Below are 72089 nucleotides of genomic sequence, written 5' to 3'. Positions count from 1 at the left end.
AAACCGATGCCTCTTGGTCATCAATCTCACTAATACGCTCCTCAAGCCTTGCCTCCATAAGGGTGGTCATAGCTCTTTCCGACTCTTGCTCAGATTGGAGGATGCGTATGGTGTTCTCTAGGGCCGCAGCCCTCGCCGAAGCCGCGGACCAAGCACTCTCAATGCTCTCTAACCCGGCAACCTTGTTCTCCAGCCCAGTCAATTTCCCCATCCATTTCGGGCTCAACACCTCGACCTTGATCAAGTTCTGATCCATCTTCGACTGCATTGACCTCAGTTTCTCCTGCAGATGCTTGCACTCTGCGGTGACCCCCTCGCCAAACTCGAGCTCCTCGTCCTTTATTCAAAGTTGCTCCTTAAGCACACTCTTACTGCGGATAGCCTGCATTAATTCCTGGTCCCTTTTCTCCAACTCCTCACTAAGAGCCCAACTGCCAGGGTTTACTTTCAGCAGCTCATGCATCTCGCGACACTTGTTGCGGTAGCGACGATATTTCTCCAACATTTTCAAGAAAATCTTAGCCCGAATGTTAGCCCTGCGAATGCTCTCCACTTCTACCATATACGTCTGAAAAATGAAAAGACGGGTTAGAATCCTATCATCAAAAGAAACGAGGGAAAAACGAAAGTAAGCGTAACATACCCTTAAGCCCATAGCGGCCACTTCGTCCATCAGGTCAGCATCCGGAACGATTCGAAGGGCCGCATTCTCAGTTGCGTAGCATAGCATGTTGAACTGCGGCACTAGATCCTCCGTGTCCCCCAAGAGATTGAGAGCTGAAGAGATCTCAAGAATACGGGCCGAGCCTCCCGCACGAACCACCGAGTGAGTGAGGCCCTCCTTAAACATCCTGACATCATTAGGGTCGAGGTCCGATTCAGATTCGTAATCGTTGACCACCATGCCTTTTCCTCTATCAACAACTGAAGAGGAAACGCAACCAACTGCGGAGGACGAGGGTACGTCTAAAACTACAACGGTGACCCCTGAAATCTGACCTTCTGCCACGATAGGTTGCTGATCACCGACAATGGTGGGAATCTCTGATTGAGCCGAGGCAACAACTAGTACCGTCCCTACACGGGGAGCCGCAACAACCCCTCTCCAGATCCCCTGAGAGGGGAGTCATCTAGATGAATCACTGTTGGGGGCACTGTCTCGAACTCCACTTGCCGTCTTTTTGATGGCCCATCTTCTTCCCCAGTAGGAGGAGATTCACCCGTCGGGCGAACAATACGGGTCAGAACTTCGGCATGAGAAGCGTCCCTCTCAGGAGTAACCACGGCCACAGACTCAACTGAAGCAGCCCTCGACGAAGGTCGGGTGGTGGGTACCGCGATAGGGCGAGCAGATGAGGCTGGCTGCCGAAACTCTAACGGAGGAGCCTTCATTTTCCGCACCCTCCCTGACACCGACGAACAACACATGAGGAACTAAATACAAAAAGGGAAAAGAGACAAACGACGAACAGAAACAACATCTTACCAGAAAGAGGCCTGCGCCCGTACTTGTCATAAAAAGCCGCCCACGTGCGGTTTTCCGTCGTATGAGGGAGAATAGAGCTCACCTACTCACGAATTTTTTCGACAGGTGGAGGGGGAAATTTCTCAGCTGCAAAAACACAACAGGGTTTAGTACTGTAACGGAAAATGGTCGGATATATCCCCTACTAAAAACATGACACTTACGTGTAAAGTTTCATTTCTCAGGGAACCCCGTTGGATCCGCCACAATGTATTCAGTCCGCACATAGAAATAATTCTCATAAAAACGATGGTTAGTCCTGTCGTCTATTTTCACCACCAGACTCTTCAACCCCCGAGGACGCATGTGAAGCATCGTACCGCGCATAAGATGAGGGGCGGAGATATTGAGCAGGTGGTCCAAGGTGATCTCACAACCGGCGAGTTTCGCAAACTTAAGCAATATAAGGAACAACTTGTACATGTATGGCGAAAGCTAGGTGGGGCATACCTCGTAAAAACGGAAGAAGTCTACCACCAAGAGAGGAAGAGGAAGTGTGTATCCAATGAGGAAGGGGTAGGCGTAAAATACACAATACCCAGGACGGTCAAAATGGACTATGTCATCTCCTACTGCAGGTCACATGTCGACGTAGCCGGGGATCCCCCACCCGGTTTTCAACTCTGCAATGTCTTCTTCCCTTATAACAAAAGGGATAGGTTCCGGCTCAGCCCCTGTGCGACTGATGAAGTCGGTCTGTAAGCACGTGATTTTTGCCCTATGAGAACTACTCCCAAAAATTCAAAATAAAATAGTTTTGTATTGTTTGTGATTTATTTGTATTTTGTCTGTGCATGTTTATTTCTACTTTAATTAAGAAAAATACAAAAATATGTGTGGCATGTGCATTTAGGATTTAATTTTACAATTTAGGAATTAATTAAACAATCAAGTTTGTTTTACAAAATGGAAAAATCATAAAAATATGTACTTTGCATTTTCAACATTCAATGTCCAAATTGTGTGATTTTATCTTTATTGATGTTTAATTTCACGTGATAATTATTATTAAGATCTAATATTTTAGGTTAATTGTCGATTTTATGATTTAATTTAGGATTTTGGTTGTAATTTAGGAATTAAAAAGGAAATAAGTAGAAAAGAACAAAAATAGAAAAAGAAATCGGAATTGGGCCCAAATTGATTTAAATCCCCAAGGCCCAAATCCTTACAGCCCAATTCGAACACCCCAATACCCGGCTTTTACCCCACCATCAGCTCAATCGAAACGACAACGTTTCAGGATCAACAAATCCCAACCGTTGAATTGTTTTGATACAACGCCTCAACACAATCCCCACAACCCGACCCATTTGTCTTCGGATCGACCCAGTACCCCAACGAAACCAAACGACATCATTTCCTATAAGGGAATTGATCCAAGCCATTGATCTCACTTGATCGAATGGCTTGGATCCAATCCCCACGTATGTATATAAGGGATCCAAATCGTGCCCCCCCCCAAACCAAACCCCCTCGCCCCATCGTCTCTCTCAGACCCTTCAGAGACGCCCCCCAAACCCTAGCCACCCTCGTTCCCTTCGCCTGAAAACCCGGCGGCGCCGGCTCCAATGGCCGTGAAAGTAACACCCCTGAACCTTCTGACCACCCTCGTTACGAATCCGTTAATCGTTTGCCTCGAATCAACCTCTAGCTTCTCGAATCTTCAATCGAAGATTCGAGCAAAACCTAAACCTACCCCAACCAGTCCCAAGTTCACACCCCAACTCCACCTGACCTCCCTCGTCCCAAATCCCATGTTAGTCTTTCTCAAATCAAGCCGGAACTGGACGAATCCTAAATCGACTGCACGAGCCCTAGAAGAACAAAACCTAGGAATCGATCCAAAAGATTTGAGGTCTTAACCGACTTTCGTCAAGTGTTCTCAGTCGAGAACACTCGATTAAGGTCCGTTTTGGCTTCAAAGTCTCAAGACAAAGTTAAAACTGAAACGGATGGGGTTTGGTCTGGAAGTTTCGAGGTATTTCCTTTTGTTTTCCTTTTCCTTCTGTTGCTTGTTTTATTTTGACTGAGTAGTTCGTCATTTTCGTCAAGTAGTTCTTCCTACTCTTTCGGACCCTTTTCTGGGTCCAGTGTCCTTTTGTTGATTAAACATGTGTTATAAATAGTTTCGTCGATTAATCCGTTCATGTCTGTAGTTTAGTAGTTCTCGTCAAGTTGTTTGGTGTCATTTGTTTTGTTTTCAGCCTTAGGGTTCCATTCAGTATATCCTCAGGGTCCCTACATTTTGTGTTTAAGGCTGATTTAGAACTATGAATATTGGTTCGAATTGCTTCATTTCATGAGATGTTTGGTTCCCTTTTCTTTGTTGTTCATCATTTTGCACATGAGTTCAGTTTGTTTGTCGATTCAGTACGTTTACAGTGATCATTCATTTTGCCTAAGTTTGATTTAGGATTGTGAATCCATTTTGCCTAAGTTTGATCATTCAGTTAGTTAATCCCATGTACATGTGCATCTTAGCAGTTTTGCATCAGTCTGCTATTTGATCTAATCTGAGTTCTAAGTTCGAACTGCTTGGTGAATTGAATTAAATTGGTTATAGCTGCTGTAGTTTGCTGATTAATTAAGAATCAGTTTAGTTATCTGATTAAGGAGATTGGTTATAGCTGATGAGGTAAAAGGGATTGGGTAGGACAGTAATTTCAGGGACTTTAGGAGGGTATTTTGGGATTGAAAAGGTTTGAAAGTGGTTTAAGTTGAATGGTCTGACAGTAGGGTACTAAAGTACCATTAAACTAATGAATTGTTTAAGTGCTAATGGAGAACAAAACATAATGGTAGGGGAAGGTTTAAAGGAAATGGATTAAGAAATAGGTGCTCATACCTGTTTGAATTTAAATAAGGAAAGGACAAGGGATAATGGGAAAAAGACATACTCTAGTGGAATTATAAGAGATCATGGGCAGAATTAGTTTAAGAATTCTGCCTGAGTGCTTTTGAGAGGGGGGGGGCAAGGTCAGTATTGGATATAAATAGGGGTTTGGACAGAATTAGGAGGGGATCCTTTTAGTCTGGTCTGGCTTTTCTTTTGGGCAGACCTTAGAAGAGAAAAGCAATCTGAAAAGAGGGAGTTTTTGAGAGTTCTTTGAGGAGGCAGTCTCAGACAGCATTTTAAAAGCTAAGACATTCAGTTTTTCTTTTAGAATTCTGGGGAGTTTAAGAACAAAAAACCAGAAAATATAGGGTTTCATTGCATTCATAGGTGTAAGTTGAATTCTGGACAGTGATTCTCATTACTGCAGTGGTTCAGTAGCCTACTGATTGAGTTTTTTTTGGTTTAATCCAAACTCTATTGAGTCTGCTCGTTTTGATATTTGTTGTTGCTATTGGTTTTGCAACGTGTTCTGAGCTGTGGTCGAGTTGATTCTGGGTAAACATTAGTCTTGAACTATGAGGGTTGCTGTTTGAATTCCTGGTTATTGCTGTTGTTGTTTGCTACTGCTCTGCTGATCCTCCTCTTCTTCTTCTATTGTCTATTACCAGGTACACTTTCGAATCATACTGTGAGGTAGCTGTGAGATGTAAAAGTGAAAAAAAATGCTCGAGTAGTGGAGTACTTAGGGCATCTGTAATTTAGTAGATAAATGATAAGTTGTAGAGTCTATCTTTATAACTCAATGAAGAATGCGGACTGTGGAGTTTGTATCTGATAAGGACTGTATTGGACAATTAATTTGCCTTTCTTAGTTGTAAATTTAGTAGTTTAATACCAATTTCAGTAGCATAGAATTAAAAAATCAAACTTCCAAGTTAATTGTGCTTTTCCCGAATAGTTAAGCATGCCCATTATTGTCAAACTGTTTAGTTAAAAAGTGGAATAAGATGAAGATAGCATGAGTTTGTTCTATTGAACCTGCCTGTTTAAACTTGTCAGTTTCACTAGCTATGAAGGTTTTAATATTGTCAACAGTAGGTGGATAATAATTGTTGGCAGCCCATTTGCTCAAAAGGTTGAAATATTGGGTTTGGCTTCATCATGTAAAGCAATTGGCAATAGCCTGTGTATGTTAAATCAGACTCGAATCCGCTTCTGTAAGTCGAACGCTGAACTTGGCCCGAATAACACATGAAATCTGGTCGTAGGAAACGGGCTCGCTCACAAGACCATCCTTAAAAATCATACAATAGAGCTAAGTAACAATTGGTTGGGACCTTCATTTTGTGTTTAGAGACGAACTTAATAGAAAAAATGTAGTCACTTTAGGATCGTCCTTTTAAAATAAATGAGATGAGCCTCGACAAACAAAAATATACAAGCTACGGGGCCCTCTATACGTGTTGGTAAAATTACTTAGACTTCGGGATGGGCCGTTTAGCAAAATTTCACGGCCTTACCCAAAATAATGATACGCTAGTCGTTTTAGGTGCACCTTTAATAATTTACTTTCTTAAACTCGGGTGCACATTTATGTGACCCAAATCCAAATCTCAACAGAGTTGAAATGTGTCAATAACCATGGGTGCATTGATGTGACGTGGTTCGAGATGTATTTTTACGACGTTGCAATTCTCGTTAAAAATAATAATAATAAAAGCGGTAAACAGTTAAAATTTGCATATAGGTTCAACATGTATTAAAATCAGATAAATAAGCCGAATATGACTGTTGAGCGACCGTGCTAGAACCACGGAACTCGGGAATGCCTAACACCTTCTCTCGGGTTAACAGAATTCCTTACTCGGATTTCTGGTTCGCGGATTGTAATACAGAGTCAATCTTTTCCTCGATTCGGGATTCAACCGGTGACTTGGGACACCATTAATCTCCCAAGTGGCGACTCTGAATCTTTAAATAAATCCCGTTTCGATTGTCTTTTGATTGGAAAAAAACTCCTTTACGCCCCTGCGGGCGCAGGAAAAAAGGAGGTGTGACAGCTCTGGTGACTCTACTGGGGATGAGGACCCAGAATCTCTGGTTCAGGGTTCAAGAATTCGAGCTTAGATAAATCGTTATATTTGTTTTTTTGTGATTGTTTTACATGCTTGGGCCTAATGTGCTAAATGATACTTTTACCGCTTTGATATTATCTAAACTGTATATAAACTGTGCCGAAACCCTTCTCTTCTTACCTCCAGGGATGTGCTTACTGGTTGAGACTCCCTATTCTGTTAGTGTCATACCCTGAAATAAGAAAGAGGTCGGACAAGTTACAAAGCCGGATGATCTCGCAGGTCCCCGGTACGTTACCCCCTCCTCGACTCGAGTTGTCCGCTCGGGTACACATTCTATAACAAATACCTAGGCTTTGAACCTAGAATAACGTGATTTCATGCCGGATCCCTAGTAAGAACGATTATTTGCATCATGTTGCATTTGACTTAGGAGACTCAACACAGGGGTTGAGTCCGTTTAGGACTAGCAACCTGAAATGAAAAAGACCATCCTGATGCATCTTATTTGTTTTCCGCGCATTTATTTGTTTCGGGCCTGCGTGTTGATCGGTTTCTGAATATCAGGTAAATTGAAAAAAAGAGAAATAACAGTATAGAGAGTTAACTACCAAGTTTTAGAAAACCAACGCTCGAACGCTGCCGAAATAAATATTTTTATAGTTTGTTTCACTCAAAAGGGTCTTGTTTTCAAAAATAGTTTATTTGCCCGAACTACGCCGGTTTGATTCTCACCGGGTGTGAGATACGTAGGCAACCCTCATCGGGTCCAACCTCCCCTTTTGCAAAAATAGCCAAAAAATGTCAAATTTTAATTGTCAACATAAATAAGTCGGGTGATGCCGTTTTTGGCAAGAATAGTCGAATGTTCCCGAAAGGGACGCCGGAAGGCTGACTTTGCATAAATGGCCACTTTTAGTCATTTTTGAATTTTTGACCGGTTGACTTACCCAGCCTTAAAATCTTCGTTCCCGAAGTGCTGAAAAGCCGTGTTCGGAACCGAATCTTCCTTTTAATCTGTGAAAAATTAAAAATAGTCAATTTGTTGAGTCAAATAAATTTTATTTTCTTAATCACCTTAATAAATGTGTAGGATGAGCATGATGCAAAACGAACTTTTTTCAATAATGACTAAAATCTCTTTCGAGTTGCGGCTATGGTGGGATAATTTAGGTGGTAAAGGGCAAGATGAGATCAAGAAATATCTAAAAGGTCTTACGGGTTTATTGGAAATCCAGCCTCAGGGGGATATTATAAGAGCTTTGGTCACCTGCTGGGACCCAGCACACAATATCTTCCACTTCCCCGATTTTGAACTCACCCCGACATTGGAGGAAATAGCCGCGTACATCGAAAATACTGAAGTTCCGATAAGGCAAAAATTCCTGGTTGCTCCAAGAGCTGTCACCGCGCATCGGTTTTGAGATTCATTAAAGATACCCAGGACGGTCCATAACCCAAATTTGGCCGCAGGTTTTTGTAATCTGCGCTTCATATACGACAGATACGGTCAGGACGGAGGATTCAACAATCCGGGTAACAAGTTATGCAACAAAAGTAACCGTCAGAAATGGGAAGAGCATAGACGAGTGGCTTTCATGATAACCTTTTTGGGCCTTTTGGTGTTTCCAAGGAAAGACGGAAACATTGATTTGAAAATAGCCGGGGTCGTTAGTACCTTGCTCACTCAAGATGAGAGCACTCTTGCACCTATGATAGTATCTGATATCTTCCGAGCTCTCACAGCCTGCAAAGCCAGAGGGAACTTTTTCGAGGGGTGTAACTTGTTGCTACAAATATGGATGACTGAGCATCTCTGCCACCGTTCCCAGCTCTTGAGTTATGGTTCCTCAAAGAAAACTTGCATAAAAGAGTTCTACACAAGAATCAAAGGGGTCAGTCTGCCCGAAGGAGTTATGGTGTGGACATCATTCTTTTGGACCCTCACTGCTAGTCAAATACAGTGGACGCTAGGATGGTTGCCCGTTGATGAAGTCATATATATGCCGACAGCTAAAACTTTCTATTGATGGGGCTCAAGAGCATTCAGCCCTACGCGCCATATCGGGTTTTGAGACAACTCGGGAGATGCCAAACAGTTCCACAGGAGGAAGATAGTGCTCAAGTAATTGAGATTAGCCCTGACGGACAGTTTCCTGAAGCAAGAGTCCGTCAGATTTGGAGTGAATGCCAATATTTAAAAGCAGATACTTGCGTACAGGATCGGGCCAAAGGCGAAGTGGCGCCAGGATACCTTGCTTGGTACAGGAGAGAACTTGAGCACGAAAGGCCGGCTAAAAACCCCCATCTCCAGGAGTTCGTCAAGGCGTCGCAAGAACCGTGGGATTGGTTGGCTAAAGAACACAAGTACAGGGCTACAATAGGCAAGTTGGAGAAGCAAATTATGGATTTGAAATTTGAGAAAGATTTGCATATCACTGCAGATAAGGGAGAAAGGAGAAAACTAGCTCAGGAAAACGAGGTCCTCAAAACTCAAATCCAGGAAATGAAAATAGCTGCCAGAAGCCAGGAGAGAAGCCATGCTGATAAAAGGCTCATAAACGGTCTAAAGAAGAAAGTCCTCGAGTATCAAGAAGACCTGGAAAAATCTAAAGCTGGTCTAGCGAGAATCCAGGTGAAATGGATAAAGAAGGCAGAAGAGCAAGTACGGTTTACGCAACAAATGAAGAGGGACTACGAAGGGAACATCACTATATTGAGAGAAACAATATCCACTCTCAAAGAGCAGATCTTCAGACAAGCCCGAGATGCCAGAACAAATAGGAAGCGCTACTATGATCTGATGGACCAAATGGAGAAACAGATAAATGAGTTTCAGCATCGACTCTTTTACAACGCTCAAGTGCTGGGGATGCGGAATCAACAAATAGAGCGATTGCTTATGGAAAGGGACATAATCAAGGGGAGAATCGACGATATCGGGCACTACATCACCATAAAGTGCCTAGCTTGTGAGGATATGTCCCGTACCACCTTCTTTGCTTCAATAATGATTTATGTCCACAAGATCATGGAAGATTTGAAAGATCTGCAAAGGGGCCTTGCACCAAAGCCCGCGGCGAGGCCGAATGACGCCCCGCGGGCGCCAAAATTCAAAACTTTGAGACATTCATAGTTTGAGTATGTATTTCCCTTGCCTTTAGAGTCTATTGTCCGTTGGAGTTTGTATTTCCCTTTTTGCATAAAGTCTGTAGTCTGTATCAAGCCTGTCGGTTTCCTTTCAAAAATGTTTTGCCTTGTAATAAAACATTTTGCTAATGAAGATTGAAAAATCCAAAAATGGTGTCTTTATTTTTTCGCACTTGTGGGCAGAACTACGCACAGTCTGATTCATGCGGGGACATGATACGTAGGCAATCTCTATAGGATTCGACCACCACTAAAAAGAAAGAAGGGAAAAAGAAAAAATAAATAAAGAAGGATAGAATCAAGGAAGCTTAAAAAAGGGGCACAATTATGAGAGGCCAGAATGACGCACGCAACCGAAGCAAATGCATGATAGAAATGGTTAATTGCCTAGGTGCATGGCATCCCAACGTGTAATTGTATATGTTTTAAACTCTAAAAACTAACAAGTTTGTTGATTTCCAGAGAATTCAAGCAGTTAGTTTATTTAGAGGATACTGACACATTATCATTACCAAACCAGATCAAAGGGACCAATACCAGAAATCATGTCTATCCCAGATGTCGACACTAGTATTGAGGTAGATGAGTTGGACGTCTATAAAATGAAAGAGGAGATGCTCAAGCTTAAGAAACAGATGGCCGAAATGTACCAAGCCTGGTCCAAGGGGCAATCATCGCCGTCTTACCCAGCCAACCCGGCTCTTACCCCACCATTAGCTCAGTCTCAGGATCATCCCGCCACCGATCTAGGTTTTCCCATTTATCAACACTACCATGGCACTACTTCTCATAAGCCACAAGCTCCACCACCAAAATCAATTCCATATCCTCCTCCACCAACCACCCCTGTCTTTGTGGCATCTCCACTAACTACACTCCATAAATCCTCGAGTGAACCTGTGTTCCAAGCGCAGGACAACCAGTATAATCCCCCGGAGCTTACTTTCAAAGCGCCTGAAGCCTATCCACATGATCCACATTCTGACCTACCGGGGAAAGCAGAAAAACCGGCTAGAAATCCGGAACAGGAAGAGATGTTTAGAAAAATGAAAAGCATAGAGCAATCCTTCAGGGATATGAGAGGGCTAGGAGGTCAGGTAAGCGTGGCTTACAAAGATCTGTGTTTATTCCCAAATGTACAACTACCGGCAGGGTTCAAAATGCGCAAGTTCGACTTGTACAACGAACACGGTGATCCGGTGGCTCATCTGAGAGGTTTTTGTAGCAAGATGAGGGGAGCGGGCGGAAGAGATGAATTACTTATGGCGTTTTTCAGCCAAAGCTTAAGTGGATCGGCGTTAGAATGGTACACCAGACAAGATCATAGCAGGTGGTACACATGGGACGATTTGGCCCAAGCATTCGCTTGTCACTTTTAATATAATCTTGAGATCATTCCGGACCGACTGTCCCTGACCAAACTGGAAAAGAAGCACAGTGAAAGCTTCAGAGAATATGGTTTCCGGTGGAGGGAGCAAGCAGCAAGGGTAGATCCCCCAATGAAAGAAAGCGAGATGGTCGATTACTTTTTGCAGGCTCTGGAGCCAACTTACTTTGGTCATTTGGTGTCCGCAATTGGCAAGTCTTTTAATGAGGTTGTAAAAATGGGAGGCATGGTCGAGGAGGGGCTTAAGTCCAACAAAATCATGAGCTATTCAGCGATCAAGGCAACCACTCAGGCCATCCAAAACGGCACTGGGGGTGTACTTTGGAAGAAGAAGAAAGAAGATGTCACGACTGTTGAGTCCGGAGCCTGGTTCGGATCTAGAGGCCTGTCACCCTACTATAGCCAACCACGACCGTACCACCAAAATTATCCCCATACTCCATATAGCCTTCCACAACATTACTACCCACCGCTAAATCCCTATTTTTTCGTCCATCATGCACAAACCTATACCCAAACTCTGGCACACGCGCCATGGCTTGCGCCGGCTCCACAAAACACATATCCACCCCAAGGGCCCATAGAAATCCCCCCGGGATAGATTTTTGACCAAACCCAGCCCTCAAGAATGAGAGGTCACAAAAGCAAAAGACTTTCACTCCATTGGGGGAGTCATATACCAGTCTTTTTCACAGATTGAGGCAGTTGGGCATATTGAATCCAATTGAGCCTAAAATGCCAAACCCGCCCCTAGAAATCTTGACCACTCGGTGAGTTGCGAGTACTGTTCAGGGGTCCCTAGGCATGATACAGAGAAATATTGGAAGCTGAAGACAGCTGTGCAAGAGCTTATCGATACTCATCGGATCGAGGTTCAAGCCCCAGAAGCACCAAATATTAACTAGAATCCACTGCCAGCTCACCACGAGACACACATGATTGAGTTGATACACAAAGAGGGGGAACCCAGGAAGCCCTCATAGATGATAATGATGATCCGTTCCAGCGAAACCAGCTCAAAGTAAAAAGTAACTAGTGGGAAATTAGTGGTCCAGTTGAGAGGGGTAGATGATAAGCCAGCTGTGGTAGCCGAGAGAGGGTCGTCGAGGCCTGTTGCAGTGAAACCCGAGAAAGCTAAAGTGGTAGTGCCAGGGGTTGCAAGTAAACCTGTTGTGGTCGTGAAGGGTGCTCGCACATAGCCTGTCATTATAAAACCGGTAACTCAGCTTCCAGTGATCAACAACAAGGTTGTTCCTTGGAATTATGAACGGGTGACAGTGATTTACAAAGGGAAAGAAGTCAAAGGAGAAGTGTGTGAAGCCCAAGGTCTAACTCGTTCGGGAAGGTGTTTTGCTCCCGCAGAGTTAAGAAGGGCCAATCCAGTAGCGACAAAGAATCTAGTTACCGAGGAAGAGGCGAAAGACTTTTTAAAGAAAATGAAGGCGCAAGATTACTCCATTATGGAATAGCTGAGGAAGACCCCGGCACAGATCTCATTGTTACCCTTGTTGATCCATTCAGATGAGCACCGCCAGGTATTGATGAAAATTCTGAACGAAGTCCATGTTCCGGATAAGGTCTCTGTGAACCATCTGGAGAAAATAGCAAACAAGATTTTCGAGGTCAACAGGGCCACTTTTTCAGACGATGAGTTGCCCGCGGAGGGTACAGAACATAATAGAGCCCTCTATTTGACCGTGAAGTGTGAAGATTCGGTAGTCACTCGAGTACTGATTGATAATGGGTCTAGTGCCAATATCTGTCCTTTGACCACGTTGAACAAACTAAAGGTCGATGGTGACAGAATTCACAAGAACAACATCTATGTTCGAGGGTTTGATGGAGGTGGTACAGACACAGTGGGTGACATCATACTTGAATTAACAATTGGTCCGGTCGAGTTCACCATGGAGTTTCAAGTGTTGGACGTGGCAGTGTCATATAATCTTCTGTTGGGGCGACCCTGGATCCACGCCGCCAAAGCAGTACCTTCTACACTACATCAGATGGTCAAATTCGAATGGGATAGGCAAGAGATTGTAGTGCATGGGGAAGACAATACAAGCGTCGTAAGTGATGCCCTCGTACCCTTCATAGAGACTGACGATGACAAGGGGCCGTGGGTTTACCAGGTTTTCGATACGGTTTCAGTGGACAAAGTTCCCGAGGGTGAAAGTATCCCACTTCCCAAAATAGCAGCTGCAACTGTCATGGTAGCCTCGGAGATGTTGAAAAACGGGTTTGTGCCAGGCAAAGGTTTAGGGGCTGATCTTCAGGGTATTGTTCAACCGGTTTCTTTGCCCAAAAATCTGGATACCTTTGGGCTAGGGTTCAAGCCTACAGCGGCGGATGTGAGACGAGCCCGCAAGTTAAAGAAAAGAGTCTGGGTCCTTCCCAAGCCAATCCCGCGCCGGTCCCGATCTTTTGTTAGGCCGAGCATCAAAAAGCAATTGTTGTCCAAGGTTACAGGGCCATTGATTGGTGTAGACGGAGACTTAGATGAAGGCTTTGAAAGATTATTCACCGAAGTCAACATGGTAGAAGTTGGGGAGGGGTCCAGCAAGGCGGATGTGCAGTTTGTGGGGCCTAAGGCAAAAATCAACAATTGGATGGCTACTCCTTTAACCATTCGGAGGGAGTCTTGGTAGTTGGCTCGGATTTTCCTTCCTGTTTTCTGGATTATTCCAGGGTTGTAGTCCAGAGTTCTTTTATTTTTGTTGAGTTCATCAAAGTGTGAATCCTTGTTATCCCGTAATTCAATAAAATAAAAAAGTTTCTTCTTCATTCCTTATTTTATTTTAATTTTGTTTTCTTCTTTTATTTTCCTGTACAGTTCTCTTTATACTGGTCTTAATGACATGGCGTGCATAAGGAATCCTCATCCCAGTCTTAAAAATCAATCTGACTCCGAAATAATAGTTCAAGAAGTAGATTGTGATTACGAATCAGAATATGATGATGCGGATGAAGCCTTCGAAGAAATTAGTAAGGAGTTAATTCACTTCGAAGAAAAACCCAAATCCAATTTGAATGACACAGAAGCCGTTAATTTAGGGGACACATACAACGTCCGAGAGACTAAAATAAGTGTCCACCTCGAGCCAAAAATCTGGGAGGAGTTAATCAAAGCACTCATTGAGTACAAAGATGTTTTTGCGTGGTCATATGATGACATGCCAGGTTTAAGCACTGATTTAATGGTCCACAAATTGCCCACTAATCCAGCGTTCCCACCCGTCAAGCAAAAGTTGAGGAAATTCAAAACTGATATGAGTGTGAAGATTAAAGAAGAAGTTACCAAGCAGTTGGATGTAAAGTTTATTCGGGTCACTCGATATCCTGTCTAGTTGGCTAATGTCGTGCATGTACCGAAGAAGGACGGCAAAATCAGAGTATGCGTCGATTACCGCAATCTCAACAAAGCAAGTTCGAAGGATAACTTCCCACTACCCAATATCCACATTTTGATCGATAATTGTACCAAGCGTGAGATCAGATCTTTTGTGGATTATTATGCCGGGTATCATCAGATTTTAATGGATGAAGAAGATGCAGAAAAGACGGCATTCATCACACCCTGGGGAACTTATTGCTATCGGGTAATGCCATTTGACTTGAAGAATGCTGGGGCAACTTATATGAGGGCCATGACTACTGTGTTTCATGATATGATACACAAGGAGATTGAGGTATATGTAGATGATGTGATCATAGAATCAAAGCATCAGGCCGACCACGTCAGGGATTTGAGGAAATTCTTCTAGAGGCTTTGCAGGTACAACCTCAAGCTTAACCCCGCCAAGTGTGCATTTGGTGTTCCATCCGGAAAGCTGTTAGGATTCATAGTCAGTCGGCGAGGCATATAGTTGGACCCATCAAAGATCAAAGCCATACAATATTTGCCCCCTCCGAAGAACAAGACTGAAGTGATGAGTCTGTTAGAAAGGCTGAACTACATCAGCAGGTTTATTGCTCAGCTCACGACAACTTGTGAGCCTATTTTCAAGTTGTTGAGGAAGGACGCTGCGATCAAGTGGACTGATGAGTGTCAAGAAGCGTTTGATAAGATAAAAGGTTACTTGACAAACTCACCTGTGTTGGTTCCGCCAGAGCCAGGGAGACCTTTGATTCTTTACTTAACAGTCTTGGAAAATTTATTTGGTTGTGTACTGGGGCAGCATGACGTCACCGGCAGGAAGGAACAAGCCATATATTATCTTAGCAAAAAGTTCACAGCTTATGAGGTTAAGTACACTCACCTAGAAATGACATGTTGCGCCCTAACTTGGGTGGCACAGAAATTGAAACATTATCTATCATCCTACACTACTTACCTCATTTCACGCTTGGATCCATTGAAGTATATCTTTCAAAAGCCTATGCCGACAGGAAGACTTGCAAAATGGCAGATTTTGCTCACAGAGATTGACATAATCTATGTGACTCGGACTGCGATGAAAGCCCAAGCATTGGCCGATCATTTGGCCGAGAACCCGGTCGATGAAGAGTATGAGCCACTGAGGACTTATTTTCCTGATGAAGAGGTGATGCATATTGATGAACTAGAACAGGCCGAAAAACCAAGCTGGAAACTTTTCTTTGATGGGGCTGCTAACATGAAAGGAGTCGGAATAAGAGCTGTGCTTATTTCCGAAACAGGGCATCACTATCCTGTTACGACTCAGCTTCATTTTTATTGTACCAACAATATGGCTGAGTACGAAGCATGCATTTTGGGTTTGAGGTTAGCTGCGAACGTGGATGTCCAGGAAGTCTTGGTCTTGGGAGACTCAAACCTTCTGGTACATCAAATTCAAGGAGAATGGGAAACGCGAGATCTGAAGCTCATACCATACCGACAATGCTTACATGATCTTTGTCAATGGTTTAGATCAGTGGAGTTCAGGCATATTCCAAGGGTCCATAATGAGGTCGACGATACTTTGGCTACCCTAGCATCAATGCTGCACCACTCAGACAAAGCTTATGTCGATCCTTTGCATATTCAAGTCCGAGATCAACATGCTTATTGTTACATGATTGAAGAAGAACTGGATGGCGAACCATGGTTCCACGATATCAAGGAATACATTAGAATGGGGATATACCCAGTGCAAGCCATTGGGGATCAAAAGAGAACAATTCGACGGTTGGTAAGTGGATTTTTCTTGAGTGGAGGAGTTATGTATAAGAGAACACCAGACCTGGGATTGTTAAGATGCATAGATGCTAGACAGGCTATGGTTGTCATGTCCGAAGTACATTCAGGAGTCTGCGGACCACATATGAGCGGATATGTGCTGGCGAAGAAAATTCTCCGAGCAGGTTATTATTGGCTCACCATGGAGCGAGATTGTATTGGTTTTGTGCGCAAATGTCATCAGTGCCAGATACATGGAGATTTGATTCATTCTCCGCCATCGGAATTACACCCAATGTCAGCGCCATGGCCCTTCGTCGCTTGGGGCATGGATATCATTGGACCAATTGGGCCGACAACATCAAACGGGCATAGGTTCATTTTGGTAGCCATTGATTATTTCACCAAATGGGTTGAGGCCAAAACTTTCAAGTCTGTGACCAAGAAAGCGGTGGTCGATTTTGTTCACTCACATATCATCTGTTGATTTGGAATCCCGAAGGTGATCATCACGGATAACGGTGCTAATCTTAACAGCAATTTGATGAAAGAGGTATGTCAACAGTTTAAGATTACACACCGCAATTCCACCCCATATCGTCCCAAGGCAAATGGAGCAGTTGAGGCAGCCAATAAAAACATAAAGAAGATACTTCGAAAAATGGTAGAAAGTTCTAGGCAATGGCATGAAAAATTACCATTTGCGTTGCTAGGTTATCGCATTACTGTCCGTACTTCAGTAGGGGCAACTCCTTATTTGTTGGTATATGGAACTGAAGCCGTTATACCTACGGAAGTTGAAATCCCGTCCCTTCGGATTGTCGCTGAAGCTGAGATTGATGATGATGAGTGGGTCAAAACTCGTCTGGAGCAGTTGAATTTGATTGATGAAAAAAGATTGGCATCTGTGTGTCATAGTCAGTTATATCAAAAGAGAATGGCAAGAGCGTACAACAAAAAAATGCGTCTCCGGAAGTTTGAAGTGGGCCAGCAGGTGCTGAAACACATCCTTCCACATCAGGCTGAGGCAAAAGGCAAGTTTGCCCCGAATTGGCAAGGGCCATTCATTGTAACCAGAGTGTTGTCCAATGATGCTTTATGTTTAACAGATATCGAAGGAAAATGCATCGACATGGCTATCAATTCTGACGCAGTTAAGAGATATTATGTATGATTTCTTTTAATTGTAATTATTGTTTGTTTGCATTTGGCGTGGTATCGGAGAATGAAATGATAGAGGCAATTTGTTCTTCCATCCAAACACTTCAACCTTTGCTTCCCCTTTTGATCCTTATTTATTCTTTCATACCCCCCGTTTGGAATCAGTAATGAAAATGAAAAAAGGGAGAAAAGAAAAATAATGAAATAATAAAGACAAAAGAAAAGTCACAAAAAAAAACAAAGGAATTGGGAACTACGTTTGACCTGATTCCTCAAAAAGGATACGTAGGAGCCTCACGGCTCGGTCATAGTGTAATAAGAATCAAAAATCCCCGAGCAAGAAAAACTGGGGCAAAAGTTGTGTTTATAATTTTGGGAAAGAAAGTTGATTCCAAGAGTTGTAATGTTTTACCCATCAAAATTATTTTAAATTTTTCTTTAGCCATACACCAGAAACCCATATTGAGGTCCAAAAGACCTCCCGATCAGTATCCGAGAAGTGCCAAGTCGGGCAAATGGAAGTCTGGAATAACACTCTGGTCCCCAGCAGAAAAGAAATGAAATGAGAGAATCCCCAACAGAAAGGAAATGAAATGAGAGAATCTTATCAGTAACACCCCAATCCCCAGCTGAAAAGAAATAAAATGAGAGAGTCTTATTGGTGAAAACTTTCACAGGCACCATAGGGCGACGGAAGTTGAGAGAAATAAAATGAGAGAATCTTATCGGTGAAAACCTTCACATGCACCATAAGGCAACGGGAGTTGAGAGAAATAAGAGAGCCTTATTAGTGAAAACCCCTCGAAGGGTACTATAAGGCGACAAGGAATTGAAAGTGGACAAACGAGGTAAGGTTGACTGAAATGATCCGTCGAGGCATCAAGCAGAACAAAGATGTTGATTCGGCAAAAGAATTGGGTTGCAAAGTAAGACCATCAGAAAGATTGAGTGATATAATAGACTGGGTTGATTAAGCCGAAATTCACGACATGATCATGGAGATCGGTAACACCATTCAGATAAGCCCTTTTCCTTTTTTCTCTTCAAACAATTCTTTAGGAAGATTTTTCTTTTTATCTTTTGAAGTCATCATCTTTCATTTCTTTTGGTTAAAGATATGTATAGTAGTTTGTTTTTAAGAAGTATTTTCAAAGCCAACTACCATTCGCCAACATGGGACAAGGTAAATGGGGATAAGACATGCCAAAGATAATGTGACGGGACAAGAAAGACGTCATTATAGGACTAAATGACGGATTGTTCTAAGATGTCGTGGAAAGTATGGAGTAAAAGTGAAAAAACAACGATCGAGAAGTGGGTGGATACAGAAGCATCAAGAAGGACGAAAGTTATCAGCCAAGTTTCAAGATGGTCGAACAACACAGAGCATGGAAAAAGGAAAAAGGAAAACCATCCCCAGCAGGAACGTCCCCCACGTTTTCAACTAACAAATTTTTCTTTGATTTGAAGCAGGGACAGGAAATGTTATTGATGACGGAAAGATGTGCCACAAGAAAGATTGTCCAACTGGGGCAGAAAATTTTCTTTCATTTCGAAAATTTTCTGGAAGTCTAATACAAGTTTGGTAAAAAGCGGTATCCCCAGCAGTTTTCGGGAGAAGGCAAAACAAGTTTCAAAGAAAGCAATTTTAGGAGGAGAATAACATATTTTTGAATGAAACACCGGTGTTATCCCCAGCAGTCTTCAAAGGAATGAAACACCAGTTTTGAGGGAAGCAGTTCTGAAAGAAGATGATTCAAGAAGGAAAATGGTTCAGGAGGTAGGAAGGAACAACGACGATAGAACGCATTTTTAAGAAGTTGTTGAAGTCAGGAGCCCGCCTGGAGAATGGAGGTGTTATATTTTTAAGAAGTTATTGAAGTCAGGAGCCCGCCTGGAGAATGGAGGTGTTATATTTTTATAGTCAAAGTCAGGAGCCCGCCTGGAGAATAGAGGCGTTATATTTTTAAGAAGTTATTGAAGTCAGGAGCCCGCCTAGAGAATGGAGGTGTTATATTTTTATAGTCGAAGTCAGGAGCCCGCCTGGAGAATGGAGGTGTTATATTTTTATAGTCGAAGTCAGGAGCCCGCTTGGAGAATAGAGGTGTTATATTTTTAAGAAGTTATTGAAGTCAGGAGCCCGCCTGGAGAATGGAGGTGTTATATTTTTAATTTACAGTTGAAGTCAGGAGCCCGCCTGGAGAATGGAGGTGTTATATTAGTTGAAGTCAGGAGCCCGCCTGGAGAATGGAGGTGTTATATTAGTTGAAGTCAGGAGCCCGCCTGGAGAATGGAGGTGTTACATTTTAAGTTGTGTTGAAGTCAGGAGCCCGCCTGGAGAATGGAGGTGTTATATTAGTTGAAGTCAGGAGCCCGCCTGGAGAATGGAGGTGTTACATTTTAAGTTGTGTTGAAGTCAAGAGCCCGCCTGGATCACAGAGGTGTTACATTTTTAAGAAGTTATTGAAGTCAGGATCCCGCCTGGAGAATGGAGGTGTTATATTTTTATAGTCAAAGTCAGGAGCCCGCCTGGAGAATAGAGGCGTTATATTTTTAAGAAGTTATTGAAGTCAGGAGCCCGCCTAGAGAATGGAGGTGTTATATTTTTATAGTCGAAGTCAGGAGCCCGCCTGGAGAATGGAGGTGTTATATTTTTATAGTCGAAGTCAGGAGCCCGCTTGGAGAATAGAGGTGTTATATTTTTAAGAAGTTATTGAAGTCAGGAGCCCGCCTGGAGAATGGAGGTGTTATATTTTTAATTTACAGTTGAAGTCAGGAGCCCGCCTGGAGAATGGAGGTGTTATATTAGTTGAAGTCAGGAGCCCGCCTGGAGAATGGAGGTGTTATATTAGTTGAAGTCAGGAGCCCGCCTGGAGAATGGAGGTGTTACATTTTAAGTTGTGTTGAAGTCAGGAGCCCGCCTGGAGAATGGAGGTGTTATATTAGTTGAAGTCAGGAGCCCGCCTGGAGAATGGAGGTGTTACATTTTAAGTTGTGTTGAAGTCAAGAGCCCGCCTGGATCACAGAGGTGTTACATTTTTAAGAAGTTATTGAAGTCAGGATCCCGCCTGGAGAATGGAGGTGTTATATTAGTTGAAGTCAGGAGCCCGCCTGGAGAACGGAGGTGTTACATTTTTAAGAAGTTATTGAAGTCAGGAGCCCCCCTGTAGAACGGAATGGCATTATCTTTTAAGTAGTTGTTGAAGTCAGTAAAGCAGAGAGATACAACAAAAATCCCCAGCATAAATTCAAGTTCAGAAATCAGAAGGAGGGCAACAGTGTTCAGGAGAAGGCAGTTCAAGCTTCGAAGGAAAAAATAATGCGAAGCCCACATAAGGAATTAACTAGTTTGAGTTTAGCAATCAAGAGAGGGTACAAGTCAAGTCGGAAGTAAAGAAACATCAGGGGAAACACAAGGCAACATGAGCAAGTTTGAAGATCTAGATAAGATTTTGTAATTTCTAGTTTAGTCTAGCTTCTTGTTTTCTTTTAACATGGTGTAATAAGGAGGTCAGTAAGTAGATAGCAGCAGCAGCAACAACAGTACCAGTAAATCCACAGCTCCATGGTAGTCCCAGCTACCAAAACTTCCCGAACTACATTGACCTGATTCCCTTTTAGCCAGGGATATGTAGGAAACCTTTGAAGCAAAGGTTCGGTCAAATCTTTCAAAAAAAATGCTTCACACGGAGTAGCCTAACGGGCAAAGATCGCTCATATCCGCTCACTTTATCTTTGCACGGAAACTCTTCGTGTTGTCGGACAAAGAGGGGCAGCTGTGAGCACGTGATTTTTGCCCTATGAGAACTACTCCCAAAAATTCAAAATAAAATGGTTTTGTGCTGTTTGTGATTTATTTGTATTTTGTCTGTGCATGTTTATTTCTACTTTAATTAAGAAAAATACAAAAATATGTGTGGCATGTGCATTTAGGATTTAATTTTACAATTTAGGAATTAATTAAACAATCAAGTTTGTTTTACAAAATGGAAAAATCACAAAAATATGTACTTTGCATTTTTAGCATTCAAATTGTGTGATTTTATCTTTATTGATGTTTAATTTCGTGTGATAATTATTATTAAGAGCTAATATTTTAGGTTAATTGTCGATTTTATGATTTAATTTAGGATTTTGGTTGTAATTTAGGAATTAAAAAGGAAATAAGTAGAAAAGAACAAAAATAGAAAAAGAAATCGGAAGTGGGCCCAAATTGATTTAAATCCCCAAGGCCCAAATCCTTACAGCCCAATTCGAACACCCCAATACACGGCTTTTACCCCACCATCAACTCAATCGAAACGGCAACGTTTCAGGATCAACAAATCCTAATCGTTGAATCGTTTTGATCCAACGCCTCAGCACAATCCCTACAACCCGACCCATTTGTCTCCGGATCGACCCAGTCCCTCAATGAAACCAAATGACATCGTTTCCTATAAGGGGATTGATCCAAGCCATTGATCTCACTTGGTCAAACGGCTTGGATCCAATCCCCACGTATGTATATAAGGGATCCAAATCGTGCCCCACCTCCCAAACCAAACCCCCCCTCGCCCCATCGTCTCTCTCAGACCCTTTAGAGACGCCCCCCCAAACCCTAGCCGCCCTCGTTCCCTTTGCCTGAAAACCCGGCGGTGCCGGCTCCAATGGCCGTGAAAGTAACACCCCTGAACCTTCTGACTACCCTCGTTACGAATCAATTAACCATTTGCCTCGAATCAACCTCTAGCTTCTCGAATCTTCAATTGAAGATTCGAGCAAAACCTAAACCTACCCCAACCAGTCCCAAGTTCACACCCCAACTCCACCTGACCTCCATCGTCCCAAATCCCATGTTAGTCTTGCTCAAATCAAGCCGGAACTAGACGAATCCTAAATCGACTGCACGAGCCCTAGAAGAACAAAACCTAGGAATCTATCCAAAAGATTTGAGGTCTTAACCGACTTTAGTCAAGTGTTCTTAGTCGAGAACACTCGATTAAGGTCCGTTTTGGCTTCAAAGTCTCAAGACGAAGTTCAAACTGAAACGGATGGGGTTTGGTCTGGAAGTTTCGAGGTATTTACTTTTGTTTTCCTTTTCCTTATGTTGTTTGTTTTATTTTGACTGAGTAGTTCGTCAGTTTCGTCAAGTAGTTCTTCCTACTCTTTCGGACCCTTTTCTGGGTCCAGTGTCCTTTTGTTGATTAAACATGTGTTATAAACAGTTTCGTCGATTAATCCGTTCATGTATGTAGTTTAGTAGTTCTCGTCAAGTTGTTTGGTGTCGTTTGTTTTGTTTTCAGCCTTAGCGTTCCATTCAGTATATCCTCAGGGTCCCTACATTTTGTGTTTAAGGCTGATTTAGAACTATGAATATTGGTTCGAATTGCTTCATTTCATGAGATGTTTGGTTCCCTTTTCTTTGTTGTTCATCATTTTGCACATGAGTTCCGTTTGTTTGTCGATTCAGTACGTTTACAGTGATCATTCATTTTGCCTAAGTTTGATTTAGAATTGTGAATGCAGTTAGTTAATCCCATGTACATATGCATCTTAGCAGCTTTGCATCAGTCTGCTATTTGATCTAATCTGAGTTCTAAGTTCGAACTGCTAGGTGAATTGAATTAAATTGGTTATAGCTGCTGTAGTTTGCTGATTAATTAGGAATCAGTTTAGTTATCTGATTAAGGAGATTGGTTATATGTGATGAGGTAAAAGGTATTGGGTAGGACAGTAATTTCAGGGACTTTAGGAGGGTATTTTGGGATTGAAAAGGTTTGAAAATGGTTTAAGTTGAATGGTCTGACAGTAGGGTACTAAAGTACCATTAAACTAATGAATTATTTAAGTGCTATTGGGGAACAAAACATAATGGTAGGGGAAGGTTTAAAGGAAATGGATTAAGAAATAGGTGCTCATACCTGTTTGAATTTAAATAAGGAAATGACAAGGGATAATGGGAAAAAGACATACTCTAGTGGAATTAAAAGAGATCATGGGCAGAATTAGTTTAAGAATTCTGCCTGAGTGCTTTTGAGAGGGGGGCAAGGTCAGTGTTGGATATAAATAGGGGTCTGGACAGAATTAGGAGGGGATCCTTTTAGTCTGGTCTGGCTTTTCTTTTGGGCAGACCTTAGAAGAGAAAAGCAACCTGAAAAGAGGGAGTTTTTGATAGTTCTTTGAGGAGGCAGTCTGAGATAGAATTTTAAAAGCTAATACATTCAGTTTTTCTTTTAGAATTCTGGGGAGTTTAAGAACAGAAAACCAGAAAATATAGGGTTTCATTGCATTCATAGGTGTAAGTTAAATTCTGGACAATGATTCTCATTACTGCAGTGGTTCAGTAGCCTACTGATTGAGTTTTTTTTTTGGTTTAATCTAAACTCTATTGAGTCTGCTCGTTTTGATATTTGCTGTTGCTATTGGTTTTGCAACGTGTTCTGAGCTGTGGTCGAGTTGATTCTGGATAAACATTGGTCTTGAACTATGAGGGTTGCTGTTTGAATTCCTGGTTATTGCTGTTGTTGTTTGCTACTGCTCTGCTGATCCTCCTCTTCTTATTCTATTGTCTATTACCAGGTACACTTTCGAATCACACTATGAGGTAGCTGTGAGATGTAAAAGTGAAAAGAAAATGCTCGAGTAGTGGAGTACTTAGTGCATCTGTAATTTAGTAGATAAATGATAAGTTGTAGAGTCTATCTTTATAACTCAATGAAGAATGCGGACTGTGGAGTTTGTATCTGATAAGGACTGTATTGGACAATTAATTTGCCTTTCTTAGTTGTAAATTTAGTAGTTTAATACCAATTTCAGTAGCATAGAATTAAAAAATCAAACTTCCAAGTTAATTGTGCTTTTCCCGAATAGTTAAGCATGCCCATTATTGTCAAACTGTTTAGTTAAAAAGTGGAATAAGATGAAGATAGCATGAGTTTGTTCTATTGAACCTGCCTGTTTAAACTTGTTAGTTTCACTAGCTATGAAGGTTTTAATATTATCAACAGTAGGTAGATAATGATTGTTGGCAGCCCATTTGCTCAAAAGGTTGAAATATTGGGTTTGGCTTCATCATGTAAAGCAATTGGCAATATCCTGTGTATGTTAAATCAGACTCGAATCTGCTTCTGTGAGTCGAACGCTGAACTTGGCCCGAATAACGCATGAAATCTGGTCGTAGGAAACGGGCTCGCTCACAAGACCATCCTTAAAAATCATACCATAGAGCTAAGTAACAATTGGTTGGGACCTTCATTTTGTGTTTAGAGACGAACTTAATAGAAAAAATGTAGTCACTTTAGGATCATCCTTTTAAAATAAATGAGACAAGCCTCGACAAACAAAAATACACAAGCTACGGGACCCTCTATACGTGTTGGTAAAATTACTTAGACTTCGGGATGGGCCGTTTAACAAAATTTCACGGCCTTACCCAAAATAATGATACGCTAGTCGCTTTAGGCGCTCCTTTAATAATTTACTTTCTTAAACTCGGGTGCACATTTATGTGACCCAAATCCAAATCTCAACAGAGTTGAAATGTGTCAATAATCACGGGTGCATTGATGTGACGTGATTCGAGATGTATTTTTACAACGTTACAATTCTCGTTAAAAATAATAATAATAAAAGCGGTAAACAGTTAAAATTTGCACATAGGTTCAACATGTATTAAAATCAGATAAATAAGCCGAATATGACAGTTGAGCGACCGTGCTAGAACCACGGAACTCGGGAATGCCTAACACCTTCTCCCGGGTTAACAAAATTCCTTACTCGGATTTCTGGTTCGCGGACTGTAATACAGAGTCAATCCTTTCCTCGATTCGGGATTCAACCGGTGATTTGGGACACCATTAATCTCCCAAGTGGCGACTCTGAATCTTTAAATAAATCCCGTTTCGATTGTCCTTTGATTGGAAAAAAACTCCTTTACGCCTCTGCAGGTCGCATGTCGACGTAGCCGGGGATCCCCCACCCGGTTTTCAACTCTGCAATGTCTTCTTCCCTCATAACAAAAGGGATATGTTCCGGTTCAGCCCCTGCGCGACTGCTGAAGTCGGTCAATTCTCTCCCAGGGCGAGGCAAAATCTCGACTATCGATGGGACCTCCTCGTCTTCCACCGCATCCACCCCTCCAGTGGCTTGAGCAACATTTTTCGGTGCCGGAATTGTGGCAGGGAGATCGGTGCGAGAGGATCACTGGCCATTTTTCCCAGATGAGGCGGCAAAAAGATAACGGAAAGAAAGGATGAAAATTTTCAGTTAACTAAGGGCAAATGAAAACTTGAAGTATTAGAAAGGAAGTCTATCAGTAGAATTCTTCCGAGTAAAAGGCAAAGAAGTGTGTCAATCGAATGATAAGTTCTTTCTATTTATAAGAGACATAAATCCCCAAAGCACGAAACCCAAAAGTCGCTAATCGAACTTGATAGGGCACGAAACATTTCAGTTCCCTAGGAATGTGCGTCATAATGGCCGTAACCACAAAATAACGCTTTGATGCCAAATGACGTTTCGGTTCCGAAACAGCCGCAACGGTTCACGGGTATCGAAAGAACGCCGCCACCTCGCCTATAACCCAAGTAATGTAACTAAGGAACGAGAAGTCAGATTTCGCTCGATTTCGTAACAATCATGATCCGTCCGCCGGGCCCGATAGAGGGCGACCCCGACAGACGGAGGGACTAACTGTATTGGTCAAAATCTGATCGTCACGGCCGAGCTGACCAATGTCCCGCCTAAGAGACCGGGCGGTAAAAGATAACATAACCCACTCTACATCCCATTCTCGACACCCGTCGAGTCAGAAGGAGCAATGTCTAAAAGAATGGCCAAGGCACACTAGATGTGAGAGAGCGTCGAACCAAGTAAATGACAAGGGTGCCTTGACTATATATAGTAGGGGAAAACCTTCGATTAAGAGGGTCTGCTCCCCCTTCTCTCTCCCAAGCTCTCTTCTTGTAATCTTTATGGGAAAGAAGTAATCTACAGAAAAACATGTAAAGCTATCTCCTCCATCGATTGATGGGAGGCACAATGTTGAATTTCAATAAGATCGACTTTATTTATTTCATCTTATGTATTATCTACGCTATTAGCTCTTTGATATAGAATTTATTATGTATGACTAAAATTTACCCCTTCATTTTCTTTGATTGATTTATTCAAAAAGGTTCCGATATCTTTTGAGTCAAACAACTTAAAGTTGGTAAATTGGCATATTAATATTCCTCATTCTCACTTTTCTCACACTTCATATGCGTTTCTATATATATATATATATAAATGTGGGAAATAAGAAAGTGACGTGGAAGTTCTCATAGTCCAGGATTTGTATTTCTCTTTTCTCTCAGATTTTTGGCTATTTTCCTTGATTTTGGGATTTTTTCTCCTCCTTATAAGTAATTATTGATTATTCTTCCGTTTCAATATCCCCACGTTCCTTTCCCCAGTAAACACTATTACTTCAAATGTATTACTGCATCAAATGTAACGTAAAGTTTATTTCCTATTATAAACCCATGTTCGTTCTCCATTAATATGCATTACTTCAATCTAACTTTGTGGGTGAATATATATAATCGTTTTTTTCTTTGTGTTTTATGGCTCAATTCTTAAAGATCTGAATGTCCTTTCACGTCGAAGCACCGATGATATAAATTCTCTCTCTTTTTTTGACACTTCAAAAATATTAAGTTTTATATGATATTAATGTTCTAAATGTTCCATCTATTTTCCTTTTTCGCTTAGAACTTTACAATTTTTTTTAGCTTCAATTTGTTTTCTTTTACACACATTGTCATCTCTGATTAATAAAGCTAAGGAGGGAGGTCTTGTACAATTGAGACCTATGTTTTTTTTTGAAATGCCATCAATCAGTACATCGTCAGGTTTTTACAATCAAATTTAAGAATTTTGTGAGGCTCTTCTAATTTTCTTAAATTTTTGTAGCATTTTTTATACTAATATCTTTCCTCATTATTGCAATTTGTCTCTATTCTTAAATATTCCTTGTGAGTTCTGTTTCTTCTTCCACGTGTATATATATATATATATATATATATATATATATATATATATATACACACACATACACACACTTCTGGCATTGCAATGGACTTTCCATAACAAATATAAGTCATGATTGCAAGGTTGATAGAAGAAGCCACTCAGTCAAGCTACATTTCTAATTCGTCAATGCGTTTATAAAGTGATTATCACGTGAACCTCTAATAACTTACGGGCAGATATAAGGACAATAACATGATCAACTACAATACTCTATGCTAGGACTGGGAAATGAGGACGTGAAAATCACGGTGGAAGATGACATTTTAAGGATATGTAAGAGCATAAGGAAAAGTAGAAGAGGAAAAATGAGATGATGAGTTCTGACAAGCAACCAGTTAAAAATCTACTATAAAAATATTATGCTTCCTGTAAAAGCCAATATTGAAATAAAAAACAAGGTTAAAGACATCAAGTAAACTTAACCCTTCAAGGTTCAAATGTCATCCATGATCAACAATGTAATAATTCTAAAATTATGAGACTTTTATTTTTCATTTCAGATGAAAATAAACTTGTATCTTTGTTTTTGTTCTTGCTTTTGGTCTTCATCAAGAGGATTAATGTAATTCTTTAATTTTATCATCCAATAGAAGGAAAAAAATATAAAATAAATTCACATATTTAATATATGTTATATTTAAAGAATCATGTATTAAAACCACGTATATACATATATCTATAATTAAAAAAATTCCTTTAAAGTTATTTTTCCTTTTCCCTTTTTAAAGAAAATCTTATAGTAATTCATCTAAGCTCTAATTCAATGAAAAATATTTTTATTTGCGGTGTTGCCTAGATATAAAATTATTTTGTATGAAAATACATAGAAAAATTATCCCATCTATCTCGATTATATTATTAAAATATTATTTCAACTTCACTAATGTATTTTATAACCGCGAGAAGCGCGGGCCACTATACTAGTTTATTTAATAAATAAAAAAGGAAAACAAAATTAGAATTGAGTAAGGAATGTCATGGCCCGTGTCAACTAAAGGCCTACCGCGGCACTGTAGTGTCTTGCAATTTGAGGAGGCTGAAGGGCGCTTCTTCATTACACATCATTTACCTCATTTCGTCGGTTGACGGATTCCTACCGTTACACTTTTTTTATTTCTTTGTTTGGGTCGCCTTAAATGTCACTTACTACACTTTTAACAAAAACACGGATTGGATAGAGCATTGTCCTTGTTTCTGTCTTTGGAATCTTTGTGCCCTGGGAAGACGGAGGAATTAGAATGGAGAAGAAGAAAGAGGTGATCCGTTTGGAGCGCGAGTCTGTTATTCCAGTCCTCAAACCCAGGCTCATCATGGCCCTCGCCGACCTTATAGGTAAAAATTGGATGCTCCCAAACAACTGGTTACTCTTTCTCTACTCACTTGTTCCCTCTCTATTTTGTGTTGTTTGAAACAATTTCTCTCCTCTAATTTAATGGGATAATATCTCTGATATTTTCAGTTTCAGTTACTTCTGTGGAAAAACCAACCAAATTTGACTAGCACAACTCTGCTATAAACCGAGGAGACTTTTAAAGCAAACAATAGAACTTCCTATACTAGACCATAGAATATGGCAGTGTAAGGAAACAATGCTTCTTTCTCCAAGAGGAGATCTTTGAAGCAAATAATATAACTTTCTACGCTAGACTCTATATGGAACGGCAGTCTACTTTTTTGTCTTTCTTCTGAATGTCAAGCAATTATTGCGTGCCATGGATTTAAACCTAAAATGTTACTAACTTTTACACGATCTCATAGTTTTGGTGACGTCTGAGTTTTAGCTTTTTTTCGTGTAAACAGCAACCCCCTTAATGGTAGTTAAAGTTTTTAATTTTGCAAAATTTAATGCTGTTTAGTGAGTCACTCTAATTGTATTGTGACAAAGCAGATAATTTGACCTTGATTATTTTCCCAGATTAATTAGATTAACTGTTGTGTGAATTAGATTATTTTCCCAGATTAAATTAGATTATTTTCCAAGGTTTACCATGTGACTTATTTCTTTCATCATTAAATACTTTCTTAGAGTAAGTCACTTCACTCAATATAGAAGTTCACAATCTCTTGAATTTAAGAAATTAGATGCTTAATAGAGATTTCATTTTTGCAACTCCATCTCGATTCATAACTAGTTGGAGGGAGTTGGTCATGTGAATTCTCATTATCATTCTGCCCCATTGGCTTGTTTCATTCCACTACTCAATAAATTGTCTCTTAGGACAAATAAGGGTTTCTCTATAACCGGGAATTGTCTAAATCTTACACTTCTCCTTACGCGGTCACTCGAGCATATAGACTCTAACCGAAATAGAAAGGCTTCCATCTTTTCATCAAGTCCTCATGGATTTCAAGAAATTGTAAGCTTATGAAATGACTTCCCTCTATGTAACTTTTTGGATAGATAAGTAACAGTATTACTCACAGTAAAAACAACGCAGTAAATTGGTGCTGGACATTTCAAAAGGAGGGGAGACCCCAGTTCAAAAGGAGGGGGGGGGGGACCCTGTACACCTTCCATGTGAATTTTACGGAGACATTTGATGGTCATGGATCAAAATCCCCAAAATGTTTCAAAACCCTTCCTTCACTGATAAGCTTTGACGTGTTATATGTTTAGAATTTTTAACAGAAACAAGTTTTTCCTTCTGGATATAAATGTCTGCTTTTTGGCAGCTCATTTCCACTCTTTTTTTTTCTTTCTAAAAAATCTACTTTTCTTGAAACTGTAAAATGCTGCATGAATCTCTGTGCTTCTAGTCTCTTTAGTGCTTTTTGTGATTGGTTATTTAAGTTTTTTTTGAGGTTCTAATGATCCGACCTTCCTCCTTGCCCAGAACATAGTTCTGACCGGGCTGAATTTCTGAAGCTTTGCAAGAGGGTTGAGTACACAATTCATGCTTGGTATCTTCTACAATTTGAGGATCTCATGGTAATATAATCTTATGCTACTTTTTATTTGATCAGACATGCTTTCTCATCAGTTTACTGCAAATGAATATAATATGCTGATGTTGATATTGTGTTTTGATCAATAATACTTGTCTGATTGCAGCAATTATACTCTTTGTTTGATCCTGTGAACGGGGCTAAAAAGTTGGAACAGCAGAAGTTATCTCCAGAAGAGATTGACGTTCTTGAACAGAATTTCTTGACATATTTGTTTCAGGTAAAAAAGCTGCAGCTTCGTCTAAAGTTTGTTTTCCTCTGGTACCTGAGCTAGTTACATGGGCTGTTTAGATTCATTTTATAACATGCAAGCCCCAGTTGCCTACTCAGTATACTTGTTAAAAAAATATGTATAACATGCAAGCCCAAGTTGCCTACTCAGTATACTTGAGAGCTAGAGACTTGAGTTTCATCCCTTGGCCCAAGTTGCTTACTCAAGTTGACTGATCTAAAAAGTTCAAATAAGAGAAAGTCGGAAAGGTGGAAGGTGGTGAAGGCTAAGCCTTCATCTCAAGAACACACCACTAGCTCTGACAGTAGGGCAAGTCCGTCGCCCATCTCATTCTTTCCGACTCCCCAGCCGCATTTGCCCAAGTGGACTTTGGGCACCCGTGTTGGACCTTTCAGTAACACTATCAGCTGCTATATTCTATGGTATCCGCATATCGTTAGTCAGGATATTGGTGTTCCAGTTTAAATTTAATAAAGAATTCAATCTCATATGTGTCTTCTGTGTGTGCATATTTATAGTCTGCAGTTGCTTATATGAAGATCTCTCTCTCTTGTATGTGTATGTGTGTACCCATGGCTCAACAATTTACCCGAGAAAAAGAAGATAGTTAGAATACTTTTGATCTACAACCCTTGTATGAGGGCCCTGACATTTATGTACCTTCAAAAGAAAATCCCCAACGGAGGTGAAAACATGCTATCCTCTCCTCCCCGAGCCTAGGAAATAGTATAACAAAAGATAGAATCCTGCATAAGTTATTAAGTTATAAGATCCACTGTAATGGAAGAAAATTCTATTGGATTAAATTGAGAGGAAAAACTACTCCTTCCATCCCATTTTATGTGATGTTGTTTAGCTGAGCACAAAATTTAAGAAAGAAAGAAAGCTTTTGGAACTTGTGGTCTAAACAAGTCGTATATATTTTTGTGGCTATAGATGATCTCATTAAGGGTAAAATGAAATTTTTTAATTCTTTTTTATTTTTTAAAAGGTATAATTCTTTTTGGGACATACTGAAAAGGAAAGCGCATCACATAAATCGGGACATAGGGAATAATTGTTTTTTCTCAGGGGAGGGAGACGAGACAACCAGTTGTTGTCAAAGGCTCATTTGAGGTGTGCTTAAGCCCTGAAGCTCAAAAAAGCTCAGGGCATGCGCTTCACGTCACTTAGGCTGCGCTTTTGTGTAGGCAAGGCACTAAGACGTGTGCCTCGTTGCCCATAAGTTCTATCTTGAATAGAGTAGTACAAAACAATAAATATAATTGGTAAAAAGATATAATAATTGTTAAGGAGATCATTATGAATGAAATTCTTAATTTTTTCTTGCATTACATATATATTTTTTATTTTTTCTTCTTTGCGCCTTTTTGAACTAAAGCCTACACTTCAATTGGGCTTTGCATTTAAAGCCCAAATAGACCTGGAGCGCTTTTTATCGGCTTTCGCCTTTGACAACACTACGGCAGTGAGGTGAAAGGTAAGAGGTCGAGGTTTTTGTCTTCAGGGAGTGGGAGTTGCTTCGTCCTTCATTTTCCGTTTTTTTTTTCTCTTTTACTTTGTTTTTTCTAACACACGCTTCCCATTTTTAATCATAAGGAGTAGCCTTACAATAAGAAAATTGCGCATACTTATGCTGTTTTGTTGCAAAATCGAAATGGAAGGGGATATTTCTTTATTTTCAAGCACGGGGAATGGCTATATATTATTCATTTATCTCTAAAGTCGTTTTCCATTATTTTGCACTGCATTATCATGCTATTGAGGCCAAGCCTGTAATGGATTTTAAACTTGCACCAAACTGTAAATGCAGTGAATTCTGAATGCTTTTCCACATCTAGCTGGAGGATTAAGGGAAATGAGTATGACATTTGTGTTCTGGCACCCTTATTTCATTCTCCACTTTCTATCATCATTCTCTTATGCTGATGCAGATTATGAACAAAAGCAATTTTAAAATAGCTAGTGATGAAGAGATTGATGTTGCACGTTCAGGACAGTATCTTCTAAATCTTCCAATCACTGTTGATGAATCTAAGGTTCTTAACCAGCTGCTTTCGCATATACTTTGTCCCGACAATTATTGGCTCTCTTGATATAGTTCCATTTTGTCATTTCACTATGCATTCACTCTACCTTTTCCTGGATGCAGCTTGACAAAAAACTTTTAGAGAAGTATTTTGCAGAGCATCCTCGTGAGGACCTTCCAGAGTTTACTGACAAGGTATATCTCTTAGTGTAGCTTCAAGTTAGGCCTTTACTTTTGCTGGAACGTTTGGTATGAAGTTAATGGCTCCCAGATGCTAGGTCGACAAGTGTAGCTTCTGGTTGTATTTATGAAATTTTCACCAAATTGAATATTTCCCAATCTGCTTTTTGTCGGTGCCTTGCATTGTTTGGGGTTCAAGAATGTGACTTGAATCCTTGATATCCACATATGGTGTCCATTTATTTCCCTATCTCATTGTTGCTTTGCAGCAAGTATGATTGGCTGTTTAAAGTGAATCTTGAAGTAACCACTGTCCCTATACAACATTAGCTCTTAGGTGTCATTGTTTAAGGTCTGCAAATAGTATTATGGATGTATTATATTGTATTTGAGCTGTTCAACTTATATGGTATATCAATGTTTTACCTTAGAAACTTATTAAGTATATCAATGTGTAATATGAACATATATTTCTCGAGGGAAAAGGATGAGAGTCAAGAGTTTGATCATGCCACTGAATCTCTATACACGTACCTTTTCTTTCCAGTACGTAATTTTTCGGCGCGGCATTGGAATTGATAGGACTACTGATTACTTTTTCATGGAAAAAGTGGACATGATTATTGGACGCACTTGGGCATGGATTTTGAGAAAAACAAGGTAAGTGACTTTTAGATACTTTAGTATAGTAAACCTGTTTACAGTTTGCATTGTACTCGAAATGAAGTTCCTATAACTTTCTGAACCCTTCTGGTGAAAATGTGAAGATAGAATTCTAAAGTTCATCTGCACTTTGCCTCTGTTTTGGGCCTCTTTTCAGTGTTTTAGTGAATGCATTGCGTCTTAGCATTCTTAGGTTCTTATGCTGCCAGGATTGATAGACTGTTTTCGAGGAGATCAAGTTCACGGCGCAAAAAGGATCCGAAAAAAGATGATGAGATCAACAGTGAAGCAGAAGATCATGACTTATATGTTGAACGTATCCGCATTCAAAATATGGAACTCAGGTCTATTAAGTGTCTCTTTGCTGTTCTGTATTAGTGTATTTCTATTCTTTGCTTTAGCTGATAAGCTGCTCTAGGAAGTTTAGGAGGCACATTTGTGTCTTGTGAATCTTTTATCTATAACTTTCATAGTAACTTTCAATGTATCATTTTGGAGATGATCCAATTGTCTTGTAGAATTTCACATTAAGGTTTTAATGGCTCTCATCTGGTCATTCAGTTATACTCGGATTTGTTGCAAATGGACCTATTTTTCTGTATGCAAATTCTATTTGACTTATGCATAAAGTATTAACAACTGGAATCTGTACGAGATGGACAGTCCATAACGATAAAAAGGTTGTCATTTTTCTTCTGCATGAGTGTTTATGGTCTTTGGTTAAAAGGCAGTTAAGCATTGTGGTGTCTTATAGTTATCTCTGCCGCAGATTGTGTGCATCTGTCTTTCTAGTTGGACCTAGTGTAGCAATGAACTATTCTGGTTTTTGCACCGACCTTTGTCCTTTTAACCAAACATTTCTTCGTAGTGCCAGGAGTAATCAATTTTCCTTGCATCAAGTGAAATAGTGTAGAGTCCAGGATCAGATTGATACTTGGCCAGGGACTGCCTATCAAAATAGTAAGGACCACTTATTACTGACGTAGATAATGGCTCCACCCTTTATGATCTCTTCCAATTGAATGACGAATTGGATAACCCATTCTATCCGATGTTTACGACTGAAACATGGAATACAAGACCTTATTTATTCAAGGAAAATATAACAACCAAGGGCAAAGCATCTAAGCACAGAGGAGGATGTACGACATATAGTACGGGTTCGACAGAACCCAGTAGCTTTGGCCCAGATCCTGTATATGTATTGAGAAATCCACTAAATATGTCCCCCCTTATTTCTACTTTTCCTAATTGTTGTATTTTTCTTTTCTGTTATTAATAAAAAAAACTAGCCCTAGACGCTTGCCTAGCGGATTGTCAAAAAAAAAAGTGGGTTGTGGGTTCTGTGGCAAGCATGGGGTCACCAGAACCCATAAATTTCCTGGATCCGTCTTTGTCTAAGCATTCAAACAGAATACTTACAACCGAGGACATTATAAGCCTTTTCAAAACCATGGATAATCAGCCAAAATCTTCTCTAACACTCCGTTCTCGTGTTCTTTGGGATGCAGCGGATGGAACTAGAAAGTATCATCTAGTGAATTGGCAGACAGTCACTTCCCAAAGAAGTGGGGTGGACTTGGAGTAAAAGATCTAGGGTATTCAACAGAGCTTTGTTGGGAAAATGGCTATGGAGATTCGGGGTAGAAGAGCATGCTCTATGGAGGGAGGTCCTAGTAGAAAAGTACGATTCCACGGGAGGGGGTTGGAGGACTAAGGCAATCACAACACCTTCGGGTGTGGCATGTGGAGGAGCATCATGAAGAATTGGGAATCCTTCAGTGGCAACATCTCTTATAGGGTGGGAGATGGAAGGAGAATCAACCTTTGGAATTATAGGTGGTGTGGAGAGGATACTCTGAGGGTCTCCTTCCCCCACCTCTTCAGAGTTTCAAACCAGAAGGAATTGATGGTCCAACAGATTCGTAAGGAGCATGTATGGGGGTAGTATGAGACCTCTCATTTAGAAGGAACACGCAAGATTGGGAGATTGCGGAGCTCCAAGATTTATTGACACTGCTATATGGGCAAGACAGGCCTCAGCCATCTTGTGATTCTTGGAGATGGGGTTTGCGTGGCGATGGTCTGTTCACCGTAAAGTCCTTTTACCAGAGTATGTTGGCGAGAGAGGAGGCCTCTTTTCCATACTCCTCGATCTGGATTCCTAAGGCGCCCGCAAAGGTGTGCTTTTTTGCACGGCTAGCGGCGAGGGGAGTGATTTTGACTGTTGAGAATCTGCGAAAGAGGGGAATTACACTTGTTAGTTGGTGCTATATGTGTAAAAGCTCAGGGAAAGAAGTTGATCATCTTTTGTTGCATTGCCCTGTGTCCTCGGCTTTGTGGAGGGCGATCCTAAACCTTTTTGGTGTTCAATGGGTGATGCCAAGCACTGTAAAGGAAATGCTATATAGCTGGGCTGGTTTCCGTAGAAAAAGAAAGCAAAAGGCGTGGAAGTTCGCCCCGTTAGCTCTCATGTGGATAGTTTGGGGGAGAGAAATAGGAGAGCTTTTGAGGGGATTGAGTCTTCTTTTTCACATCTTAAGAATAGTCTTTTATCTTTGAGCACTTTTTGGTGCACTCATATAGCCCCTATTTATATAGAAGATTGGGCGTCTTTTGTAGAGAATCATGTTCTGACGTAAATTCTCTACTTTTTGGTATACTTCTTGTATACGGGAGTTCTTTCCCTTTTGATTAATACAATTTACCTTATCAAAAAATATTGGGGGGGGGGGGGATATACAACCTTACCTCCTTAAGGACAGGCCCAACAGTTTACAACATCTGCGCAACTTCCTGGATCCACCTTTGTCTAAGCATTCAAACAGAATACTTAAAGGATGTGGTTGAATAACCAAGGACATTATAATCCTTTTCAAAACCATGGATAATCAGCCAAAATCTTCTCTAACACTCCGTTCTCGTGTTAATATCCAAAAGGTGAATACACGGGGGGGGGGGGGGTATACAACCTTACCTCCTCAAGGACAGGCCCAACAGTTTATAGCATCTGCGCATATTCCAAAGTTTATAACTAGACTAATGCTAGCTAACTTTATGTGAGAAATTGACATGCCCAATTCTCTACTACTCTGTAGCTTCCAAAAAATTACATCTTAGTTTTGTCTTGCTAAAGTATAGAAAGTTTGAGAGTACAATTCTCACGTACAAGGATTGAAATAAAAGTAACCATTACAAGCTGTACTATAACTAAACTGTACATGATTGCTAGTTGTTGCCTTTCTTTTGGCTTGTCTGCTTCAGAGAGCTAGAATTCGCAGTTTATGAAGTGGTAGAGATAAGAAGTAGAGGAAAAAATGGCTGAGCACAGGCTTACCAAAAATTGGCTCGGATATGATATGAGAGAATTTGAGCATCCAACCCAAAATCTTAAGGCATTTGGTGGAGTAACTCAGGATTATTATAAGCCCCATGGTAGATCCATTTAGAAATCCTTGCAAAAGTAATGTGGGACTTGTTCAAGACCCTAAGACCTAGTCAATATTAGGGCCAATAAAGGAGTAATTCAGCATTCGTCTGTTTGATGGTGCACTTCTGATCTAGTCAATTACTTTCCCCTCTTTTCTCTTTTGCCTTCGAAATATAGAAATCGCTCATATATGCCAGAAATCTTCATTAAATAACCATCTTAGTAATCTCATTACCAGCAAAATACATGAAGAAGACATCTGGAAATAACTTCTCTTATCAATACTCTCCCTCCAGTTTGATCAGTGCATGCCTAGTTGTAGCAGCAATTGTTGAGTAAACCCCTGTCAAAGTATGTATTAGATGCATTCATGTATTTCCCTTCCATTTCTACTATTCATTTACCTTAATTTCAGAGTTGATATGCCCGAGTGAAATTGGAAGAATCTGATTAATCACATCCATGCTTGGCGTGTAGTGGGTTTGGCTCTTAGAGCAAGAAAATTAGTGGTCTAATGTATCCGATTACTTGTCTGAACTGGTAGAAGCGGATGACCAGTTGTTGGATTCACCACTGTTAGCCAGTCGAGTGACATTAATAATTATGATTTAATACCACTAGCATTAACAATTTTTGCTGCCTGCTTTGAGTTCCTGATGCTTATTACCAACTTATAATTTTTTTCTATTGTCTGAATCCAGTTTACGTAGTCTGCTGAGCAAGATAACAATTCAAGAACCTACTTTTGACAGGATAATTGTTGTCTACAGGTATGACTTTGCTTTCTTTGTGGAAATATCTTTAAATATGAAGTTCTTCGTTGAAGCCCATTTTCTTTCACAAAAAGGCTCATGTTTATCAGATGGCTAAGTTGTTGAATAATAAGTTTTTTGGTCCCTTGTTCCTTTATCGTTCACTTGTTGTACACTGTGTGTTGTTTGAATAATGGATTCAAGTGGTAATTTTGCAGACGAGCTGGTACCTCATCACAATCTGATCGAGGAATTTATGTGAAGCATTTCAGACACATCCCAATGGCTGACCTGGAAATTGTCCTTGTATGATTTTTTTTTTCCAATTGTTTTCTTTCAATTGTTTTATGATGCTGTTACTATTTCTATGGTTTCTGTTGACGATACTGATATATTGTCTCTTCTTGTTTTCTTTCTGTCTTCCTGAGCCGAGGGTCTATCGGAAACAGCATCTCTGCCCCATCGGGGTAGGGGTAAGGTCTACGTACACACTACCCAGACCCCTCTCTGTGGGATTTTACTGGGTCGTTGTTGTTGTTTTCTTTCAGCCTGTATTTTGTGTACCTTTCCTCTGGGAGGCTGAGTTTCTTATAAACTGTTACATCCTGAAGTTATTATTATATGTACCTTTCAACTGGGGGGCTGAGCTTCTTATAAACTGTTACATCTTGATGCTATCTTTCTCTTTCTTTTTTAGCCAGAGAAAAAGAATCCCAGTTTAACTCCAATGGATTGGGTCAAATTCCTTGTGTCTGCAATAGTTGGTCTGGTTAGTTACTTTAAACCACTTAGAATTTGACTACTTGACTGTTATTGTCCTTTCAGATTATTTTTTTTAACTGAGGTACTCTTTCATTCTTTCAGGTAGCTGTTGTGGGTTCGCTTGAATTGCCTAAAGCTGATATCTGGGTCATATTTGCTGTTCTCTCCACGGTGATAGGCTATTGTGCAAAGACATACTTCACGTTGAGTGCCTGTTAATTTCAGTATTATCTGCATCAATTTTTTTAAAAGAAAGCAAAGAATTATCTGTACCAATGCTGGTATATCGTTTTATTCTTAGTTGCTGACTTTTCAGCACTTCAAATCTGTCATTGTATTAATCAAAAAGGGGAAACTCCCTTTTACAAGAGTTATACAGAGGATTAGGGAATTTACAACAGAACATGATTCTCTACAAAAGACGCCCAACCATCCACACAATTTGGGGCTACATGAGTACACCAAAAAGCAATCAAAGATAAAAGACTATTCTAAAGATTTGAAAAAGATGACTCAATCCCTTCAAAAGCTCTCCTATTTCGCTCCCCCCAAACTATCCACATGAGAGCTAGTGGTGCGAACTTCCACGCCTTCTGTTTTCTTCGTCTACGTAGGCCGGCCCAGCTATGTACCATTTCCTTTACAGTGCTTGGCATCACCCATTGAACACCAAAAAGGTTCAGGATCGCCCTCCACAAAGCCGAGGACACAGGGCAATGCAATGAAAGATGATCAATTTCTTCCCCTGAGCTTTTACACATATAGCACCAACTAACAAGTGTGATTCCTCGCCTGCGTAGATTTTCCGCAATCAAGATCACACCCCTCGCTGCTAACCATACAAAAAAACACACCTTCGTGGGCGCTTTAGGGATCCATATTGATGAGTGGGGAAAAGTGACCTCCCCTCTCACAAACATACTCTGGTAGAAGGACTTTACGGTGAACAAACCATCGGCACGCAACCCCCATCTCCAAGAATCACTAGAATAGTGGTGCATACCTTGCCCGTATAGTAGTGCCAACAAGTCTTGGAGTTCCTCGATCTCCCAATCTTGCATGTTCCTTCAAATCTGTCTTCACTTGTCTTTTGTTTATTTAAGGGACATAAGCATCATGGACTTAGTTGTGTAGTCTGCCCACATTTGTAATGTTCATTCTCTTTTTGATCGGAGTTCCCTAAATTGTGCATTTTGTCATGCTGAGGCACATGTTTTATATGATGAATGTCTCAGATGATCGCTAAGAACATAGCAAATCACTAAGAGCATCCTCAAGCTGGTATTTCACCGAAGCTGATTCATTAATTTGCCTGCAGGTTTCAACAAAATATGGCTACATATCAGAACTTGATTACCCAGTCAATGTATGATAAACAGCTAGATAGTGGAAGGGGTACTCTTCTCCATTTGTGCGATGATGTGATTCAGCAAGAAGTATGTAGCTTCTGTCTTCTTTCTCCCTTCAATTGCTTTTTCATTCTATCATGAATTTCAACAACAACAACAACAGCCCAGTATAATCCCACAAGTGGGGTCTGGGGAGGGTAATATGTACGCAGACCTTACCCCTACCCCTACCCCGAGGGGCAGAGAGGCTGTTTCCGGGAGACCCTCGGCTGTTTCTATCATGAATTTCCTGTAATTTTATTACCCTACCTCCTTCCCCAGGAAAATAAAGGACTATAAAACTGAAAATAAGCTTTTCTTTTTCATTTCTGATGGTGATCGGGATTTATATGATAGACTAACGATACAATTATGAAGTCAAAGAAATAGAAAAGGAAGATATTTATGATGCTGGTGTGCCATTATAGGAAATTTAGAAATGTTTACATATACTCTCAGGGTTCCCACTTTTAATAAATATTATCAGTTGTTTGAGACTGCATTTCGTTACTGAATGTAGCTACTGATTCTGATACAATGTTCTTGAGTAGTTGAACAAGTTACAGCTGGTGCTTATGGTGTCCATGTCAAATTTGCAGGTAAAGGAAGTTATTATTTCATTTTTCATTTTGATGGAACAGGGTAAAGCTACTTTGCAGGTATATGACACATGTATCTCTCACTGCATGTTTGGCATTCATATGAATCTTATCTGGTGCTTTTCTTTGATGCATGCTTCCATGGTGTCCCTCAATTACTGTGTTACTAAGATAATCTTCCATTATTCTGAGGATTGTATAGGATCTTGATCTGCGGTGCGAGGAATTGCTAAAAGAAGAGTTCGGTGTAAGCTGTAATTTTGATGTAGATGATGCTGTTCAGAAACTAGATAAATTAGGCATTGTTGTTCGGGTAAGAATGATCTTCTGTCTTAGCCTTTTACTTTTTTGTTCTTTTCCTTGACCTAGTAAATATCTTTTCTTGCAAACTTGTCTTGCTGCCAGATATTTAGATATAGGCATTAATATGGGGGAAAATATATATATATATATATATATATCACACAAGAAGCAGGACTAAACCACTGGAAAGGAGTTTATGGGTCTCTGGATTTAGACGATGCTAAACTCGGCCAAGCCATTTGTTTCTTATTGCTCGTTCATTTCGTTGCTGACTAGATGATCCTTGCCACACACCATCTATATACCTTCTAAAAGAAAGTTAAGCGCTTTTAAATGGTCCATGTTTTAAGCGTCATCCTTTGGAATGGCAAGATTGAGCTAGTTGGTAAGACCCCCATCAAGAAAAGAAAAAAAGGGATCTTTCCAGGAATCTTTAAGTTACTCCAGCTTTTAAACCACTGATTTACGAGAAGTCTGAAAATTTGAGAGATATTCCTTTTGGTCATTAGAAGCATTAAACCAAGATGTCATTTTCCACAGGTAGGTAGAAGAAGAGAGACTAATTTTTTTTGAGAATGGTAACATATTATTTAATCGAAGCACAAAGGCTGTGCTAAGGCCATATATACATATATCAAAAAGAGCAAAAGCCACGACTATCTTCTATCTCCTACTACAGTGATCCTATGATATCTATCATTGAATCTACATCTTGTACAAAATCTTCCTTACACCAAAAGTGAAACAAAAATAAGCAGGTCATCTTGATCTTCTGTAAGGAGTTGTTGTGTCCTTCAAAACATCTACTGTTTCTTTCCATCCAAATGATCCACCATATACATCCCGGGATGGTCTTCCACCACTTTTTTTGTTTGATCAGGTCTCCAGAGAAATTCCAGCAAGCAAGTAGCTCCCCTGTACTCCTGGGCATGGCCCATGACAGTCCTTTCATACTCAAAAATAGGTGCCATAAAGCTCTAGCAAACTGACAGTGTAAAAATAAATGGCTACTACTTTCAGCCTCATTTCCACACAGATAACACCTTGAACACAATGGCATGTCTCTTCTCATTAGATTGTCTTGTGTTAGACAAGCATCCATGGCTGCTAACCATACAAAGCAGGCTACTTTAGTTGGTATTTTGGCTTGCCATATTGTTTTCCAGCTCCATAACTGAGTTTGCTGGCCTTGATGGTTGAGCAGTTTGTATGCTGAGTTCACTGCAAAAGAGCCACTATGATGCCTTGTCCATTTAACCCTATCCTCCTCCACTGTTGTCCCCTTGAACTGATCAAGTACATTCAAAAATTCAGTGAATCTAGGCAATTTCCAGTCATTTAGTTCTCTTCTAAAGTTGAAAGTCCATCCATGTTGGTCCCAACTGTCTTCCACTGTGGCTTCATTATTCAAACTCAAAACTTTCATGTCACTGAAAAGGTCATTCAAAGGTCCATGCCCTCGCCAATTATCATTCCAAAAGGATGTTTTCCTCCCATTCCCTACTACAATAGAAACATTCTCAGCAAAAAGAGGCCAATAAGCCCTGATGGACCTCCAGACACTAACCCCATATGTTGTTGTCACTGCTCTAGGTATCCATTGTCCCTCTAGTCCATATTTTTCAGTGATGACCTGTCGCCATAAAGTTTGATCTTCTCTGCCAAACCTCCAAAGCCATTTCATGAGTAGGCTTTTATTATGTAGTCTCAAGTTTCTTATGCCTAAGCCCCCAGATTTCTTGCTTTGTGTCAAAACCTTCCGGTTAACCAAGTGATAAAACCTCCTTCTCTTTATTTCCTAGCCAGATGAAATTCCTTCTCATAACATTAATCCTTTTCTCTATTTGTAGGAATAGGAAAAAGAGACATCATGTATATGGGAAGTGTATCTAAGACACTATTAACCAATGTTACTCTGCCCCCCGGGATATGTACTGGCTTTTCCACTTAGCCAATCTTTTCTCACATCTTTCTAACACCCCACTCCAAATGTCTAACGACTTGTTTTTAGAACCCAATGGCATACCTAAGTAGGTTGTAGGAAGAGTTCCAACTGTGTATCCAAGAACGCCTGTCAGCCTTTGTATATCAGTTACCTCATTTACAGAAAAATAAGGCTTTTCCTCCAACTGACATGTAGACCAGAGACTGCCTCAAAAATTGTTAGAATCATCCTGAGATGTCTTAGCTCTTCTTCTTTTGCATCATAAAATACCAAAGTATCATCTGCATATAGTAGATGAGTTACCTCCATTCCACCTACACTACTTGCCACCTTAAAACCAATCATCCACCTATTGTTATTTGCTACCTTTATCATGTTATTTAGACCTTCCATTGCTATTAGGAACAAAAAGGGGGAAAGAGGGTCACCCTGTCTCAAACCTCTATGTGAAGGGAAGAAACCTTTTGGGGAACCATTGATGAGAACAGAGAACCTGACTGAGCTTATGCAGAAGAGCATCCATTTAATCCACTTTCTTCCAAAACCCATAGATTTCAGCATTTTAAGAAGAAAACCCCAACTCACATGATCGTATGCTTTCTCAATATCAAGTTTGCAAAGAATTCCAGGTGTCTTCATCTTTAGCCTTGAATCAACACATTCATTAGCCACTAGTGTTGCATCCATTATCTGTCTTCCCTTTATGAAAGTCATCTGATGCCTATCTACTAGCTTGGAGATCACTGTTTTCAATCTCTCGGTCAAAACCTTAGAAATAATTTTGTGCACAGACCCAATTAAGCTAATAGGCCTAAAATCTCTTAACTCTCGAGCTCCAGTCTTCTTTGGTATAAGGGCTATATATGATGCATTAAAGCTCTTCTCAAAAAACTCATGTGTATGAAAATTTCTCAAGGTTTGCATAACATCTTCCTTTACAATATCCCAGCAAGAATGAAAAAATCCTATAGTGTATCCGTCTGGCCCAGGTACTTTGTCTGAAGCACATAATTTTACCCCTGCGCAAACTTCATCCTCTTCAAATGATCTTTGTAACCACTGCTTCTCACTCTCACTTATACAAGGACAATCAGCCAAAACAAACTCTGGTCTTCATTCCTCTGTTTCAGTGTAAAGTTTTTGGTAGAAGGATAGAATTTCCCCTTTCATAGTCTCTGGATTCTCCACCGTCACACCATTAACTTCTAGCTTATCAATTGTGTTATTTCTCCTGTGTGCATTTGCCATTCTATGAATTTTTTTTGTGTTCCTATCCCCTTGCTTGAGCCAAAGAACTCTAGATCTCTGTCTCCAAGCTATCTCCTCATTTTTTGCTGTATCTTCTAGCTCCATGAACATGCTGGCCTTCTGCAAAAGCTCATCTTCAGATAGATTTCTAGTTTCCTGTACAACATCCATTTCTGCCATGGAACTTAGAAGTTGAGTTTTCCTTACTTCAAAGTTGTCATGATTTGTACCATTCCACTCTTTTAGTTTTCCTTTCAGCATCCTCAATTTGCAGGCCAGAATATAATCAGGTCTACCTTGTATTTCAAAAGAAAGCCACCACGTTTTCACCATGTCACTAAAACCTGCCACCCCGAGCCACCAATTCTCGAACTTGAAATAAGACTTATGATTCTCCCAATCTCCACATTCTAACAGTAAGGGAGCATGGTCAGAAGAGACTCTAGGTAACAGTGTTTGGGAAATATTCCTGAATTCATCATTCCATTCCGTAGAGAATAGAAACCTGTCTATCCTTCAAAAAGCTTGCTGATTGTCACCTTTTGCCCAAGTAAAACTTCCTCGGATAAGAGGAGGATCCACCACTTCCATGTCATTAATGAAATCAGAGAACTCTATCATGGATCTTGTCATTCTCCTACAATTTCTCCTCTCATTTACAAATCTAGTTGTGTTAAAATCCCCGCATATTACCCAGGGACCATCAAAAAGTCCCCTAGTATCTGCAATTTCCATCCACATAAGCTGTCTTTCCACCCTGTTGCAAGGTGCATATACCCCTGTGAGGTGCCAGGAGAACTCCTCTGTCATCGAGCTGAATCTACAAGTAATTATGGATATTCCAGTGGTGATCACCTCTCCTCTCCATGCCCTATTATCCCATAAAATAAGAATTCCCCCACTTCTCCCATTTGATTGCAAGCAACCAAACTCTACCCTTCTATTGGTCCATATTTGCTTGACTAATGGTTCAATATTTCCCTCTAACTTAGTTTCTTGAAAGCAATAAATGTCTGCTTTCCACCTTTGTATCAAACTGTTCACTAACCTTCTCTTTTCCCTTCTATTCAATCCCCAAACATTCCACGAGATAATTTTTATCTTCATGGTTCACTTCTGGAAATTGACCTCCCCTTGCTCTTTTCCCCTCATCTTTGTACGTCACATTGAAAATCAGTTTTTCCACTTCCTTTGCCCCCTTTTGTTTTGGAGTACCACAGTTGGCAGTAGGAGTTTCTGTCATCTCCTCCTTCCTTTTTGGCATCTAGTTTCATAAAAAAGAGATAGAGCTTCCCCTTCACAGCCTTTGAACACTGCCTCATATTCCTTGCTCAGTCTCAATATATTCCTATGTACCCATAGAGTTGCTTCCATTTCAGCTTCTTGGAATTGAACTTGAATTGGGTCAACATCTTCTATCTCCCATGCATCTGCACCTCTATATTCAATTTAACTGTTGTTGATTCAGATTTTCGAGTATCTGAACCTCCCCCTCAATTTCCCCCTCTTGCATGTCATGATCTGTGTGACTTCCATCATCTTCCAATTGAGATAATAACGGTTGAGCAGCCGCTGATTTTTCAATTTGCTCTATCAGATACACCTCCCTATGTTTACACGCTTCTATCTCTAGGAATAGAAGGTCGGGCCGCTCCATTTGTTGGGGTAAATTAGAATCCTTATTCAGTTCTTCACTTATAACATCGGGCCCAAAATTTTGAGATACATAAGTTTTAGGTCTTGCTAGATTGGCCCCACAACTATCCATAATAGAACTTGGGCTTTTTTCATCAACCAATTTTCTGGAAGAGAGACTAATATTTAGCCTTCTTTTACAATTACCGGGTTGAAACAATTCACTTAGTTTCTAGCACATGAGCATTCTCTACTGATATCTGGAAAGCCCTCTCTTTTCCAATATGAAAGTGATATTGTACAACATCAACATTGATCGAACTGGAGAATGCCTGCATGACGCATCCAAGAAAATGTGAAAGACCAACTACGTTGAACAGGATGTAAAATAACCTTTTACACATATTAAGATTTTTGGAAGAAGAAGTTTTATAGGTCTATTGGGGCTTTAAGCACAAAGCGCAAACAAACATGGCTTTAGCGAAGAAAGGGTTAAAGCCATAAGCAAACTATGTTTTTTGAATGTTATATCATTGGTTATTTTCTTGGCTATCTTTGATAGCATGACTAAAATGGTTAGTTGTTGGTATAATAGTGTCTTTTTTGGTACATTTCCGTAAGATTCCCATTTGTACATAATAGATATCTAATTTTGTGTTCCTAATCACCCAAGAAAAGCCATCATTCATAATGTTTTGTTAACAATTAGTAAAATGTGCAATAAAATGTTTTTCAAGGAATAACTCTTCACAACTATCTCAACTCTTAACTTGATATCATTGCTCTTACTGACATTTAGATATTATTTTAAATTTTAATGCAAAAAAAGTTCATAAAAGTACTATCCGGTTTGCTAACATTACAATCACCAACCGAACACTAGAACATTTGTCTGAAATGACTTATTTTTAGGAAAATGTCTTCTAAGTCCCTTTCTTGTTGGCTATTGAAGCCTATTTCTACCTTATCTGCACCCTTTCTTGTTGGCTATTGAAGTCTATTTCTACCTTGTCTGCTCCCTGAATTGATTATTTCTATGTTTTTCTTGCCTCTAATATATTCTGTTCCCAATTAAGGATACGATTGGAAGGTACTATTGTGTTGGTCTCAAGCGTGCAAATGAGATAATTGGGACCACTACGGAAGAGCTTGTCCTCAAAGCAAAGCAGGGTGCCACTTCTCCTTGACGTTATGTGTCAGATGATTAGCTTCTTTCTTATCTTTGTTTCTCTTCTTTTATGCTTGTAAGAAAATTTTGGAAACGACACAAGGGGTGTTGGCATGCATGTTTTACTCATTACAATTCTTGGATGTTGCTACAGTTTCTTGGGTTTTCTATATCATATTCTTTGTCGAAAGAGTGAAGTAATGTGGAAGCTCGTGGTATAGAATTCAAGGTGCAATGTCCTGTCTTCAGGCCTAGAAGTCCTTGTGGTGCTTTTGTAAATGGGAGATGTTGGATTAGGGGGCATCAGTTAGCAAGCCAGGTGACTTGGAAAGTGTTCTCGTGGGCGTTTTTGGGGCATGTCCATTCAAGGTGATCCTAAAACTTGACTGCTACCCAACTTGTAGGACGTCTCCCCAGGTTTACCTAGTGTCTCAGGGGGAGATGTGCGCCCAACCCTCGTGACTCGCGAGGTAGAAAGCTTGGTTACTAACAAAATGAACAAAATTCCAAGCACCCACTGTACTGAGGCGTGGCCTCAGAAGAAATGTGCATCCAGAAGAAAACTTGATTTACTAACAAAATAAATACATAGATAGACAAATCAACACTTAATAAATTGAAGGTATCTCAATTAAGCAATGTCAAAAGTTAAGGCACTGCAATATCCAAGATGCAAGCGATAACTTAAGTGTGGCGAAGATTGGAGAGGAATACGACGTGACTCGTGAGTGATTGGTGAAGAAACGAAGAGCCCAAGCAGAGACCAGAGGATAGACACAAGAACTGTTTATTTATCACGAAAAGTCTTGCCCACTCCTAATATGTATGCATCAAGGTTAGATAAACAAACTTTAGAGGGAGAATAGCTTGAACTTATGCTAGGAATTGAGTATTATTATTTCTTTATCTAACGTGTGTACAAAAATACATATGTTAACTATAACCACGGTTATATGATAAAGTTTATATGAACATTGTGCAAGTGCGATATTAGCTAAACATTTGAAGAAAGAAGTGATGCAGACGTGCCTTCTCTACTCTTCGGCTATCGAATTGTTGGAAACTGCAACTACTATGAGAAAAAACTCTTCCTCTTTTTTCCCTTTTTCCTACCCTACCATATCAACTACCCAACTTGGATAGTCTCACTTCTTCTGCCTCCCATTCTCCTCGCAGTGGGTCTAGATTCATATACTACTTGCTCATAACTGGCATTCAAGTTATCACCTTAATATGAAATACTATGAATTTAGCTCAAAGGGCAGGGCTTGCTCTAGGGGGGGGGGGGCGCTGAGAGGGAATATGGAGTATTAAACGAACAAGAAAAAATATTAAAAAAAATCACTCCAGACAATCTTCATCTATTATCAACAAATAATTGTTTAGCACAAGGTTTAGAGTACATTTATGAGAGGAAAGAATAAAAGAAGAAAAAAACACAGCTGTTATTTTTTCTTTTTTACAGTTAACAAACAGCTGGATGCATCTCTCTTTCCAATCTGGTGTTTCTGTAAATAATATGACAAATCACACAAACAAAAGAATTAATACAACAAAGAAGCTTAATTCCCACACTTGCATCTTATTTTGAAGCCCTAAAAAGCTGGCTTCCAAGAGTCACAACTGGAGTTCCTTCTCCCATGATTGTTGTCAAGCTCATCTCTTTCTCCAGTATTCGATCCAGTTCCGTCACCACATAACTCATGGTAGGCCGCCTTTCACTCGAAGGGTCCATACAACGGACAGTCAACTGCATGAACTCTCCCATGCCTTCTGTGGTAAAGCTATTACCCAATCTTTGATCAATGATGGCAGATATGTTGCCAGATTCCTGATAATTCTCCACCTGAAATGAGAAAATTCTCTTATTACCAACTGCATAACTAAGCTAAATTCACTCAGCGGATTAATAAGTTTATTTCAATGCACATAAAGGACATTGGTCCTAAGTTAATTTCCTGATTGTCTCCAGGAGCCCCAATATCCTTGTCAATATGTTTCAAATTATAAGCTTGTTCTGAGAAGGGTGTACCCATTCAACTATGTTTATATTCAAATCTGAAGACAGCAAATCCATTGCTTCACGGCCACTAACTAGCTCCAGGAGAAATACACCAAAACTGTAGGCATCACTTTTCTCAGAAAATCGTCGGAACTCTCTGACCCTACAGAACAATGAGAAAAAAGTCATTGAATCTTCACATCAATCAGATCCCTTAGCCACTGGGGACTGGAGAACAGAGCCTTATATAAAATAGAACATCTTGTTTTAAGCCTCTGAACATGGGTCTCCACAAAAGAATGGGTGGAAAAGATGTTCCAAAAAGTAAACACGAAAGAAGCAAGTGGACTACTCTGGAGCAAGAAAAATTTCATCAGCAGCCACTTGAGAAGATGGGCCTGCAACCTCAAATCTCCCAAGAAAATTGCGTAATCCTGCATCTGCAACTTTAGCTATGAAATTTTCATCCACGAGAACATTTGCTGTCTTGAAGTCTTTATGAATCAAGCGGGGACTTAGAGAATGAAGATGAGCAAGACCTGCATATTTACATTGAGCGGCAATGGAGCTTAAGAACCAAACAATAAGGTTTTTCAACTCAAAGAAGCTGATACAGGGCCCTCAAGTGTTGTGAAAGCTTCTCAGAGAATTTTGCCAAACCAGAGCGGGACACACATATTATCTAAACAAAAGACAAAACAAATACCAGGGGAGCCAAAATGCTCACTGATTTTGCAGAGGATCACCTTTAGCTGCTCCTAGAGCTATAGAAAGCCTATGCTTGAACTCAAGTTTCTCTTGTGTAACATGACCATCGCCTGGAAAGAAAAACCCAAGGAATGAAAAATCAAACAGAAAAATATATTGCATCCTACAAAGAGTTAGCAACATTTGCTAATTGGCTTGAAGTTGAAACCAGGTAAAAGCAAGAAAGATTGGAATAACAAAGAGGGATCAATTTGTGGGGGGAGAAAAGGGGAAAGGAAGAAGCTCGGAACTTGGAAATATTAGGTTTCACCACAATGTACAGAAGATAAGGCAACTCACTGAATAGTCAAAATTTATCTGGAAATAAATATTGGTAAACAAAAAATATAAACTGGAAAAGGAGGAAACAGAAGTTTGAGTAGAAAGATGACTACCATATAAGTGAACGGATACACTTCCATTAGGTATGTACTCATAGACAAGAATCTGCTGATCGCGTTCCTGGCAGTATCCTAGGAGGGTGACTAAGTTCCGGTGCTGAATAGATGAGAGATAGCGAACCTGATAGGAAATACAGTCTGAATACATCAAACCATAAACAATGAACACATAGTCATAACAAACAACAACAAACCCAGTTCAATCCCATACATGGGGTCTGGGGAGGGTAGTGTGTACACAGCCTTATCCCTATTCTATAAAGGCAGAGAGGTTGTTTCCGATAGACCCTCGGCTAAAGAAATGGTAAGAATAAAGCAACAAGCAATAACAACAGTAATATAATAAGTAATGGAAGTGAGTAACATAACAAAGTAATAAAGAACTAAGAATAAAAGAATACAAGAACAGTAATCACAGCAGTACTATAATAAGTAATGGAAGCGAGTGACATAACAAAGTAATAAAGAACTAAGAATAAAAGAATACAAGAATAGTACTAGTGCTATTGGTAAACTCACAACTACCTGTCAACCCACCACCTTAATTCTCGGCCTCCACACCTTCCTATCGCTAGTTATGTCCTCGATTAGGTGCAACCTGCCCTTTCTCAAGCCCGCCATGGTCAACCTCTCACACCTCCTGACCGGGGCATCTATGTCTCTCCTCTTCACATGCCCAAACCATCGCAGCCTCGATTCCCGCAACTTGTCTTCCTCAGATGCCACTCCCACCTTGTCCCTAACTTCATTCCTAATCTTGTCTTTCCTACCACACCCACATATCCATCTCAACATCCTCATTCCAGCTACTTTCATCTTCTGGGCATGGAACTTCTTGACGGGCCAACACTCAGCTCCATACAACATAGCCGGTCTAACCATCACCCTGTAGAATTTGCTCTTAAGTCTAGGCGGCATGTACTTATTCCAATACACCTAAAACAGATAAAAGTGGAATTTATAATTTGCTCCTCCTTACATAGTAATCTCAATTTATCTGCAAAGCAGCGTCAGACTTACCTGCTGTATTTCTTCCAAGTACACTGGATATATGAATACGGGTACAGAAAAATTAGAGACAACCCAAAAGATGATGGCAAAAATGTGACTTAGGAGATAAATCACATGCCAGGTGTATTAGCCCTTTTCAGTCCCCAATGGTAGGATGGAAAGGAGACTTGTCAAAACAAATGCCAGGATGGAAAAAGGATTTCACCTTGATATTCTCTCCAAAAGCTATATCACGCCACGTCGCACTAGGCAAGAGGTACACCTAACCCATCTACTCATATATCAATCACGGTCTTCCTTGCACTGATAGACCCTTATTCATGGCCAAGAGGAAGATATCCGAGTAATGGGGATCTGTTTCTTGGGATATTCTATCAATTTCTTTCCATTTTTTTCTCTTTGTCGTTTTGATAGCGTAAATTTTAATTGATTTGGACCCTATAAAAGCAGAATACAAAAGTAAAGAATGTAACTAAACGAGGATTTCTACAAAGAGAGCCCAATCGTTTACCATAATTAGAATCTCATGGGTTCTCAAGAACTTTAAATAACCCAATTTTTTCCATTTGTATCAGTTGAAAATTGCTATAATTTAAATCAATTCAATTTAAGTGAACTGCAGAAAAGAATTTCAAAATTTAGAAATAATATCAAATCCCATGACAGCCGAAGAATGAAATTGTGCCTCTGGTTGCATATTCAATTCAGCACACGCGACTAGGTCGTCTGTACCTGAGCTTGAAAAAGAATTCTTTGTAGTAATTGACTCTCCTCTGTTTCACGGGGAATGGACGAAGAGACGTTTTTCTAATTAAAGCAGTCTCATGATAACTAAATTTGTCCAGCAAGCTACTTAGGACTCCCTGTGATTAGCAAAAACGGAATCAAATACCACAGGTTACACTCTTTATTCCTTACAGCAGCGCATGACTATATAATCCACTTTTTTCCCTCTCTTTTTCAATTGCCAGTTGTGTAATGCAATTTTATCAAGCTGTAACCCAACATAACACCTAGGTCCCTTCTCCCATTGCAGACACAATCACAAAAAGGAGAAAAGTACCAAAATTGACCTTCAAACATGCCTAAAAGTTTCGCATCGGCCTCCTAATATCCAGGTTCACCAAGATGGTTAAAATAAAGCCCAAGGGACTAAAATGTTGTGAAAGTCAACTTCCGTCTAAAACTCAACCCAACAACTATCACCCATCTCAGTCAAAGCTTGGATTTGTCATGCCTTGTTCACGCCACTGTTGATCACACAACAGAAGAGTGGTCCCAAGGAAGCAGCTAAAAGATGCTTCAAGTATAGCAGAAAAGTTGCTTGCTTCATCTTGTGTTTGGATTTGAGCTTCTAAGGAGACTGCAGAGATAAAGGATTTGGGCCAAGTGGCGCAACGGGTAATCTAAAATTGGAAGGTCTCTTGGGCAACTTAAATGGGTTTATCATGGTTTGGTGCCAGTTTAGGAAGGAGATGAAGCAGTGAAATAATAACATGATTGGAAGAAAAGTAATAAATGCTTTTACTTGATCAAGTTGACACAAGGTAATCAGCAGCAGTCTCAATGATGTTTCTGTTAAGAAGCCAGATTTGTGGCTTGATCTCTTACAGATTCAACTAGAACCTGAGGTGAAGTTTGTTCACCAGATTGTGATCCTTGACACAACTTAGAAAACCGTGAAAATTTAAACAGAGAAGTAGATGTGGACAGTTGGTCAGTGCCTCGTAGAATATCTAAAGAATTTGTGTTTTTAGTTATTTTGTATTTAGTTATAAAATATTTACTAACCTTATTAATTGAAATTGATTAAGTACCAAACAATTTTGGTATGAGTGAGTGTAAGTAAACTTCCATAAACTTTGTCACTCTGTGTTTATTCAATCAGACAAGTGATGAAGGCCTGAAAGCACCAAGCTTTTCAAGAGATAAGCTGATCCATTTAGTGCCTTTTATCTGTCAATGGAAGCAGATGACTTCCGAACCATTTTGATCAATCAGCCTCTAATTAAAGGACGTAGTCACTTCAATATCAGGACGAGGAACGAAATTTTGGATAGGCTCAGAGGGACCAGTATGATTAAAGAAACAAACTCAAAAGAATATGTGCACTAATTTCCATAAGATGTAATGAGTACTATTACCTCATCAATAAATTCCTGGCTAGGGACAACCGATCGCCTTTTTATTGCTACAAGCATGCCATCATGAAGCAATCCCTTGTACACCTCCCCAAATTTGCCTTGGCCAATCAAACTCTTATCACTAAAACCTTTTGTTGCCAAAGACAATTCTTCTATCTGGAAGCGCCTGGCATCTCGTAAGGTCAATTCAATCCCAGCAGTTTTTCCAACTGCAAGTTATCCAGATACTTGAGGAAGTGATCTTAACTGGAGAATACATAATGGCATGTTTGATTTGAATAAGAACTGAGTTACAATCACCTTGAATAGATGGATCAGAAGAGCCTGTCTCAGAAGTTCTTGAAATGCTCCTTTTATGAAAAATACAGAACCATAAAATGACAATCACAATCCCCACCAATGCCACGGCTCCTGCAGCACCTCCTACAATTGCTGCAAGAGTCCTTGACATTTGGCGACCACTTCAGCTGCAAAGGCGAGTACTTTTGGGATATATATTTTGACACATTGACACTGAAATATGAAGGACGTGCATGATGTTAGCTGATGAAGAGAATTTTCAAGAAGGAAAGAGTAATTTGTTCAAAAAAGTCAGAGGCATCCTAATATTATTAACATTGTACTTGTTTGTAGGTAACAAATCACCTGTGCATGTAGGTAATCGCCTTGCATAAGATGGAGCAAACACTTATTTAGAAGACAAACCCCGAGGCAGGTGGGAGGACATAGTACACTATTTTCAGATGAAACCTCAAGCAACAAAGACTGAAGGACCCACCAAAAGCATATGATAGACAAGAGCTTAAAACCCACGGCAACCCAATGCTTAAGAATAAGTATATGAATATGTTTTTTTCTGACAAGGAAGCATAAATGAACATTATAGACTTGACATATAGCCCAATATGAGGGTCAAAGTGGCATAGAAGCCTATTTTACATGAAAGGAACTAAAAATTGGCAATTTTTCAGGGTCTTTATAGTAAATAGTTAGGGCACATTTAAGAAAACATAGATAAGAGAAGTGGAGAAAAAGAATAACCTGAGATGGAAGATAAATGGGTTGGATAGAAGACAGCAAACTTCATTTGGAAGGGAGTAATCTGGGAGAAGCGGCAGCAGCAGTAGCAGTAGTTGGATCAGAATTCAGCCGCATTCCCACATAAAGTCAGAAATATTGAAACTTGAGGGAGAGGAAGTATGAAATCTAAAATCTACTGAAATCCCGTAACACTAACAATGAATCATCAGCATAGTGGTGCAGGTATAGCTTGCTTCTCTTGTTTCTATGCTTTTTATTTCGGGTGGGTAAGGGTAGTGGGTAATGGGTATGTGGGGAATATGATACTCTAGTTTAATAGAAATGGGTTATTCTCTCCTCGGCCCGGCCATTTTAATCATCACCATTGTTGGATACAAACGAAGCCGACAGAAAGCGACCTGGCGCCGACACATAAATTAGTCGTCTGCACCTCTATACAACTCAAGATACCCCAACAACATAATAATAAAAAATACAAACACATTTCAAATCATTGCGGGAAATAAATTAATTAATAAAAAAGAGGAAAATCCTACTTTTTCAATTGTGTAAATAACAAGGAAAGAAAATGGAGCTGGAAGGAAGAAGACGAAGACAAGTAATCGGAATTATTATTATTCCTACTTAGTACTAGTAGTATTATACTAGTACTAGTTTTCAAGTAGAAGCAGCGGCTGTAACCGTATGAAAAACACTATTTAAGAAATAAATTTTGTTGTTGAGGCAAAAGAGTGTTTGTGTGGGTTGTAAAGTATAATGGCAGAGGTTGTCCGCTACTGCAAGTTGTGGACAGTATTTACATTTTTTCTTTTCTTTTTTTCTACTAGTACTAGTATTATATTCTTACTATTGGCTCCAGTTTGTTCTTGGATAAACACGACACTTCTTTGCTAAGAGGCGATATATACATATACATATTCCTTAAATATTTTTAATTTATACGTGTAGTTTGAGTCTATACAAGTGGTTGAATATTTGTAGCGATGCTCAACAAAATTCGATGCTTGTATTTTTCTTTTCACCAATGCTAATGTTTTCTTAATTGAGTGATAAGAATAGAGCAACCCGCTAGCTCTTCCCGAAAAAATAAATATGGACAATATGCAAGTTCTATCGTTATCTTGGTAATTACATGCATTATCAACCAAATATGTCTCATTTTTAATTAAGATCATGGTCTATACACATTCTATGTATATCCATTAAGTTATTAAGAATATAAAATTTTAACCATATCATATTAAATGATTTACTTTCATATTCAACTTCACTAAATCATCCTTCTTTTTACCATTTTGAGACTATGCATTGGGATATCGCAAGCAGAACGGCTTTTATTTTACCTCTTACTCATCTTGCTCCACCTTTGAGTATTTGAATGTAGCTCTACGTGGGGTAGATTATTAACTTTCCAGGATCATAATGGACATCCAATTTGAATAGATGGAGTACAACTAATCATAAAATATTTTAATCACTAATACATAATAAAGTAAGTGAATTGTGTAAATAACATGAGTTAATATCAATGTTTACCCTAAAATTCAAGTAACAATTAAACTTATATTGTGATTTTAAGGATATGTGATTTAATCCAATACCAATTGATAAACAAGAAATTAAATAGATAAATTAGAGAATAAAATAGATCAAACCAGCATGCAAACCAAATCTCGACCTCGGCCTATGGTAGTCTCGAGGTATGATAATAAGAATAGCAAATTATAAAGCAACTCTGACGAACAGTAAATGAAATAGCAAGAAAGTAATGAGTGTATATTTTCTTAACAGTGAACAATGATGGTTACACTTCTAACTATAGTAGGAAATCATATTAATAACTAATTAACCGCTATAGACTGATCCGTTCCGAGATTCATGCCACGATCTCCGGTCCGTTACGGATATCTCGCCCTTTCCGTTACTGCCTTATACCGGCATGAGTTCGAAGCATGCTTCTTTTTGACCTCGATTAACGATGTCGACCTCGATCTTGGAAAGAAACCTTGATCCCGAACTCGAAGTCCTGGCCTTTCGACGTGGTATCTTTTTCTTCATCGAATGACGAAATCGGGTAGCCCCGATTTCCACCATATACAGATAGTCCGCTCGTTTCTTAGAGTAAAATGATAATAAACAACTTGAGCTTCGATATTCCGGACACCCCATAATGACGTCATCCCATGACGTAAGCGATCGAGGTGACCGAAACGTCCCTTCAGTTCGGTTCCCCAAACCATTAATGTTTTCCAGTGACGGTCGGCCACTAGCACCACCGAACCGGCAACGTGAATCTATAAATACAGGTTCCCTGTTTGAATCAAAACTTTACTTTCATTTTCACCAAGTTTTCTAAGTCTCTTCCTCTCTCCATCTCTTCTCTTTCACTGTCCGTTGATTCAATCTTTTAGCACCAAAAATACCAAACTCCACCTTTTTCTGCTTCCTTCTACAAGAACCAATGGCGAAAACCTCCAAAACTGTCTCATAAAAGGAGAAGAATTCTTCCTCTTCTTTCCGGCTGGCCGGTGATAAAATGCTGGTATAACCGCTCTCTCACGAGTACGTTCCTGGCCCCTGCATTTTAAAGAACGCCTTCAAAGTCGAAAACCCTTTGTTGGTTCACGGCCAATGTGAATATGTATCGAGGTATATATGCTCGATAACAGTGAAACAGCTCGAAGTTGTGAATAAAGAATGCAACTGGGGGCCGAGGTCGTGGTACAAATACCTGCTCCCGAAGAAAGTATCACCACTCACGGGGAGGGGTTTCTAAGTGTCTATACTTACCCATTCACATTGAGTCCTTTTACCCTTGGTCAGGTGCATCCCTCGTTCTGGCACATAGTGATCGTGTTTCGTTTTCTCTGGCAAGGCCAAGGGGTTGGAATTCACTCTCAGCCACCTCATACGGCTGTATTGACCTCGACTTTTTTGAGGATTAATCAAGCTCCAACACCAATCAATGAAGTGTTTTTTTTGCAAGCATCGATGAGGGTAAGGACTGAGGTTGGATGAGCCGGTTCGTGCGGGTAAAGACCTGCAACCTCATCCCCGAGGAGAAACTGTCGTTCCTCGAGAAATGGAACCTTGATCGTAAGTATTAGCCATTAATCTTCGTACTCTATTTTTTGCTTTGTGTAACACTTTCACCTGTTATGCAGCGGTTGCCTGGATGCCTCACGCGATCCCTGACCTTGAAGACTGGGTTAGGAAGCTAGCTGCAACTTCCTCCCATGCCTAGCGCTGCTGGCGTGACTTGGCAAGGGGCAGATGGGAGGCCAAGAATTATGGTAAGCTTATCCTGTATGCTTTTGGCGCCCCTTTCTGAAATATTTCTTTTTACTTACACTCGACTTCTTTTTATGCAGGCCTCAGGGATGTTGCTGAAATGAGGTCGGCCACACCTAGGGAAGAAGTGGCTCCAAACCGGCTAAGGACAAGAAAAGGAGAAGGGCCTCGCCTCCTGATTCCCCGAAGCCCAAGAAGAGTAAGGCTCATAAGTCAAACGACGACTCTGTCGCTCTATCTGCCGACGTAGCCCAGAAGCTATGAAATTAAGAAGAGTGGGGAAGATGTTGGTTGTGAGCTGGTGCCTCAAAAGAGGGGGGGCGTCGAAGCTTCAATAGCGGCAGGGCCGGTGATGGTCGGGAGACTCACCCTCGGATCGAGGATATCTCAGAAGGTACTCTGAGCAAAGTCTCCGAGTCATCGGGGGTAAAAGATACTTCCTACCGTGATAAACGAATGGCGAGTGTGCCCGAAGGGTCCGGTAGTAGGGTTCATCAAAAGGGAGAGAGTTCCCCAAGTGACTTGCTTGGGGCGATCACTATTGATGATTCATCGCCCGACCCTAAATTTTTTGAAGGACAATTTCGCAAGGCTCGATCTATGGAGACCCCCAATGTAGGAATGACCCACAATGGGGAAGACATATTCCGTGGCTTCCTTACGGGGGTCGATGATGTTTCCGATCTAGATGCAACGATAGTTTTTGAAGAGGCCCATCGTCTCCTGAACCAGGTAAACTTAATTCCCCATTATTACGTTTGTTTTTATTTCCTTCTTGCTGATTTCTTTCCTTTCTCCATAGGTTGTGGTGCTTAATCGGGAAGCATTCACCAAGTCCCAAGCCGAGCTGAACTGGTGTGAGGCTGATCTCAAGAAACTTACCGAGGAGAGAGATGCCCTCAAATGCCCATATGTGAAAAAGAAGAGGAGATCATGGACCTCCGAGCAGACTTGGCCCAGGCTCATAAGGAAGAGGTCGAGATAGATGAGTAGGTAACTATCCTTTTGAAAGAGTATGGTCTCGACTCAACTGTGAAGGCTAATACTTTAATATCCCAGTTGTAGCAAAAGTTGGAAAGGATCGAGCTACTTCGAGGGGAAGTCGATCAGATCAAGGCTGACTGCGATCGGTGGAAGGAGAACATGGACTGCCTTGCTGCAGAGAAAGAGGCTTCCATGGCCAAATTGTCATCGGCCGAGGTCCAACTTCGGGGCATCAAAGAGAAAAGTTCGGCGCAGGCCAAAAGGATCGAGGAGCTCGAAGCCGAGCTTGCTGAGGCCAAGGCGGAGGTCGGGAAGATGAAGATAGTGGCTTATAAGTCCATAGCAGTGTATTTGGACGATGTCGAGGCTGCTCAAACGCAGCTAATGGAGGCTTCCGATCGAGAGCAACGGAGCAATGACTTGGCGAAGTGCCAATCACGGAGGGAGACCCCCGAGGAAATCCATGCTCGAGGTTTTGACCTCTCTAAAGAGATACCTAAAGCTAAGGCGCTTGATGAAGTTGATGCCAGATTGCTTGTCTCCTTCTATGATAATTACAATGATTAAGGCTGCCCCCGAGGGAGAAACCAGCCCCGGGCATAGTTAGGATTTTATTTTTATTTTCCTTTTTTGTAAAACCTCTGTCGATCTCTTATACATATCCTTTTTCGTCAATATAAATGAGGTAACAATTCGGTTCTTGAAATAATTTATACATGCATACATGTTTTGCCATCGGGGCTCGTCTAATCTATATGGACACGATTCATTCGACTGTTTGGCCCATTACAAAGTTTCCCTATCGAGACCTTTTGACATGAAGTACTTTCCTCGAAAATATAACATCCGAGGGTGATGCTCCCTAGTATTCGAGGTTGACTGCAAATAAGCCTTGGATACTGTTGAATTTTTCTCAGGTAGCACATAATGGTTGCCTTGCTAAAAACCTCGCCGAAAAAAACCTATTTGGGATAAAAACCTATCTAAGGGAAAAAGAGTGCAACACGTGCTTTAAAACCTAAGGTCCTCGTGTTGAAGAGTTTCTCGACGTCTTCGATTGAGCACCTGCAATAAGTTAGTATCAAATACAAATGGAAAGGGTGAGAGTCATACCTTGGCAATAATACCGTTTGAGGAGTGATACATTCCAATTGTTTGGCTATTGTTCGCCTTCCATTGTGCCAAGTTTGTAAGATCCTTTTCCGATGATACCGAGGACCCGATATGGTCCTTCCTAATTTGGGCCTAGTTTCCCTTCGTTTGGTTCTCGAGTGTTGAGGGTGACTTTCCTTAGAACTAAGTCTCCGGATCATACCAACACTAACGCACCAGATCCCATCAGAACTTTGAAGTTAAGCGTGCTTGGGCGAGAGTAGTACTAGAATGGGTGACCCCCTGGGAAGTCCTCGATTCCAAAGTGGCGGAGGTTGGTTCTTCTATTATTATATCTCTTGATTCTTTGCTTTTGCGCAGCCATCCGAACGAGCGAAACTTCTCGTTTTTCATCTAATAGCTCGAGGCCAGTACTCATAGCCTCGTGATTTAATTCTTCCGTTGTATGTCAAAATCTGGCGCTAGGTTCCCCGACTTTGACCGGAATCAATGCCTCGGAGCCATATACTAAGGAGAATGGGGTTGCTCCTATACTGAACTTTAATGTTGTTTGATATGCCTAGAGGACTTCGGGTAACATTTCTCTCCACTTCCCCTTGGCGTCGTTTAACCTTTTCTTTAAGCTTAGAATGATAGTCTTGTTCGTCGATTTGGCCTGTCCGTTCCCATTAGGATGATACGCTGTTGATAATATCCTTTTTATTTTATCACCCTCGAGGAATTTTGTTACCTTGCTATCGATAAATTGTTTTCTGTTGTCACACACTGTCTCGGCGGGTATCCCAAATAGACATACGATGTGATCCCAGATGAAGTCTATAACCTCTTTTTCTCTCACTTTCTCTAATGCCTGTGCTTCAACCCATTTAGAGAAATGGTCAGTCATAAATAAAATGAACTTAGCTTTACCTAGGGCCGTTGGCATAGTGTCACACCTCCTTTTTACGCACCCGAGGGGGTGCAAGGGAGTTTTTTCCAATTAAAGGACAATCGAGACGGGATTGGTTTATTTATTTCAGAGTCGCCACTTGGGAGATTTAGGGTGTCCCAAGTCACCAATTTTAATCCCGAATAGAGGAAAAGAATGACTCCATATTACAGTCTGCGCACCAGAAATCCGGATAAGGAATTTTGTTAACCCGGGAGAAGGTGTTAGGCATTCCCGAGTTCCGTGGTTCTAGCACAGTCGCTCAACTGTTATATTTGGCCTGATTATCTGATTTTGTACATGTTAAACCTATGTGCAAGTTTTAAACTCTTGACCGATTTTATTATTATTTATTACGAGAATTGCAACGTCGTGAAAATATATCTCGAACCACGTTACATCAATGCACCCGTGGTTATTGACATATCTCGACTCGGTTGAGATTTGGATTTGGGTAACATAAATGTGCACCCGAATTAAGAAAAATAAATTATTAAGACGCGCCTAAAGCAACTAACGTATTGTTATTTTGGGGAAGGCCGTGAAATTTGCTAAACGGCATGTCCCGAATTCTAAGTATTTTTAATATATATACATTTAGAGGGCCCCGCAGCTTCTACATTTTTTGTTTGTCGAGGCTCGTCTCATTTATTATTAAAAGGAATTTACAACGTCATGGAAATGCATCTCGGGCCACGCCATAATCAATATACCCGTGATTAGAGACACATTTCGATTCCGTTGAGATTTAGATTTGGGTCACATAAATGTGCACCCGAGTTTAGGAAAATTAAATTATTAAAGGCGCGCCTAAAGCAACTAGCGCATTATTATTTTGGGTAGGGCCGTGAAATTTGCTAAAACAGCCCGTCCCGGAATCTAAGTATTTAATATATACATTTAGAGGGCCCCGCAGCTTGTATTTTTATTTGGCGAGGCTCGTTTCATTTTATTTAAAAAGGATAAACCTACAACGACTATATTTTCTATTAAGTTCGTTTCTAAAAAAAAGAAATCCTAATTTATTAATCGAACAATGGAAGCTAGTAGGATACACGGCTAATGAAGAATACCTCAAGCTTGACGAATCACAATTAAACATGAACCTACATTTAGAACTAAACCATATGATGAACAACTGAATAATGACTAATAAAATTATAACAGAGCTTATTAAATCAATCCGACTACCCGTTCGGCAAGCTAGTCACGAACATGAAAACTTTTGTACAACTTTCGTCTAGCATGCCCATTCGAGATAGCAATAACATAAGTACAAAACTAAAACTCGACGGATTTAAACAAAATCTTCAACATAACATGTATTCAAGCTCGGACACGATAGTAACCGATAGCAACTCAAACAAAGATTAGAAAACGAACCTCTAATGATAAACACTGCTGGGGATTTACAACTCATTCATCAAACCGAAATGGAGCCATAGTCGGCGAAATGACGCAACGAGACCAACGAACTGGAACCTCACCTCGGCACTCGAACGGACTTCAAACGGGAAACCATGGAAACAGTCATCACAGCTCAAACGGAATAGCTCGCGCCAAAACTCGAACACGAACGGGCTGAGCATGAACCATGGCTGCTACTGGTTTTCCCAGTGTGTTACTGGAGGGGTCGTGGTCTGGTGGTAGTTTGGACGTGGTGTTCAATGGTCGTTTGATCCACTGCTTGGCGTGAGGAAACGACGGGGAGACTGGTGGTGGCGTGAGGTCGAGCTGGAGGTTTGGTGGTGTACGCCGGTGGTCGACGAGGGGTCAGCTGGATGGAGGTGGGCGATGGAACTGGTGGTTTTGCTGGACGTGAGGAGGAGGGGGTTTGACGGGAGGTTAGGTTGTTGTTGTTGGTCGTGGTGCTGGGGGAAGGTGACGGGCCTGTTTGGTTGTGACAGTAGGTCGACGGAGGGAAGGGAGACTGGTGGTTGACGGTGGTTTTGGTGGTGGGAAGGGCCTGTTTGGTGTAGGGTTTGGTTGCGACAGTAGGGGTGTCGGGGAAGGTGACGGAGTGGTGTTTGGACAGTAGGGAAGGTGACGCAGCAGCAACAGCTGCTACTCGACGGGGCTGGTGGTTGACGTCGGGGGAAGTAGGGTTCCCTTTTTTTCTTTCGTAGGGTTTTATTTCTTTCTTCTTTATGAAGAAGAAAGATGAACAGTAGTTCCCCAGTTGGTTTTTCCAAAAGCCCCTCCCGTTCAAAATTTTCAGTCCGTGTATTTGTGCCCATTTGCCCAGAAAAATGAGCCCCACGCGTGGTGGGGTTCGAGGCTTGTGTTCCCCATGCGTGGTGGGGTTCCCCGTGTATGGGATTCCGTCCGTGTTCCCCACGTGTGGCGGACTCGGATTATTATGGGCTAGGTCCGAAAATTAAGCCTAAAACCGGGTAGTTTGAACCCGAATATTATTCTTTTGCCCGGATCCGAGAATAAGAAACCGTTGCTTAACTAGTCCTATGTAAGCAAAATAACTACCAAAAATAAGACTAATATTTAAACAAAACTATATCTCTTGTTTTTTAAATATTTTTTTTCAAGATTTAAAATAGCTACAAAATATTAATAAAACTATTTTTTTTGTAATTTTCGTTTTTATATAAAAATAAAATATAAAGTAATATATTTTTATATTTTTCAAAATTAAAATGACTATCAAACATTAATAGAACTATATATTTTTGTAATTTTCGAATTTATATAAAGTACCAAAATAAAGTGCAATTTTTTTTTGTATTTTTTCAAATTTATGAGAAATACATAAACTAAAATTTATATGTATTTTTGTGATTTTTCCTTTTTTGCAACGAAATAAAGTAAAATAGTTAAAATGGTTATATTAGACCCAATTTCACATATTCACGCTAAAAATGTGAAAATTCTCGGGGAGGGTCAAAAATCCGGTGTCTACAGCTGCCCCTCTTTGACTGGAAACACGAAGAGTTTTCCGACAAAGAACGACTAGACATGTTTTTGACCCGACCATTACTTGGACGGACTACACTAAGGAAAGGGAGGGAATGTGACCGAGCCCTGGTATCTGAGCTGCCTACATATCCTTGGTTATACAGGAATCAGGCCACGTGTAGTTCGGAAATGAGAGAGATAGTGAAGTGTACCGAGGTGAAGAGCCGATCGAGGTGCCGTTCCGTTGAGGTTCCGGTCCGCGGTCCTGTCATTACAACAAAAATGAAAACTGAAAAAGACTAACTAAGCCTATCAGCTACTAGTTACAAGGATTCCTATCTTTAAGTCTTCTGAAACTTGGTCTTGAGTCTTGAATGGTGCTTCATACAGACTTTGGATTTGAACCTTGATACTTGCTAGTTGTAGGCGCTAGTTCTTGAGCAGATCACATTTGTTCTCCACATCCGTGCTTCGGATTCATTCATTTTTTCTTTTTTCTCTTTTTTTTCTTGTTTTTTTTTGTTTTTGTGACCAGCTTCTGTTGATCATCCCAGACTATTGATTCGCATTCTTGAGGCAAGCTTCTAACTTGGATTGAATGCTGGGGATTTCTGTTGTAATCCTTCTACTTTCCAGTGGGTTACTGCTTGATCCTGAAAAATGTTCCTCTGTTCTACAGGTGGACTCCTGACTTCTTCGATCTTCGACATGCAACAACCTCCGTTCTACAGGCGGGTCCCTGACAACCAAAACAAACAAAACAAACAAAATTTCCTAACCCAGTTTGTACTGGGAAGATTTGTGAGTCGTTAGCAAAATTGTAACTCACTTACCCACCTGACACAATGACGAGAGTAAACTAAAGACTAGGCTAGGATGTGCATCTCCTACGAGTAAAACCAAAACTCTTGCTAGCAAATGTGTCTGCTAAAACAACCTCAATGACTCAAACTAGAAAGTGCTTCTTCTATGGTTGAGTCGGAATGAGCTAAACTAGGACTTGCGTCTCCTAAGGGTGAAAATTTCAGTGACTAGAACTAGGAAGTGCGTCTCCTAAAAACTTGAAAGACCTCGATTAGTAAGTGCGTCTCCTATGGGTAGACTTCAAAAACTAGACTAGGAAGTGCGTCTCCTATGGTCGAACTTAAAATGAATCAAACTAGGAAGTGCATCTCCTAAGGGTGAAATCTCAATTCCGGAAGTGCGTCTCCTGACATAAAATATAATCTAGAAAGCCAAACTAGGAAGTGCATCTCCTAAAGTAAAAGTATAACCTGAAAAAGCCAAACTAGGAAGTGCGTCTCCTAAAGTAAACTTAATTCAGGAAGTGCGTTTCCTATGCACGAAATTAAACTTAGGAAGTGCGTCTCCTAGGGGTTAAATAGTCTTAGGAAGTGCGTCTCCTATGGGTGAAACCTTAATGATTTTGAACTAGGAAGTGCGTCTCCTATGAATGAAAATAATTTAGGAAATGCGTCTCCTATGCGTGAAATCTTAATTTAGGAAGTGCGTCTCCTATGGGATAAAAGTAAACTTAGGAAGTGCGTCTCCTATGGGCAAAACTAAACTTTAAGGAAGTGCGTCTCCTATTGGGTACAATAAACTTAGGAAGTGCGTCTCCTGTGGGTACAATAAACTTAGGAAGTGCGTCTCCTATTGGTAGAACTGAACTTGGGAAGTGCGTCTCCTATGGTAAAACTGAACTTAGGAAGTGCGTCTCCTATTGGTAGAAATGAACTTAGGAAGTGCGTCTCCTATGGTAAAACTGAACTTTAGGAAGTGCGTCTCCTATGGTAAAACTGAACTTAGAAAGTGCGTCTCCTATTGGTAGAACTGAACTTAGGAAGTGCGTCTCCTATGGTAAAACTGAACTTTAGGAAGTGCGTCTCCTATGGTAAAACTGAACTTAGGAAGTGCGTCTCCTATTGGGTACAATAAACTTAGGAAGTGCGTCTCCTATTGGGAAAAACTAAACTTAGGAAGTGCGTCTCCTATTGGTAAAACTTACTTAGGAAGTGCGTCTCCTATGGGTACAACTATACTTAGGAAGTGCGTCTCCTATTGGTGAAATAAACTTAGGAAGTGCGTCTCCTATTGGTGAAATAAACTTAGGAAGTGCGTCTCCTATTGGTGAAACTTTTCTTAGGAAGTGCGTCTCCTATTGGGTAAAACTAACTTAGGAAGTACGTCTCCTATTGGGTGAAATAACTTAGGATATGCGTCTCCTATTGGGTGAAATAACTTAGGAAGTGCGTCTCCTATTGGTACAACTAAACTTAGGAAGTGCGTCTCCTGTTGGTGAAACTATTCTTAGGAAGTGCGTCTCCTATTGGTAAAACTTGGCTTAAGAAGTGCGTCTCCTCTTGGTGAAACTATTTTTAGGAAGTGCGTCTCCTTAGGACGTGCGTCTCCTATTGGTGAAACTTTTCTTAGGAAGTGCGTCTCCTCTTGGTGAAACTAACTTAGGATGTGCGTCTCCTCTTGGTGAAACTATTTTTAGGAAGTGCGTCTCCTTAGGACGTGCGTCTCCTATTGGTGAAACTTTTCTTAGGAAGTGCGTCTCCTCTTGGTGAAACTAACTTAGGATGTGCGTCTCCTCTTGGTGAAACTATTTTTAGGAAGTGCGTCTCCTTAGGACGTGCGTCTCCTATTGGTGAAACTTTTCTTAGGAAGTGCGTCTCCTCTTGGTGAAACTAACTTAGGATGTGCGTCTCCTCTTGGTGAAACTATTTTTAGGAAGTGCGTCTCCTTAGGACGTGCGTCTCCTATTGGTGAAACTTTTCTTAGGAAGTGCGTCTCCTCTTGGTGAAACTAACTTAGGATGTGCGTCTCCTCTTGGTGAAACTATTTTTAGGAAGTGCGTCTCCTTAGGACGTGCGTCTCCTATTGGTGAAACTTTTCTTAGGAAGTGCGTCTCCTCTTGGTGAAACTAACTTAGGATGTGCGTCTCCTCTTGGTGAAACTAACTTAGGATGTGCGTCTCCTCTTGGTGAAACTAACTTAGGATGTGCGTCTCCTCTTGGTGAAACTATTTTTAGGAAGTGCGTCTCCTTAGGACGTGCGTCTCCTATTGGTGCAACTTTTCTTAGGAAGTGCGTCTCCTCTTGGTGAAACTAACTTAGGATGTGCGTCTCCTCTTGGTGAAACTATTTTTAGGAAGTGCGTCTCCTTAGGATGTGCGTCTCCTATTGGTGAAACTTTTCTTAGGAAGTGCGTCTCCTCTTGGTGAAACTAACTTAGGATGTGCGTCTCCTCTTGGTGAAACTTACTTAGGATGTGCGTCTCCTATTAGTGAAATTGACTTAGAAAGTGCGTCTCCTAATGGTGAAACTTATCTTAGGATGTGCGTCTCCTATTGGTGAAACTTAACTTAGGATGTGCGTCTCCTATTGGTAAAAATAAACTTTAGGAGGAAATACATCTCCTATGGGTAAAAAACAAACTTAGGAGGAAATGCATCTCCTAAGGGTGAAACTAAAACAAACTTAGGAGGAAATGCATCTCCTATGGGTGAAACTAAAACAAACTTAGGAGGAAATGCATCTCCTATGGGTGGACTAAAACAAACTTAGGAGGAAATGCATCTCCTATGGGTGAAACTAAAACAAACTTAGGAGGAAATGCATCTCCTATGGGTAAAAATAAACTTAGGAGGAAATGCATCTCCTATGGGTGAAATAACTTAGGAAGTGCGTCTCCTATGGGTAAAGCTTAGGAAGTGCGTCTCCTATTGGCAAAACTAGACTTAGGAAGTGCGTCTCCTATTGGTAAAGGCTAGGCTTAGGAAGTGCGTCTCCTATTGGAACAGACGTGGAATGTATTCCCTTGTTATACAGGTGGGCGCCTAATGGTAAAGACATGAAATGTATTCCCTTGTTATACAGGTGGGTGCCTGAAATATGAAATGCACAGACAAAAAGTATTCCTCTCGTTATTCAGGTGGGCGCCTGTCTATACTAAGACATAAAAGTATTCCTCTCGTTATTCAGGTGGGCGCCTGTCTTCGAGAAAATTTTCACAATGAGAAAATTTTCTGCCCCGGTTTGATGATTTTCTTTATGGCCTGTCTTTCCGCCATCAATAACGTTCATTTTCCCTGTTTCTAAATCAAAGAAAAATTTGTTAGTTTAAAAACATGGTAAGCGGTCATGCCACTCTTGTTGGGGATGGTTTCCTCTTTCTCCTTTCCCAGCTTTGTGTTCCATTATGCTATCAAACTTGCTGGGGATGATATTAATTGCTGACACTGGCCCATCCTTTTTATCAATCTCATCTTGATGGGGATACCCTTCTTGACACGGGTTTTGCGCCTGTTCCTTGTACCACTTGGATGTACTAGTTGATGGCCTATTTTGAAGTCATTTCCCACTGGTTCCGACCAAACAGACTCTACTAGGGAATTTTCCTATGAAAGGAAAAAAATAAAAAGAAACAAAATAAAGACAAAGGAAAAGATGACTCTTTAACAAAAGAAACTATAAATAAAAATCTATCAAACGCAGATACCGACTCTAATGGCCATGACATGCGTATGTGGCCTATCCTCTACCGTCAATCGTCTCTCAAGACCTTCCCTTGACGATTCCCATCTGATTCCCAATCTTATTCGACTTGTAGTGCCCGACGGGTTTTCACTATCAAGCCTCTCTCATTTTGGTTTTCTCTCAGCTTTCATCGCCTTATGGTGCCTGTGAAGGTTTTCACCGATAAGACTCTCTCATTTGTATCACTTTCCAGCTGGGGATTTGGAGTGTCGCCGGTATGACTCTTTCTGTTGGAGATTAGAGTCCTTTCTGCTGTGGAACAGAATGTTATGTTCGCCGGTAAGACTCTCATTTGTCTGACTTGGCATCTTTTGAAGACTGGTCAGAAGGTCTTTCTTTGGACCGTAATGTGGGTTTTGGATAGGCTAGAAAGAAAGGGTATAAAAGGCTCAAAAAAATACATTAATTTTGGGTTATTAGTTACAACCTTCGGAATTAGATTTATTCACAATAAACGCAACCTTTGCCCCAGTTTCTTGCTTGGGGATATCCTAACTGATTTTTTTCGTTTTTCAAAAATATGACCGAGCCGTGAAGCGCCTACGTATCCTCTTTGAGGAATCAGGTCAAACGTAGTTCCCAATTCCTCTTTTTCATTCTGATTTTCTTTTGTTTTTGTTATCATTTTTCTTTTTCTCTTTTTTTTTTTGTTTTTTTTTCTCTTTTTCGTTTTGTCATTTTCTTTCTTTTTCCTTTTTTTCTTCGTTGCTACTGATTCCGAACGAGGGGTATGAAAGAAAATAAATAAGGCTCAAAAGGGGTAACGAAGGATAAAGTGTTTGGGTAGCAGAACAAAATGCCTTCGTCATTCCAGTCTTCAAAATATGTCAAGTGCAAACAACACGATTTAAATTTGTAGTCTCTTCTGATGGTGCTGGACTTGACAATTATATTCAACATTTGTTTGTTCATATGTCACTTCTAACGCACCGTTGGGCGACACTCTAACTCTCATTATCTTGAACAACCCTCATGCCAGTTTGGCGAATCTTGCTTTTAACGGTTTTCTTTGTGCTTAACTTGCCCCAGTTCCACATGACTCGAGCTCTGAATAATCTCAAACCGTCCTTATTTTCTTTAAATGGTTTGATCGCCTTTCCGGGGTTTTATGATTAACTTTTAAGATTAGGCCCAAACTGGGTGCGCATGTCATGTCCCTAGAATCGGCATTGAACGAAATGATAAAAGGACTAAACAAAAGACGACTGGAACTAACAAAAAACCGGCTTTGTATTAGACTATCGGCGAAATGGTTTGAATAATAAAACAAACAAAACAACCAGAATAAAATCCTAAGACAAACTGGACAAAATTTAAACAAACTGCTATGACAAAATGGAAAGATAAGAAGGTTTGACACAGGACAAAATCCAAATTACAACCTTAATAATCCGGACAACAGAAATGACAACAAAATAAGCCACCAACTGCTTCTTTCTTGTTAACCAAGGAAGGGAGCGTCCTCCCATTTTATCAAACTTGGCATCGTAGCCACTGAGCTTTGCATTAGTATTGCAATGACCATTGCCAACTTCAATATCATTACCCTTAGTCAACAAGTTCCCAATAGGACTCGAATGCTTCTGTCATCAGGCCTGATCCCCGCAGAGTGTGCATCATGAGGTGCAAGTAAAGGATTACGGGTGTCATTGTCCGGCTTACCACAAACCAACCACCTTAACTTATTTGCAAAACAAACAGGTTAGAATGGACTCAGTCGGTCCTCATTATTGACAACATCTTTTTTTCTTTTTTTCTTTTTTTTCTTTTTCGATTTTTTCATTCTTTTTTTTCATTCTTTTTTTTTTGTTTCCTTTTTTTTGTTGTGGTCGAATCTTATGGAGATTGCCTACGTATCATGACCCCGCATGAATCAGACCTTGCGTAGTTCGGACCAATAAAAGATAAACAGTAAATAACACATTTATTTTTTTTGGAATTTCCAACTTTCAAAGTAAAACAAACTTGATTGCAAAAGTTTAAAAACTAACCAACAGACTTTTGACAAGAGACAACAAATGGCCTCGAAAATCAAACAACTCGCATATTCTAATCAACGAATTACAAACTCAAAACAAACGGCCAGTTCCTTTCCCCGTTTGCCAAATGCAGCCAAACGGCTATTTTTGCAAATGTGGCCCCTTCCAAATTTCATATAAATTTTGAGGTCGGAGAGGATTATTTTATACCACTTTACAAACTTGTCCGTTCTTTTACGAAAATAACCTTTCGACAACTGAAAGATACTCTAAGGCTATTTCGGCAAGAATGGTTTAAGACGCGGCCGAAGCTGACTCGGCTTATTATGACAAAATTCAAACGGTATGCATAATAAGCCGAAATAGCCTGACCGCTGACTCTTTGTTTTTTTTTCTTTTCAAATTATAATAAAAACCTGGTATTGCAAACACGACCCTTCAGCGCCTCGGGAACGAAGATTTTTTAAGGCTGTGTGGGTCAATTGGACCAAATCTAAAACAATGACCCAAAGGTGGCTGTTTATGCAAAGTCAGCCTTCTGGCGTCCCCTTCGGGAACATTCGGCTATTTATGACAAGACAGCATCACCCTGACTTGTTTATGACTCTTTTATCATTTTTTTCAAAAATAGAAAATTCAACATTGCAAACACGGCCCTTCAACGTCTCGGTGACGAAGATTTTTAAGGCTGTGTGGGTCAACTGGACTAAATCTTAAAAATGACCCAAAGGTAGCTATTTATGCAAAGTCAGCCTTCCGGCGTCCCTTTCAGGAACATTCGGCTATGTCTTGATAAAACAACGTCACCCGACTTCTTTATGACAAAACTAAAATTTGACATATATTTTTTTTTTATTATTATTATTTGTTTTTGGCTTTTTAGCAAAAGGTGGGGTTGGACCCGATGAGGGTTGCCTACGTATCTCACATCCGGTGAGAATCAAACCCGCGTAGTTCGGGCAATCAAGAATAAGTAGATGAACTAACTTCCTTTTTTGAATTTGTGAAAGAACTACTTTAAAAGGAGAAAGGAAATATTTTTGATTGATTTTCTTTTTAAAAGAAAGACTTCTAAGATATATATATTTTTTTAATTTCCATTTGTTTTTTTTTCTTATTCTAAAGGAAGAAGAAGAAAATATTTTTCGGAATTTTACCTTTAATAAAAGAAATGCTTCTAAAATGTTTTTTTTAAAAAATTTGAATTTTCTTTTCAATTTTTGAAAGAAGAATCAAAATATTTTCGGATTTGTTTTTTTTATATTATATTATTTTTTTAAAAAAAACAATTAGAAAGACTTTCTAAAGAAGTCAATAATGGAAAAACTATTTTTGGATTATTTTAATTTTGTCATTTTCATAAACAAATAAATAAAACATATTTTAAAAACAAGACTCTTCTTTTTTTTTTTATGGCAAAACAATGATGATTTTTTCTGCTTTTCCTTTGCTTTAATAAAACAAACTAATAAGACATTTTTTATTTTCTCAAAATTTCGGCAGAGTTTCGACACTACTCGGACATTTGTTTTTTTTTCTAACAATAAGTAGTTATATCTCTACACTGTTATTTTCTCCTCTTTTTCACGATTTTCTAATTTTGTGGATGATGATGAAAACATACACAATCTGCTTTTTTGAATCTCAATGTTTATATATATATATATATATATATATATATATATATATATATATATATATATATATATTATTTTATTTTTATATTTATTATATTTTCAAAATGTGGCATGGGGGACATAGGGAATTTCAAGACTTCTTGGATTCCGCAAATGTTCCCCATGTGCTTTTCCCAAAAATGAAGCGTGGGGGACATAGGGGAATTCCAAGGCTTCTTGGATTCCACAAATGTTCCCCATGTGCTTTCCCAAAAACGAAGCGTGGGGGACATAGGGAATTCCAAGGCTTCTTGGATTCCACAAATGTTCCCCATGCTTTGATTAAAATAACACCATGCTGGAAATGACCAAATGACCCATTCGCCCTTGACTAAATACAACATGTAGCACATAGGATGCCGAAAGATGGTCTATTATTTTCAGGTTGCTTGTCCTAGACGGACCCAACCCCTATGTTGAGTCCCCTAAGTCAAATGCACATGATGCAAATAAACGTTCCTACTAGGGATCCGGCATGTGGCTTTGTTATACTAGGTTCAAAAACCTGGGTCGGTGTTCTAGACAGTGTACCCGAGCGGACAACTCGAGCTGAGGAAGGAGCTCCTTTCCGGGAACCAAAAGGCCAGCCGGCTTAGAAACTTTCCGAGCCTCTTTTATTCAGGGTATGACACTAACAGAATAGGGAGTCTCAACCAGTAAGCACATCCCCGGAGGTAAGAAGAGAAAGGTTTCGGCACAATTTAT

The 72089-nt window shown here is 40.2% G+C and overlaps 2 protein-coding genes and 1 pseudogene across 3 annotated transcripts; 2 read left to right on the top strand and 1 right to left on the bottom strand.

Annotated features, from left to right (window-relative positions):
• Positions 1–28389: 28389 nt before the first annotated feature.
• Positions 28390–46810, top strand: LOC104213712 (uncharacterized). Its single transcript, XM_009763246.2, has 15 exons — positions 28390–28665; positions 30168–30262; positions 30386–30499; positions 32446–32550; positions 32664–32735; positions 33268–33380; positions 33593–33727; positions 37515–37583; positions 37784–37871; positions 38263–38334; positions 38430–38530; positions 39646–39763; positions 40315–40374; positions 40517–40627; positions 46522–46810. Exons 1-15 carry the CDS (start codon positions 28572–28574, stop codon positions 46630–46632), a joined length of 1458 nt encoding a protein of 485 aa, XP_009761548.1. The 5' UTR covers positions 28390–28571; the 3' UTR covers positions 46633–46810.
• A 1134-nt stretch (positions 46811–47944) lies between these two features.
• On the bottom strand, positions 47945–54545 carry LOC104213711 (nodulation receptor kinase). 2 transcript variants are annotated; one of them, XM_009763242.2, is made up of 8 exons: positions 53960–54545; positions 53219–53431; positions 52919–53127; positions 49758–49884; positions 49362–49433; positions 48968–49154; positions 48646–48778; positions 47945–48459 (listed from the first exon to the last, which is right to left on the bottom strand). In XM_009763242.2, exons 2-8 carry the CDS (start codon positions 53367–53369, stop codon positions 48196–48198), a joined length of 1143 nt encoding a protein of 380 aa, XP_009761544.1. In that variant the 5' UTR covers positions 53370–53431; positions 53960–54545; the 3' UTR covers positions 47945–48195. The 2 variants fall into 2 exon arrangements, with proteins under 2 accessions (XP_009761544.1, XP_070023692.1); XM_070167591.1 differs by lacking the exon at positions 53960–54545 and adding an exon at positions 53564–53688.
• A 4990-nt stretch (positions 54546–59535) lies between these two features.
• Positions 59536–59654, top strand: LOC138886561 (5S ribosomal RNA; annotated as a pseudogene).
• Positions 59655–72089: the final 12435 nt, after the last annotated feature.

Source organism: Nicotiana sylvestris, chromosome 2 (genome assembly GCF_000393655.2).
Source record: "Nicotiana sylvestris chromosome 2, ASM39365v2, whole genome shotgun sequence".
NCBI lineage: Eukaryota > Viridiplantae > Streptophyta > Magnoliopsida > Solanales > Solanaceae > Nicotiana > Nicotiana sylvestris.
The sequence above is the reverse complement of the archived record's forward strand: the minus strand, read 5'-3'. Positions and strand labels throughout refer to the sequence as shown.

What these genes read in the sequence shown, in the direction of transcription:
- LOC104213711 (XM_009763242.2), bottom strand. Translation starts at nt 53,369, where the DNA reads ATGTCAAGGACTCTTGCAGCAATTGTAGGAGGTGCTGCAGGAGCCGTG. An exon ending in TTCTGATCCATCTATTCAAG is followed by an intron (nt 53,128 to 53,218) that starts GTGATTGTAACT and finishes GATAACTTGCAG; the next exon opens with TTGGAAAAACTGCTGGGATT. An exon ending in TGTATCCGTTCACTTATATG is followed by an intron (nt 49,434 to 49,757) that starts GTAGTCATCTTT and finishes TTTTCTTTCCAG; the next exon opens with GCGATGGTCATGTTACACAA.
- LOC104213712 (XM_009763246.2), top strand. Translation starts at nt 28,572, where the DNA reads ATGGAGAAGAAGAAAGAGGTGATCCGTTTGGAGCGCGAGTCTGTTATT. An exon ending in TACAATTTGAGGATCTCATG is followed by an intron (nt 30,263 to 30,385) that starts GTAATATAATCT and finishes GTCTGATTGCAG; the next exon opens with CAATTATACTCTTTGTTTGA. An exon ending in AGGATAATTGTTGTCTACAG is followed by an intron (nt 37,584 to 37,783) that starts GTATGACTTTGC and finishes GTAATTTTGCAG; the next exon opens with ACGAGCTGGTACCTCATCAC.